This window comes from Cajanus cajan, chromosome 5 (assembly GCF_000230855.2).
Source record: "Cajanus cajan strain Asha chromosome 5, NIPB_CcT2T_4, whole genome shotgun sequence".
NCBI classification, from domain to species: domain Eukaryota; kingdom Viridiplantae; phylum Streptophyta; class Magnoliopsida; order Fabales; family Fabaceae; genus Cajanus; species Cajanus cajan.
This window is the reverse complement of record NC_138521.1, coordinates 7,838,412-7,910,500: the sequence shown is the minus strand read 5'-3', so window position 1 is coordinate 7,910,500 and position 72,089 is coordinate 7,838,412. Positions and strand designations below refer to the sequence as shown.

Below are 72,089 nucleotides of genomic sequence, written 5' to 3'. Positions count from 1 at the left end.
TGGTATAATGAACCTCTCGAATGAATCCGGCATCAAGCAATTTGGCAACCTCTGTTTCAACTGCCAGCTTTCTTTCGGTCCCCATTTTTCTCTTGCGCTGCGCGATTGGTTTTGCTTCGGCACAGACTGAAAGCTTATGACACATGACTTTTGGATCCACTCCTGGCATATCGGAGGGTGTCCATGCGAAGAGATCTCTGTTCTTCTTTATAACCTGACATAAGGCCGAGTGGTCATCTTCAGAGATTTTGGCACCGATGTACGTGACCTGCTCGGGACGTGAGCCTATCTGAAACGGCACTTTAGACTCAATTGGTTCCACCCTTTCTTCATTATTCATTCTTGGATCAAGATCCAACACAGCCTCCTCTACTAGTGCCGAAACGTTCACAGCATGAATTTTGTTGGATTTGGATTTTCTTTCCTCCCTCGGCTCAACACGCAAACTAGCGTAATAACATTCCCTAGCAGCCTTTTGATCGGCGTGAATTGTAATGATATTTCCTCTGTCTGACGGGAACTTCATTGCCAAATGTGGCGTTGAAACAATAGCTCCTAATGCATTTAGGGATGGTCTACCGAGTAGGATATTATACGAGGTATTAGCTTCAACGACAATGTACTTTACTTGGATCTCTCTGCTCTCCTTTTCGTCGAAACAAAACCTTGTAAAAAGTTTTATGTATCCCTTGGTGCTGACTCTCTCTCCTGCAAAGCCAACCAACGGATCGTCATAAGGAAGCAACTCTTTTTCCGAGATACCCAACTGTTGGAATGTGCTCCAATATAGTATGTCCGCCGAACTGCCCTGATCAATCAGTGTTTTCTTGACAATGCAGTTGTGAATCTCAACACTAATGACCATCGGATCGTCTTGTTCTGGGTCAATACCCTTGAAGTCTGCATCTGTGAAGGTTATCGTTGGTAATCGCCGAGACGACTGTCGGTGAACAGCGTTGACCGACCGGATAGCTCGGAGATGTCTCTTTTGGGCCGAAGAAGTTGTGCCCCCACCTGCAAAGCCACCAGCAATGGTATTGATAATCCTTCGATGCGTGGGTGCCGAATCATCTTTTCTTTCACGTGACCTGCTTCTCTCGCGCCGACCTCTATCAGAGGTTTTATCAGAACGGTCTTGCCTGTGCCGATCCTGATACCTGGGTTGGTATGAACGATTTTGAGACGAACCAGACCGGTCCACAAAATTGTGCAGTTTCCCTTGCTTAATCAGGTCTTCGATCTTGTCTTTGAGGGCCGCGCATTCATTAGTTGAATGTCCCCGATTCCTATGATACCGACAAGATTTGCTAGTATCTGCTCTTGGCGGAGTAGATGCTCTCTTCGGGATCGTTAACACTTCAGATGCCAAAGCCTGTTCGAGGACCGCCGCGCGATTGGCATTAAGGGGAGTATACTGAGTATACTTCGGTCCACGAATAGGCCTCTCCCGAAGGGATATTTCTTTGCCTCGCCCCCTGTATGATGGTTCAACTGGTTTCTCGGATTTAGTGGACTGCTCGGCTCGGGCCTGATTTCTAAATTCTGCCAACTCCTCCATCTGCATGTACTTATCTGCCCTCCTACGTAAGTCATTCATGTCCGAAGGAGGCTTTTTACAAATGCTGTTGACGAATGGGCCTGGTTTTAAAGCCGTTGTGAGATGATGCAGCGCCACGGCTGGGTTGAGATCTCTGATCTCCAAAGTAGCCTTGTTAAACCGATCCATAAACGCCCGAAGAGACTCTTTTTTATCCTGCCTAAGACTAACCAAAGATAAAGATGTTAGACTGTGAGGGCGACTTGTCGCAAATTGGATAGTGAACTGGGATGATAATGTATTAAAGGAATCGATTGAGTTAGGTGGGAGACGAGTGAACCAGCTGAGAGCTCTGCCTTTGAGGGACGTAGGAAAAATCCGACACAATGCAGCGTCATCGGTCGTACTCAGAGTTACCTGTGTCAGAAAAACATCTAAATGTTCATCAGGATCAGTGGTACCATCATACTTGTCAATAGGTAAAGCCTTCCAGTTGTCCATCAGGGGGAGTTGCATAATGGAGGGAGTAAACGGATGTCGGTGTGATCCGATAGTGGTTACATCTGCAGGACGAACTACAGTAGGTAAGGCCGAAGGGAATCTCTCAGGGGCTACTGCTGAAGCGTGGGGGACCGATGTATGGACCGCATGAGATTGGTATGACCCCTGAGTTTGTGTGTTGGTGGCATGGGTAGGCTTCCAAGAAGTATCCTGACTTCTCAGCGCTTCATTCTCAGCCCTCAAGGCTGAAAGCTCCCTTGCATCTTTTTCTCTTTGTTGTTTCATCAATTCCATTTCTTGCTTGAGTAGTCGTACTGTTTCGGTGAGATCTGTTTCATCCACCATCTCCACATGTTCTTCAGTAGGGCGGTCTTGCGTGTTCGTTCTCCTAGTTATCGGCATCGTTCTTCTTAGCAAACTTTCAACCACTTTCGTTCGGCCCCACGGTGGGCGCCAAATGTACCTGTCTGGAGGATACACCAAATCTTCTCGTACTCTGAAGGCCGAACGAGTGGTCCGATCCAATGCGAGTGAGGGGTTGGTACCTGCAAAAGGCACTCCAACGCTCAAGTCAGGACAAGCACCAATATCGAGGGTAATTAATGAACAGTGACGTTACCTTTTGACTTGAGCTATTTATACTGACATTTATGGGCTTTGGACCCCATGGGCCCTGCAACGTATTTACCGTATTAGGTAATACACCTTAATCAACTAATTAACTCCTAATCATGGATTAAGGGCCATGAGTGATGATGGGCCGATCCAGATGGCCGAACGCCACTCGGTCACCTGGTTTTGCCTTTTGGCAGCCGACCGGGTGGTGGCCGAACGCCCTTACCCGTACAATTATGTTTTTAAAGTTAATAGAAACTAGACGCATAATTTTTTCTTTTTAAAGTTTGCAATCTAATTTATCATTATAAAAAATACAAAAACCATGGTTACGATTGACTAAAATTATGATGACTAAAAATATATTTAATTTTATAAAATTATAAAAAGTCGTTAACATAAATGATGTAATTTAGTATTTATTTTTCTTAATTAAATATTTATGTTTAATTAATTCCAAATTTAGATATAAAGTTATATATTTTATTTCTAAAAAAATTGATTCGATAAATTAAAGAAATTTATATATATATATATATGCATTAAAAGTGATGGGTCCAGCCATAGAAAAATATTGTGGTAGGTGTGATAAGTGTGGTAGGTGAGGTAGGTGTGGTAGGTGTGGCTTAATAATGACCAAGTATCAAATCAATGGTTGTGGTGTTTTCTAGCCACATATATCCAATGGCCATGATGCATTCTTGAAGCCTATATATAGGAGGCTTGAGAGGAGGCTTGATCATCCAAGAGTGAAGCATTTCCACTCATAGAAGAAATAGAGAGAAAGCCTTAGAGAGAGTTTTTCTAAGAGAGAAAAATAGTGAGCCAATTTGTGAGTGTTATCCACAAATTGAGGATACAATATCATTGTATTTTGTATTCCCATTATTTTATAGTGGAAGATTAAGTGGCCTACTGGTCCCGTGGTTTTTCCTTGAGAAAGGTTTTCCACGCTAAAATTTCTGGTGTAATAATTTTACGTTTCCGCTCAGTGCCCATTTTGAGTTAACAGAGAAGGGAAATTATGATGCCATTTCCCAACAGTGGTATCAGAGCTCTCAGAGCTCTTGAAGACTAAGGTGTCGATCTCATAAGAAAATTCTTAGTATGCTCTGTGGTTGCAGTTTTATCTGATCTTCCACATCAGAAAAGATTATTCTTGTGGTTGGACACTATTCAGCCTGTATAATTCAAGATGGAGAGTACCACTACTCATGATGGAGATATGTTCAAGCTAACTGCTGACAATTTTTCATATTGGAAGCCGATGATGGAAGACCATTTATATTGCAAGGATTTGTATGAACCAATCACCCAGCAAAGTAAGCCAGAGGGGAAGACTGATAAAGACTGGGAGATCCTGAATCGGAAAGCTGTAGCTGTGATCAGAAAATATATTGATCGAAGTTTGTTCGAGCATGTATCAACTTATACCAATGCGTATGAGTTGTGGACAAAACTTGAATCTTTGATTCAAAAGAAGACACCTAGGAACAAAGCCCACCTTTACAGACGACTTGCAAAGTTGGAGTACATGGACGGTCAGAACATGATCGAACATCTGAATACCTTCAAAGGTCTTGTGAATCAACTGAAGAAAGCAGAAATAAACATAGATGATGAGGTGCAAACTCTTATGCTCTTCAGTTCTCTACCTGAAAGCTGGGACACTTTAATTATCACTCTCAGCAATTCTGCTCCAGAAGGAAAGCTCAGTCTAGATTCTGTAACAGACAGTTTGCTGAATGAAGAATCAAGACGAAGAGAAAGAGGCTTAAACAGTCAGTTTGAAACCAATGTCATTGACAATAGAGGGAGGAGCAAGAATCGTGAAAAAGGAGGACGTGGAAAATCACAAGGTAGATCCAAATCTCGTACAAGAATATGTTGCTATTATTGTGGGAAACCAGGCCATAGGAAGTCTGAGTGCAGATTCTTGAAGAGAGACCAACAGGCTGGAACAGTCCATCCTGACCAAATCGACCCAAGAAAGAAGAAGGAAGATGGAACTACTACTGCAGTAACCTCAGATGATGTATTTCTTGTCGGAGAAGAAAATTATCTGAATATTGCATTTGATGAATGCATTTGGATAATTGACTCAGGAGCATCTTTTCACGTCACACCTCATGAAGAATTCTTCTCATCATATCAAAAAGGAGATTTTGGTATGGTGAAGATGGGAAATCATGTCACAAGTAAAATTGTTGGCATTGGTGAAATAGCTCTAATGACTGAAAATGGAAACAAGCTTATGCTGAAGGAGGTAAGACATGTTCCAGACATGCGATTGAACCTTATCTCAGTAAGTAAGTTAGACGAAGCTGGGATGATAAATCAATTTAGTGCCGACAGATGGAAACTTAGTCGAGGAAGCATGATTGTTGCTCGTGGCAAGAAGGAAGGCTCCTTGTACACTATGCAGGGAAAGATATGTAAGGGAGATATGAATGTTGCTCAAGATGCATCCAAAGAATTATGGCACAGACGGTTAGGCCATATGAGTGAGAAGGGCTTGGAGATTCTCGCAAAAGATCATCTTCCAAATATTAAAGGGCAGCCACTTGAATCCTGTGAAGACTGCCTAGCAGGCAAACAACATAGAGTATCTTTTAGAAGACCAGATGATGCAAGAAGAAGAAAGCATATACTGGATCTTGTTCACTCAGATGTCTGCTCTACATCTGAAAGATCCATTGGCGGTGCTCAATATTTTGTTACCTTCATTGATGATCACTCCAGAAAAGTGTGGGTGTATCCATTAAAGACAAAAGATCAAGTTCTTCAAGCTTTCAAGGAGTTTCATGCTTTAGTTGAACGTGCAACTGGAAGAAAGTTGAAATGTATAAGAACAGATAATGGTGGAGAGTACTTAGGTCCATTCGAGTATTATTGTAAGACTCATGGGATCAGACATGAGAAAGTACCTCCCAAGACTCCTCAGATGAATGGAGTAGCTGAAAGGATGAACAGAACGATTGCAGAGAAAGTCAGAAGTATGCTTTCTCATGCTAAAATTCCCAAGTCATTCTGGGGAGAGGCAGTATTAACTGCAGCTGATTTGATTAATTTGTCACCTTCAAGACCGTTAAATGGAGAGATACCAGAAGAAGTATGGTCTGGAAAGAAAGCCTACTATGGTCACCTGAAAGTTTTTGGATGCAGGGCTTTTGTACATATTCCTAAGGATGAAAGAACAAAGTTAGATGCTAAAGTGAAGGAGTGTATATACCTTCGTTCACCAAAAGATGAACTTGGCTTTAGATTGTGGGATCCTGTAAACAAGAAGATTGTTCGAAGCAGAGATGTGATATTCTTTGAGGATCAAACGATCCAAGATATCAAGAAACCTGAGAAGCCAAAGCAAAAGGAGGTTCAAGATTCAAGCCCCATAGTGATAAACAATTCAGGGGGAGAGATTTCTCAAAGAATTGATGAACCTAATCAGACAGAACAGCCTGAGTCAGAACAAAGTCAAACAATGCAAGAAGAACAAATGGAGACTAATCAGGAAGAACAAGAACCTGAAGTTAGAAGATCAATGAGAGTCAGACAACCGTCAAAAAGGTATTTCTCAGATGATTATGTTAATCTTACTGATGAGGGAGAACCTCAAAGCTTTATAGAAGCCATTGAGATGAATGATAAAGAAAAATGGTTGCAAGCAATGGAAGAAGAATTGCAGTCCCTGAAGGAGAATGAAACTTATGAACTAGTGGAGTTGCCACAAGGAAGAAAAGCATTGAAAAACAAGTGGGTGTTCAAGCTCAAGACTGAAGAGAACAACACAAAACCCCGATACAAAGCAAGGATTGTTGTTAAGGGGTGCAACCAGAAAAAGGGAATAGATTTTGAAGAAATCTTCTCACCAGTAGTGAAGATGACATCCATCAGAGCAATTCTCGGCCTAGCTGCGAAGCTAGACTTGGAGATAGAACAACTCGATGTCAAAACTGCATTCTTACATGGAGACTTAGAGGAAGAAATCTATATGGAGCAACCTGAAGGCTTTGCAGAACCAGGCAAAGAACATCTTGTGTGTCGCCTGAAGAAGAGCCTCTATGGTCTGAAGCAAGCTCCAAGGCAATGGTACAAGAAGTTTGATCTTTTTATGGCCCAACATAATTTCAAAAAGACCTCCGCAGACCAGTGTGTGTTTGTGAAGAATTATGAGAATGGTGAGTCCATCATACTATTGTTGTATGTTGATGATATGCTAATTGTTGGAAAGGATAAAACAAAAATAGCTGCTCTCAAGAAGGCATTAAGCAAGTCCTTTGCCATGAAAGATCTGGGCTCAGTGAAGAAAATTCTTGGAATGAAGATAATTAGAGATCGTTCCAAAAGAATGTTGTGGATGTCACAAGAAGACTATATCAAGAAAGTTCTTGAAAGGTTTAATATGCATAACGCCAAATCTGTGCATGTTCCATTACCTAGTCATCTCAAATTGAGTAAGAAGCAATGCCCAGTGAATGAAGAAAAAGAAGAAATGAGCAAGGTTCCCTATTCCTCTGCAGTAGGTAGCCTTATGTATGCAATGGTCTGTACAAGACCAGATATTGCTTATGCTGTAGGAGTTGTGAGCAGATTTCTATCAAATCCAGGAAAGGAGCATTGGAATGCTGTGAAATGGATACTACGGTATCTGAAAGGAACTGCCAACAGTTGTTTGTGTTTTGGCAATGGAAATTTAATGCTCACTGGATATTCAGATGCAGATATGGCTGGAGATGTAGATTCAAGAAAGTCTACATCAGGATACTTGATTACTTTTGCAGGGGGAGCTATTTCTTGGCAATCACGACTACAAAAGTGCATTGCCTTAAGCACCACAGAAGCAGAGTTTATTGCAATCACTGAAGGTTGTAAGGAGATCCTGTGGATGAAGAAATTCCTACAAGAATTAGGACAAGATCAAGAAAGCTATGTTCTCTACTGCGACAGTCAGAGCGCCATACACCTCAGCAAAAACTCGACATTTCATTCAAGGTCGAAACACATCGACGTAAGGTATCACTGGATCCGTGATGTGTTAGAAAGTAAAATGCTCAAGATTGAGAAAATACACACCAAAGACAACGGGGCTGATATGATGACAAAATCTCTACCAAAAGAGAAGATAGAAGTCTGTAAAGAAGTTGCAGGCTTAGCATCAACCCTAAACTAATCCAAGGATAATCCCTTTTTATGACTGGAGGGGGAGAATTGATGGGTCCAGCCATAGAAAAATATTGTGGTAGGTGTGATAAGTGTGGTAGGTGAGGTAGGTGTGGTAGGTGTGGCTTAATAATGACCAAGTATCAAATCAATGGTTGTGGTGTTTTCTAGCCACATATATCCAATGGCCATGATGCATTCTTGAAGCCTATATATAGGAGGCTTGAGAGGAGGCTTGATCATCCAAGAGTGAAGCATTTCCACTCATAGAAGAAATAGAGAGAAAGCCTTAGAGAGAGTTTTTCTAAGAGAGAAAAATAGTGAGCCAATTTGTGAGTGTTATCCACAAATTGAGGATACAATATCATTGTATTTTGTATTCCCATTATTTTATAGTGGAAGATTAAGTGGCCTACTGGTCCCGTGGTTTTTCCTTGAGAAAGGTTTTCCACGCTAAAATTTCTGGTGTAATAATTTTACGTTTCCGCTCAGTGCCCATTTTGAGTTAACAGAGAAGGGAAATTATGATGCCATTTCCCAACAAAAAGAAGTATATTCATATATTATTGCCTTAATTAATGAAGTTAAGTTAATTAATTATTGATGTGACTGTTAAATTTTCGTGTCAGAATTTGTTACATGTCGTCATAAGTTGTTACATGTCATTTTCATTTCATTTTTCTTCATTCATAAATACAAAACCAAATGCTACACCCTAATGAAAGAAACACCTAATGCATCCACTATTTACGATGATCATACATTTTTAAATTATATCTACGTATAGGATCCTACTTAGCTAACTGGTCAATACATTAGTTCCCTTTCATATTTACAGGATAGAAAGAATGAGGCTAAGGCATGTCCATGAAGGATCAAATCAAATTAATAAAACTAACATAAAGATGCGAGGAAGAGTCGTGTTTAGTGATAAATACAAAACTGTTATACAATTTGATTCACAAATAACTTAATCATAATCAAAATTCCAAATCAACAACAGACACCAATATATGACAAATAATACCAAAAACACAGGCTTAGACAGAGATATCTTATGACACAAATTGTGCCTTAAGAACAATCTCAAACACCAACATTATCATAACTTTTGTTCATATTTATTTTTTATTTTAGTTTCTTTTCTTATTGTATTATTAATCTAATCTTTCATTTTCTCTGTTTTGTTCTACCTCTTTATTTAACGGGCATATACTCCAAAGGTGATGTCAAATAACGAGTTACCATCTCAGCTTAAGAGAGTTTTTCTCTTTATAACCTCTTGGTCCCATGCACCAGCCAAATCAACTCCTTTAATTAATTATGTATATATATTTATTTATTTTCTTTTTATTTTCCATAAATAATAAGTATAATTCTTAGAATTAAGTCCTACGTGAATAAAATGATAGTGATCCTTTCTAGAATAATTATTTAAAGCCTCAATGCAATTTTTTATTCCAGAAGTTGTTGGCTTCTCATTCTCTGGCTGCGCCATGAACCAAACTTAATAATTATCATAATTATATTTAACAATAGAAATATTAAATATTAGCAAACTTATTTGACCATATGAATTGGTTAACGTGATTTCCGTACGTCAAACCTTCATTTCATTATTTAAATAATTTATAAGTGGTCAGATGTTTTTTGTTGAGCAATTCGTGCAGTAATCTTGGATATTATTAGCTTTTGCCATTAACGATTCAAAATGAATTCTACGAAAATAATTATTATAATAAATTTGAGTGGGTACCTATTAGGGCTGAGCAGAAAATTTCGGTCCGACCGAATCCGAAGAGTCCGTAGGTCAGTTTTTTAATTCGGACGATTTTTCGCGGTTTTTTTCGATTTTTCGGGTTATTAAAGTCGGTTTATAATGGGTTTTATCGGTCGGGTTCGGATTAAAAAATTTGAACCCGTGGGTATCCATACCCGACCGACCCTTTTAAAGGTAGCACAGTGAGAGAAAACCTAAATACCCTAAGCGCAGCAGGCGAAACCCTCTCTTCATGTATACAAAGGTCCTGAAACTGCAATGGTTCCATTGTGCCTCGCCCTTCTCCACTTCCCTTGGTACCAGTTTGGCTCCGGAGGCATCTCCTTCACTTCTTGATGATCCTCCTTTGAAACCAGCTTGCTAAAGCACGTCCTCAGGCACTTCTTGATGACCCAGAAAGCTTGTTAGCGCTGGTTTTCGCTGCCAAGTCCTCCTTCTTCACCAGCTTGAGGATCTCTAGATTGTGCTTGGCGATGGAGATTTGTGGTTGAAGTAGGTCGCGTCCTCCAACTGAAGCTCATTACGAAGGCAAGGCTGTTTTTTTTTTTTTTTCAAATCCGACTAACCCGATCCAATTAACCCGAGACCCGAAAATCCGAACCCGACGAACCCGAAATACTGTTCACAGTCGAAAATGGATTTTTTTTTTTTTGATCGGTTTGGATTGTGTTTAATATTTTCAACCCGAATCCGTCCGAATCCGGCCCGTGCTCAGGCCTAGTACCTATGTACCAAAGAATAAAAGTTGGTACCGTCCCTTGTGATTTATGATGCCCGCCATTAGTGTACCTTTCAGCCTTTCTGTCACTGAAAGTGAAAACTCTCGTCCTTAGTCACAATCTTAAAGGCACGTGCCATGTTTATAATTACCAGCCTTCATTTTTTAATTAAGAATTTCAAACACCTTATCTCTTTTTACTTTTTCTTTTAATTGTATTTTTAATCTTTCAAACTTCAAATTAATCTTTATAACTCTTGTAATTTTAAAATCTTTTATTTTAGTCTTTAAATTCAATTTTTGTTGAATAATCTATTATTAATGACTTGAATTTGAGATAAGAATAAATTTATTTCCAAATAAATCTTAATTTATCACTTTTAAAATATGTTATTAGTGATTTAAAGAATTAAAATAAAATTTTAATGAATTATAAGACTAAAAATATATAATAATTTTAAATGTGAGATAAAAATAAATTTATTTTAAATTTGAGAATTAAAAATATATTTAAGATTTTTTTTTCAAACGAATTATTCTTCTTTCGATCAAACAGCTGAAAATGTCAAACATTCGAGTTCAACTTGTCGGTATAATATCTTTGAATATCCAACCTTTTTCTTCACCCATCGATGAAGATATGAAATGCTAGTTGAATACAAATATGAATCAACATATATCATAATTTCACATTAACAGTGAATTATAAATACCATGTTCCCCCCATTCATGAATCAAATACTATTTGTTCTCGAAGGTTTTAAAAGCTTTCAAAATTTTATGCAAATATTACTTCTCTTAAACAATACCGATTTGGGAGTAAAATTATTAGAAAATATTGTTACAAAAAGAATGAAAAAGAGTATTGTATTATGACACTAGTATTGTCCAATAAGCAAATTTTGAGAAATCTTTGGTATAATCTTAAATTTGGTTTACTTCTCTAGATTTACACAATATCAAATCTAAACTTATGCACTCCAAATTAAAACACATTACATACAATACATAGAAGAACACAAAGTAAAAAATAAAGATGTGTAACACAGATCCCCTCTCTCACTCGTTATGTGGAGACATGTTGCCAAATATTTAAAAAAAAAAAAACTTTTAATGCTAATGATAATAAAGAAATTAATGACAACCATAAAAAAAAAAACTTATATGTCATCATTTATAGAAACATCGCATCTTGATTTATCTCCGTGTCATTCTTATACATCATTCATTATGTTAGACTAAAAGTATATGCAAATATTCTCAAACTAAAGCTCACTGCATGAGTTGTTGTGTTTGTAAGTATACTTTTAAATTTTGGTAAAATTTATAAATATAAATTCATTCTTATTCGATGAATAAGATATTTTTCAATAATTCTTTTTTTGTTTATAAGTTATTAACTTTGCTAATTAGATAGAATCATGTTTAATTTTTTATACAGATTATTACTTAAATTTAAATATTTTAACATGCATATCAAATAGATAAATAAATGATATGTGTTTTGATTTATTTATCAATGATGAAAAATTGAGGCAAGGGAAGTTTATCGTGCGAACCATTTAGTCTCATGAAAAGTATATGAATATATGATACGTTTTAAAACTCTATTAAAGGCAAATATATCTTATTGAGGTAATAATAAAAATAGAGTTCAAATATCGTAATTAAAAGACTGATTGTGATGTTTTTCTTTAAAAAAATATCGTACGTAGTCTAGGTAAACTAATTAAGTGATTTGTTGCATGAATTATTTTTTTTATAATAAAAATATGGTTTAAAATGATTTAAAAAAATTAAGAGTCAAGGTTTACCTATGTCTTTGATCCATATACCCCTGGTTCAATTGAATATCCTATAATTAAGTATTAATTACCAATCTTTTCTGCACTTAATTTGATCCCCAGTCTCAATGTTCCAAAAGGGAAGGGAAGGAAGGGGCTTGGCCCTGGATCATATTATAACAGAGAGATAGAGAGAGAATTGATGGGCTTAGTTAAGCCCAAGATAACAAAAGGCACAAATAAAAATCCATTAGTGAGACTGAGGACCGATGACACCGAACTGTTTGTGGACTAAGCCCACTTAGGGCTTAGCAAGGTTCAGGGGCTTGGCCCCATTTAGATTCAACACCAATAATGACAGCCCAATAAGGGGGGAATTCTCTTTGGTTCTTTTAATGTTTGTCATTTTCCCTTTTTTCTTCTGTTTTTTTTTTTTTTGTAAGTTCAGAATTGCTAATTTGTGCGTGCCGATATATAGTGCAATGTTGTAATGCTCTTGTTATTATGATTGTGTAAGTGTCATGCAGGCATGGCAACGAGGCAAGGCAGGGCCGGTTTTTATGTTTCTCGTTCCTGTCCTCGATTTTATCAATTAGAAAAAATTCAAATCTAAATTCGAACCTAAACTCGATAAACACGAGTTATTTCAGTCCAAATCGGGAAGGGTTCGGACGGGTACCCACAAGAGCGGGTTAAATTATCATGCCTAGTGTCATGGGACATTCACAATAATGATTTATAGAGAAAAAAAATATAATTCTATATCAAAGAATACATTTTTAACATTTGACATTTTTATGGTACTTAATCACACTAATTATGTAGTCTTTTTTATGTAAATTTGGAGAATTTAAATATATCAAAACAGAAAATTTCTTAAAAAATGACATTGTGTGTGTATGTGTGTTTAGGGTTTAGGGTTTAAACTACTCATTGTGCAAATATATAAAAACTATAGGAGAGTAAAGTTAAAGTTTTCAAAATTTGAATATCTCGTTGTACAGATATACATTGTGGTGTTTCGAGAGTTCAATTGAAACTCTTAAGTAAGTAAGTTGGCTTTTGAATGAGTAAATTGTTTTCAGTTGTCTCTTCTAGGTTTTATATGGTATTCGTATCTGGATAAGGTTGAGACATACATGTATAAAGTGACCAATTGAATAAAGTACTGTGTTGGAGACTTGGTCTCTAACTTAGTATTAGAGGGACGTAGTACTTAGATGGTAGTTGGTGAGCTAATCTCATGGGTGACTTGACTTAGTGATGTAGACTAATATTGTGGTAGACTTATACCTAAATTATTCTACTTTGACAATAGAATTATACTTCCTAGTTTAATTGACAAAACTTGGGAAATCAATCAAGCTTGTACTACGTTATTTTTGGCCTCAATGTTAGTCGTTGTTTCTAGTTTATACCAATCATTGTGGTTCAATAGAGTTTAGTCTCTTAAACTACTCATCTTAGTTGTAGGAGGTCTTCATACATTGATATGTGTAACGATGCATTAAGGGTATATTTATGTATATGTTGTTATGTTGAATATGCTAAAGTTGGGAACGTTGTATAAGTTGTTTAAAGTTGTTTATGGTGATATTGTTGTTGTGTTGTAAGATATTGAGATGTGGTTGAAGGATGTTGTCTTTAAGTTAAAAGTTGACATGTTGAGTTGTAAGTTGCTATATGTTGAAAGTTGTATGATGAAATGTTGTTAAGTTGAGTAATTGATGATGATGTTGTATTTATATGTTGATTTCTTGTCACAAGCACACCTTTTGTTTTCTTGATGGTTGAGACCATGATGACTATGATTCTTCATAGGAGCAAGACATGATTAGCAACACAACTTGTGTAGCTGGTGGTGAGTTACATTTGTGGTAACTCTTTTTGGTGGTTGCTCTAATGTAGTGATTGTGTATATGTGTTTGATTGACGATGTAGGGTCTATTTTATATACAATTATGTATTGATATAATTGTATACATGTTTGTACAGTATATATATATATATATATATATAGCCAGTGAGAGTTTTTATTTTCAATAGTTTATCCTTCTACCCTATACATATATAGTTTACAAGATTGTTTATATAATTATTGCATGATAATCCTAGTAATGTTGTAAGTTGTCTATTTTTTGTTGCGTAGTAGCTAAACCATGATAAGTGTAGGGTGTATTGGGTTGTTACAGGAAATGTTAATTTTTTGTGTTTTGTTTGTTATTTAAAAATAATATTCCTAAGAAACATTATTTCCCAATAATGGTTTTTCATAAATTTTTCATAGAAATATTTTCATCAAGGAGGTGAAACTAACTTTTTCAAGGTAAAAAAAAGTCATAATATAATAAAAACATCATGTTACCTTTATTTGTTTATTTAATGCAATTTATTTATTTATTTAACGCAATAAAAAATTTTTATTATTGGATAACATTTATAAACATTTCAAAAAAATATTTATTATCAACCAAACTATGATTCTTAAATATGATGATTTCCAGGATTTTTTTTGCATGTATTAAATGTCCTCTTAATATGTTTATCATTTTTTTTATTAAAGTGACAAGTTGTCCTATATTACATGAATCAATATATTTATAAATAAAACAAGTCATGAAAAATATACTTTTTAAATGGATATTGTAACGACCCATCATAGTCGTCACACTATGGAACAACACAACTAAACAACTAGAAATGTATATTAAATAATATAACATGAATATATATATATATATATATATATATATATATATATATATATATATATATATATATATACACACACACGCACACCAGTGTGCACCAAAGGTGGCCTAACATGTCACAATATATTTAACGGTCTACAAAATAAACTCTACCACTGGGGTAGTTAACAAAATATAACTCTCCAGCTCCTGTCACCAAGTGACCTCCATCAACTAACAACAGTCTATCCTTGCCCTGCTCTCATACATCGTAAGATCATCGCAGTCCAAACCACATGAAAACATGCAAGAGTAAGCTAGTGAAAATAAACAACACATATATAGGAAAACAACTTACAACACTAGCAACTTAACATCACTATCATCATCAACTAGTTCATCATATAACACACAACACGTAAACAACACACATCTCAACAACACATACAACTCATATTATCACAATATCAATTCATCAACACATATGCGTCATCACACATTTTAACTCGGAGATCTCCTACAACACAGAGTGAGCAGTTTAAGTGGTTAGGTCCTACCAAATCGACAACACAAAATATTTTTAGGCTTGCTAGGTAAACGACAAATTTGGATAAAAATCCACAACATGATAACAATTTCTCAGACTTTACCACTTAAACAAGAAAGTATAGTACTATGTCAAGATAGGACAGTTGGGTTTAAGCCTACCACGACAATAGCTAGCTCAACTAAGCTACCTATGGGATTAACCTACTAACTATTCTCCAAATACTACAACCCTCCGATACTCAGTTAGGAACTAAGTTCCCAACTTCATACTTTACTTGAATTGGCCGCTTATAATCGGTATGGCTCGACCTAACTCTTATACCATGGTCGCTTTATATAAGTGTGCCTCGACCTTTTTCACACATGAGACCAACTAAGTCCTAAAAGAGAACAACACATCATCTACTCCAAGGGACAACTTCCTGAGGAAGGTTTTTCAACAAATTGGACTATTAGAGCACCACAACTATCTCTATCCGCATAATGGGATAAGTAACTTCGAAAACATCTCCCTTAGTCCTAGCGATCAACAACTCATCATCACAACACAACAACATAATTATCATCTCATTCAACTCACAACTCAAACATCATAGTTGTAGACACCCAATTTCGTCCGGGGGGCACACAAACAAAGAAATGGACCTCCATTACGAAGGGTAGGGGCTTCCGAAGTAGGCAAACAACAAGACAAGACATTAGAAGGCCTAAAGGCCAAATAAGGTGGTTTCAGTAGCCCGGAACGGGCCGTTCTGAATCCCGGAACGGGCCGTTCCAACGTAACTGAAATCAACTAAATATTTTGGGTGGAACGGGCCGTTCCAATAACAGAACGGGCCGTTCCAAACAAGGCAAATCTGGAACGAGCCGTTCTGGAAAAGGAAAATTTGTGTTACTTTCTACTCTGGAACGGGCCGTTCCGTTTTCAGAACGGGCCGTTCCAGGGTACGAAATTTACACATAATAATTGGGCCAGAACGGGCCGTTCCGAAACTGGAACAGGCCGTTCTGGCCCACTGCTGATCCCTATAAATTGAAGTCTTGGGCACCGTTCTTCGGGCGGCCAGAGAAATTTCGAATAAGACTCCTTTGAGCACGAAAATTCTCTATCTCTCTCCCTTCTATTATATTTTTTGAGATTTGTGTCGCATCTCTATATTCTCTTTCCCTCCTATTGTATTTCTTGAGATTTGTGAGGCATACTGTAGTGTGAAAGGTCGCCACAAAGCACCTTTTCCATATTTGAAGATTCAATAAAGCTTGTTCAAGAGGTATTTCAGCTAATCTTATTCTCTTCCTTTTATTTCTTATCTTTATCTCTTTTTTTGTTATAATAAACGTCATAATGTAGATATTTTAGGGTTAATCGCTTAATTTATATTTTAAGCATGATTTATATTTTAAGCATATAAATAAATATTAATAAAGGGGATTCAATATTTAATTTATTAATTCTTATAATGTTAACTTCATCATAGGGTACCAATTGAGGGCGTTGTAGGGGTGCTTAATACCTTCCCTACACGTAACCGACCCCCGAACCCAATTCTAGTTATCAAGGCCATAGTTGGATTTTCAAAAAACCTTTTCTTTTTTCCAATGTTTTGAGTAAAATATTGGTGGCGACTCCATGAACCTATTTTCAAAAACCATTAATTAAGGATTAGTCTGGTGTCCGGGCATTCCTTAATTAATGAGACTTTTAAAAGGATGTCTAAACCATACGTCGCAAGATCGGAAATTTTTGGGTTGCGACAGATGGCGACTCCACTGGGGAAGTTTAAAGAGGGTCAGGCCCATTTAATTGATGAAGTTAATAAAATAAAAATAATAATTTAAATATTTTTCCCCTTTACTTTATTTGTTTTATTTGTTTGGCTTCAATATCTGTTTGTTTGCTTATTTAAATTGCACACTTGTTTGAAATAAAATTGTACACAAACCTTTGCACACAACAGTTCCCCTACACCCGGGGGCATGAGGGTATTAAACATAGGGAGTGGTTGACGTACGACCGGCCCAAGTTTGGCCTTGGAGCCTGCGAGCCTTGTCGGAAATCACACTCAAGGTGATAACCGGTTACTCTAGCCCGAAATACTGTGACAGACCTTAGAGTTTGCCAGGTGACGGCGACAGAGATACTGGGTCCCTATAATGGGGGCACCTTGGGAGCCTTAAAGACTAGTGAGATTAGAACCGTCCAATACAACACACTTTTCTTGACAGGGACCACAAACCAAGGATTTGATCATGATCATTCGTGGGTGTACGTTGATTGAGCATATGTGTGTGCATTTGTTTGTATTATTTTATTCTAATAAGATGGATTGAAATTTTATAATAAGCAAACAATAAAGATGATAAAAAAAAAATAATAAAATTTTATACCCCTTTGTACATTCTTAGGTCAGCATTCCATTAACATCATATAGATAGTTTCCTTTTTGTAAAAAAATCAATAAAAATCAATATAGGTAGTCTCATCTTTACCATGCATCATTCTCTTTTAGATAATAGAAACATGATAAAGATTAGGCAAAAAAAAAAGAATGACATGCATTCTGTATTAGCTCATTAATTTCATTCATTTTATTTTATTAGCTAAGGAGGATTAGGTTGTCGTATGTATAGAAAGTTAAGGAAAGTGAATGCTCTAATATACGATAGTATCTGCGCCATAAAGAAAAGTCCAAAGCAATTAAAAAAAAATATACTTTGGTTGGGCCCTTGCTTTGATATGTTTGTTGAAGTAAGTCTTTTTAGAATCTAATATAGATTCTCACTTAATACTGTCGAAATCTATTTGAGCACTCACAAATAAACAAATCAATGAGACTGACACTTATTATTCTTAACTTTCTCTACATTCTGCATTGCATTCATTTAGAACATATTCCTCCTTGTAAAAGAATAAATAAGAATAAAAAGGGAAATTAACCTATGTGCGTTAATCGGAAGTAATGGAAGCAAGCCATGCATAAAGAGTTGAGGGTAAAGAACTCCACAATCTTTAAGACGTCAATTCTTGCCCTAAGAGGATAAAGTCGTGTCGTGCAACCGCGAAATCCAAGTGGAATGGGAAAATGACTAGGAATGGATGGATCCACACTCCTAACGAGTTGCAAGTTAATAAAGAGAACCCGAGGAGAGCGAATCCCTCAAACACCAAGGCAAAGTGAATAGAGCTTTCTTGAAAGATGATTTCAATAAGAGAGAAGCATTGCTTATTAAGAAGCTGCTAGAATGAAAACCCGCAAAGGGCATTCTAGTAAAAAAAAAAAAAAAGTGTAATGTTTGTTCAAGCTGAAAATCGAGAGACAGCTTGGATGTTCCTCTTGAAAAGCAAGACTCCATAGAAAGCTCTATCATCGCTTCTACATATTCCTACTTCTTAGGAAAGGCTCAGGATATGGGTTGACAACACTTTCATGAGAGAATAAGCCAAAGAGCCTCCTTCTACACGAGAACTTCTGAATTGCCACATCCAAGTAAGTGTAGGACTAGCCTTACAGTCAGATAACCTAGGCCTCTCTAAGGGGCAACCTCCCTCTACTTCTTTGTGTATGAATCACGAACTCGGGGCATGCCCGGACCCTCGAGCTACATTAAATGGGCACGTGTAAATTGAAAATTCTATTTTTAATGCCATACACTTTTCTATTTCATTTCTCTTCTCCCTTTTATCTACTCTAAGCCTCATCAACAAACCTTAAATGAGCAAGCACATTTGAAATAGGGATGTCATTAAAAACAATGGGTTAATACCCGATAAGCAACACATAAAGATCAATCAAACTTGGCATGACTTGTGGATAAAAGTCCAAACGAGATCAGTGCAAGGGGCATCGCCCTTTAATGAAGGAATGAAAGATGATCACAAATGCTGCAAAGACAAAAGCCTGGCAGGAAACCCACTAAGGGGGTTGCGCAAAAATTAGGGCAAGGTCCGCTAGGAGACCCACAAACAAAAAGGGTAGCCTAGGCAAAAGTAAGGATTAAAAGAAAATGTCCGCTAGGGAACGCATCTCAAGTAACCTAGGCAAAAGTTAGGACAAAGCAGCATCCCGAGCTGAAAACCGAAAGGCGGCTCGATAAGATCATTTAATTAATATGCAATCCCAAGTCATCGCTTAACTTTGAAGGAAATAATAAGCTAACGCGGAAAATGATTTCCTCACTTTGAATGTGCTTGTTCATCAGCCTAAACCACTAGCCTACCTCGGCTAGCCATTCTTCTATAAACCATTTTTGAAAAAAATCCTTTCTACCAAAACTTTTACAAAATATATATATATATATATCCTCTTCCTCTCTTTCCTCTTGACCTATATGGCATTAAGATAAATTTGAGAGATACACGGAGTATGCACAGTGAACACTCACAAGGAGAAGATGGAGGTGTCCTAGAACAGAGTCTAGGTACACCTAATCTAAGGGCTAATATATCATATCAGGTACGAGCGAGAGGGCTGAACTACACAAATCTCAGGTTCAAAAAAGCAACACTAAATTCGACACGGCTAAAAGGCTAACAATCCATGTCATTGATCAATGCGCATAGATTAATTTCTCGAAAGAAAAATCAATCTGCATTTAAGCATTAGCATAGAGGCATCATTGCATAGTGTGCATAGGGCACAAGTGTGCACAAAAGGGTATAACTTCACTTTACAAAAAAATAAAAATAAAATAATATAATAAAAAATCCAATCCATTCCTGTCTTGCATTTTCATGTGCATCCATGCATCCATACTCACCATGGGGCATCCGTCAACAATCAAACAATCAATCATCAATAAATCAAAAGGACTCTGCAACAAGCGCCTGGAGAGGCATCACAATACTTACACGGGACAGCACCAGAACTCCCGTCACCCATCCACTTTGCCCACCAACACAGGGGCACATCAAACATCTCCTGTCCATCCACCTAGGGGCAGTCTTTCATCCCACGACACCAACAAGAAAAGCCAAAAAAAAGAAACACGAATTCCAATTGACAACATTTGAACAAAACACAAAAGTAGCCCAACTCAGAGGCATCACGACACACCTCCTGCCCAACATCCTTGGGGCAATATCTACCACAATTCAAGCAAACCAATGAGGGCACCGACAGTTTCCTCAAAATACAACAAAGGTCTGGAGAGACTGTACTCGCACCCCAATCCGGTATACGACAAAGCCGTGAGGGAAAGGTCTGGAGAGACTGTAGTCGCATCCCAATCTGGTATACGACAAAGCCGTGAGGGAAAGGTCTGGAGAGACTGTACTCGCTTCTCAATCCGGTATACGACAAAGCCGTGAGGGAAAGGTCTGGAGAGACTGTACTCGCATCCTAATCCGGTATACGACAAAGCCGTGAGGGAAAGGTCTGGAGAGACTGTACTCGCACCCCAATCCGGTATACGACAAAGCCGTGAGGGAAAGGTCTGGAGAGACTGTAGTCGCATCCCAATCCGGTATACGACAAAGCCGTGAGGGAAAGGTCTGGAGAGACTGTACTCGCTTCCCAATCCGGTATACGACAAAGCCGTGAGGGAAAGGTCTGGAGAGACTGTACTCGCATCCCAATCCGGTATACGACAAAGCCGTGAGGGAAAGGTCTGGAGAGACTGTACTCGCTTCCCAATCCGGTATACGACAAAGCCGTGAGGGAAAGGTCTGGAGAGACTGTACTCGCATCCCAATCCGGTATACGACAAAGCCGTGAGGGAAAGGTCTGGAGAGACTGTACTCGCATCCCAATCCGGTATACGACAAAGCCGTGAGGGAAAGGTCTGGAGAGACTGTACTCGCATCCCAATCCGGTATACGACAAAGCCGTGAGGGAAAGGTCTGGAGAGACTATACTCGCATCCCAATCCGGTATACGACAAAGCCGTGAGGGAAAGGTCTGGAGAGACTGTACTCGCATCCCAATCCGGTATACGACAAAGTCGTGAGGGAAAGGTCTGGAGAGACTGTACTCGCATCCCAATCCGGTATACAACAAAGCCGTGAGGGAAAGGTCTGGAGAGACTGTACTCGCATCCCAATCCGGTATACGACAAAGCCGTGAGGGAAAGGTCTGGAGAGACTGTAGTCATCTCCCAATCCGGTATACGACAAAGCCGTGAGGGAAGCTGAGCTACGAAAATACTCCCTTTTCAACAAGCTACAAATAAAAGAACGCACTATCACAAGAGACACAATGGAGCATCTACTTGAAGATCGAAGATCAGGTGTACAGTTTGTTAGCCTTGTTACCCAATAAAGTATGCAACCAACACTCAACTACTCTAAAGGGCGAGGACACGAGCAAATACACCTATCCAAGAGAAGGAACGTAGAAGCGCCAACACCAAAGAGACGAGGAGGAGACCCGGACGAAATGTCTACGTCTTTACTTGCCTTTGGAAAAGCAACACATAGCTATTCCAAAGGACAAGTAAAGAGGGGCAGCTGTAGACACCCAATTTCGTCCGGGGGGCACACAAACAAAGAAATGGACCTCCATTACGAAGGGTAGGGGCTTCCGAAGTAGGCAAACAACAAGACAAGACATTAGAAGGCCTAAATGCCAAATAAGGTGGTTTCAGTAGCCCGGAACGGGCCGTTCTGAATCCCGGAACGGGCCGTTCCAACGTAACTGAAATCAACTAAATATTTTGGGTGGAACGGGCCGTTCCAATAACAGAACGGGCCGTTCCAAACAAGGCAAATCTGGAACGGGCCGTTCTGGAAAAGAAAAATTTGTGTTACTTTCTACTCTAGAACGGGCCGTTCCAAACAAGGCAAATCTGGAACGGGCCGTTATGGAAAAGGAAAATTTGTGTTACAGAAGTGAGATGAGGTTAAGAATATTAAATTAGTTAAAAGACAGTTATGAATATCATAAAATAATTAAACAAAATAAATTAAGAACACTTCATTGGCTATTTAGAGTTAAAAGTATCATAAATCAAATAATATAATGAAGTTATGAACATCTCACCAAATAATTATAGATAAATATAACATAAAATAGATAAATATAATAATAAAATTTAAAAGAGATAAAAGTGTATAAACTTTAAAAAACCAAATAAACTCTCTAGATTTGTATTCCCCTTCTCTCAAACCTCTCACCTTCAAATAAGGCCTATTCTTCAAATTCCTTCTTCAAATGCAATTTGTTTTAAGATAGAATATGGCAGGACTCAAGCATATGACCTGAGACCAAAATAATGGTTATGAATACATTTTAATATATAAATTATAATATATCTATTCTATTTTATGTAATTAAAAAAGCAAAAAAAAAAGAAAAAATGTATATGTATTCTAATATTATTTTATTAGAAATTTACCATTTTTTTCATCATATTAAAATATAATACTGAAAATTTTTAAACATTAAAATTTAAAAATTTGTACTAAAAATTTTAAACATTACAATTAGAAATTTAATATTATTTTAACAATTAGATATTATGTAGATTCATTTTATTTACTAAAATATTAAAAATAAATTAAGAACAATTATAATAATATAATTAAGTATTGTCTAAAAAAATTGCAATTTTACAATGACTAAAATTTCATATTTTTAAAATTAAAAGTGACTAAATATCTTTATTTTAAAATAAAAATACTAAATTTACATATTAATGAAAATAAAAGGAGAAGAAGATACAGTTTTTTAAGTTTTAACTTTTAACACATCCAAATCACATTCTTCATGGATACTAGTCTGAGAGCATCACGGTATTTTATTTTATTTGTTGATAGATAGAGTACCTCGTTATTCACATGAATAATATGTTTTTTTTATTATCAACAAATATTAGTATTTAATGAGTCATATTAACTAGTAGATTTAAATTCACCCGTTCTTTAATTATAAGGATTTTTTTTTTCTAAAATCAATCCATATATTGAATATAAATATTATTTTATTCAAAAAAAATTTTTAAAATTTTTTTGGCAAAGAAATTTATAATTTTTTATCTAATTTAATTCTTATTTATGAATTAATTTTTTTTAATATTTTAAAATAAATTTAATTATTTTTATAAATAATATTAAAATTTAATAATTTTTATAAATATAAAATTAAAATTTGAGATTTTAAAAATTAAATATAATATTATTTAATGTAACAAATATTTATAATTTGTAAATATTTTTATTAAATAAAATATAAAAACATAAAATATGTCAATCTTATTAATATATAATAAAGACTTAACCTGTGTAATGCACAAATAAAAATACTAGTTAATATATAACCACAATAAATATATTTGTTTAATATTTATTTAAGTTATTTTCCAAAAATAAAATACGGAATGGTATAAGGATATATAATTAGCTGATAAGAATCTGTCAAAAACAAAAAAAGATTAACTCGTGAGAAAACTTTGAGATAATGGACGTGAAAACAAAAGCACTGCAAAAACTGTACAGGCACGCACTTGATCACAGTATCTCAAATTCTCGCTCACTAAAAATGTGCACGTGTCCACCCCACGCAGAAATGGAACTTCAACCAATAAAGCCTCAAGCGAAACGCCACGTGCCGGTAACCTGGAAGCGAGTGGCCACACTGGCCGAATATCCCACCACTAGCTCCAAGTGGCCCACGCGTTGCACAACCGGGCAACCGGGTGCAACGGTGGCCTCGCCTCATCATCAGCGGACCCCACCGTCACAAGCTGGCAACGCTTTTACGGACCTGAAACCTCAGCCATGAAGTTTGTGGATGAGATTCGAGAGAGGGAAAAGATTAAAAGCCCCAACCCAGAAAAATATATAAAAAAAGAAATAGAAAAATAATTAGGAAAAGTGCAAAGGTAAGCATCAAAACCACGAGCCAGTAACTCTGCGCCACTTGTCGCCATCCCATAAGCTGGGGCTTCTCCGTCTCAAAAAATATATAACGAGTTGTTAATTTTTTAGAGAAAAAAAATAAACCCACACGAAATTATAGTGGCTGAGATTGCTCCTCGCGCTTAAACACTTTGGGTGAGTGTGTGTGTTGCAATTTCTGCTTCTGTTTTTGGTTTCGTTTCAGCGAGACCTCTCTTCTCACCTCTGATTCCACTTCGCAACCTTTGAATTTTTGTTTTTTGTTTTGTTTTTCGGTTTCCGATCTAAACTCGATTCGATTCGCCATTGCCGGAAATGAGTCCTCCGGCGAGTGTCCGGTGATGATCGCTCTCCCGAGAGGTTCTACTTCTTCTTCCACGTCATGGTTTTGTTTCGAGGTATTCGTTTTCCTTTTTTATTTTATTTTTGTTCATTTATTTGTTGTTTGGTTTCCGAGAAAATTGAACCGCCATAAATGAAACTGCGAACGGATTTACCTCATCTGGATTTGGATGTAACAGGTTCTGTCAGAACTCACAGCGCGACGCTGTTGAGTTGAATTTCGCTGGTTTTGAGTTGCTTTGTGATTATTTTTTCTCGGCAACCAAACAGGAGGATTCAAAATTTGCAGTGATTAGTAAAGTATTTGTGAAAAGTGAAGATAGAAATGGTTGTTATTGTTGATGTTGTGATGTGATTTTTTGTCTCTGTACTAATTGTAGTTTCCCTCTCTTTTGCGCGTTTGAAAGGTATTGCCGCTGTCGAGTTCATTTTGGTGAGGATTCTGATTAAGGAAATTTTCTTTTATTCATTCGGAGGAGAAGCGTCTCTCTCTCCCCCTCTATCTGTTGCGGTTGATTCTTGAAATTTGTTGAACTTTATTTCTTCTTTCTTCTTCGTCTTTTGTGTAATATTTTTCGTGTGACATGTGAATTGGAATGCTTATTCCAGCTTATACAAAACAGAAACGGATCTCTTCCTATTGTTCTCGCTTTGTTTCTTTTGCAGTAGCATCATCACAATACCTTGTTCAGATTCTGCTCACTTTCACCACGACGGCTTTACTATTTACTGTGTTACGTGTCACCAAAAATGAAAGGAGGTATTCCCTGTATCCACTACTTGTCAGGGAAGATCTGAAGCAGCGCTAGCTGCTCACGTCCTGTAATGGACGCATACTCCTCTGGCGAAGAAGTGGTTGTTAAGGTTAGAGTTATTGTGATATGTGGGAAGCTTCTCGTGAAAGGGAGTTAATGAAGTTTTTGTATTGTTGTCTGAGTAGTTAACTGGGTTTTGCAGACGAGAAAGCCATATACAATCACAAAGCAAAGAGAACGATGGACAGAGGAGGAGCATAATAGGTTTCTAGAAGCTTTGAAACTGTACGGACGAGCATGGCAGCGCATAGAAGGTGATAGTATGTTTATCATGTCTACTTGAAGATCTTCTCTTGTTCTTCCTTTTTAAAGATTATTGGTGTAACATCTATTAGAAAATGGCTTAACTGATTTCCATATTTGATTTATTCTTAACTAGAACTGTCTTTTTCTTTCTTCCATGGGCTGGCCCCCTTCTTGGTGTTTTAATTTTGCTGTACAGAGCATATAGGAACAAAGACTGCCGTTCAAATCAGGAGCCATGCACAGAAGTTCTTCACAAAGGTCAATGGTTACCTTCTCACCTTGGTTTATATGTTTAAAATTTTGTTCCTTTTGTTTTATCTTATGCTATATTTTGACTTGCTGTTGATTTATGTTATCAATTTCGTATCTTGTTTGATTTACTTTGGTGAATACAAATTCCCTTCTAACTGCACAAAATATTTCTGTATCTGAACTGGTTGATTTCAAATTAAAAACATAAAAAAATCCTAACTAAATCAACAACTTCCCTGTTGATATTCAAATGTCATGGGAAGTATAGCGCTTCTTCAGTATTAGAACCCAAAATAATTTTGTTGAGAAAATTATGAACACGAGTCAATGGACTTGTGAGGTTGATTTTAAATGATGATACTTTATATTAGGGATTGCAAAAATTGAATTAATTATTAGCCACATCTCTTGCTCTCAAATTGAATAGAATCCCAAATTGAACAAATTCATAAGTAAATTAACACTTGAACTTGAACACCTCTAGAGTTTGGACTGATTTGAACAAAGAAATCCACAATAGTCATGATCAAACTGCTTGGCTTGATCTTGCAATCCCAACTAGACCACAAGCAGATGCGTACTCTAACTTGCATCAACAAAGTAATATTCTACAACACTAGCTTCATACCATCAACAAATGGTTAGTATCAGTGAAAAGTTGTAGCACTTTGGCAAGGCGATCATTTTCTCCCTTTGTTGATTTGTCATAATGATCTAGTATGGGTGTTCTATATATGTTAGGTAGTGCCTTGGGTTTGGCTTTTTTGGTTGAGCTAACTTGGAATTGGAAGGAAAGTGTTAGTATGGGCATGTTATGTATTTGACATCTTTGGGAGGAAAGGATTTTAAAATTTGCCTCTTCCTTGCCTAATAAGGTGTAACACCTAACGTGGGACTTTAAAAGACATGGGATTTAATGTTTGAACAATGCTTTATGTGAGGAAAAATTGAAACTCACCATTTATGGTGTTTTGTGAGGTTGGGAAAAATTCAGTGTTGTTTTTTCTATGAAAAGTTTTGCTTTCTAAGATTATGTGTGTTATAGATGTAATATAAAACCATTAATGTGTCTACATTAACATTTAAGTTTTTGAGATAGTTGGTTCATGACATAGTATCAAAGCTTCTATGACCTTGTGATTTTGATTATGGTTCTTGTTGGTCCTCATTCTTCTAAATAAAAGTTAAATTTATACACATGGTAGGGTGGGCCTTTGTATGGTTTGTTGGAGATCTCACATTGACTAGTGATATCACCAATATAGTGTATATAAGTGAGGAGCAAATCTTCACCTTACAATTTGTAAGGTTGATTTTGACTCTAATTCACTTTCTTAAGATGGTATCAGAACTTATCCTAGCAAGTGTTGTTGAGCTTAATTAGGCCACCCGCTAGCAAGTCACTCATAGATGTCCAATTCTACAAATTTCATGCTCAAGATGTCCTGTCTTTGACATAAGGGTGTGTTGGAGATCCCATGTTGACTACAGATATGACCATACTAGTTTATATAAGTGGGGATTAATTCTCACCTTACAAGTCGGTTTTGTGAGTTGAGTTAGGCTCTCCACCCACTTTCTTAAGATGGTCCACACTTCAAGCTTAAAGGGTTTTTTCACAAGATGTGTTACATATAAATTATAGGGTTAAATTTATCTTTAATTTATGTAAAATGAGTGAATTTTAGTTTTAGTTCCTAAACCTTTTTCTTTAGTTTTTATCCCTTTAAAATTTGAAATAATTGTTTTTGGTTATTGTAAAATGAGTGAATTTTGATTTTCATCATTCCAGAATTTGAAATTGTTCTTAGTTCCGAACATTCATTTAGGATAGACAAACATTTATTTTAGGGCTCAAATTGTTTTGACACGTGAAATATTGGGGTTGATGCAATAGCAAGATTGCATTATTACCACAAATTACGGTCATTTGTGAGATATCTCCAAATAACTCCAAACCTTAATTCTTTTAATAAAAAAATAAGCTAAATAAATTCATAAATGGCTGAGGCCATAGCTCTTTACTTTGCTTTTGCATGTGATCTTACCACAACAGTCTAGTTTTTCTCTTCCATGAGATCAAGTTATCACGTATAAAAAAAAATACTCAAAAGTAATCTCTTGCCAGCAATTGAGCTCGCTTAATCTCTTTCCTGAAATTGAGCTCGCTTAATTTGCACCAAAATATCCCACAAGTTTAATGTTACCTTTGCCTTCATACAAGAGACCTTTTCTTGGACCATCCCTTGATATATTTCAAAATATGAATAACTGCATCTCAATGACTTTCACATTAATGCTTTGTTTGGATTTGAGGATCGAAAAGAGGGAGTGGAAAAGGAAGGATTTGAAGGGAAAGTGAGTGGAAAGTGAGGTTGTTTGGATTAAGGAAAAGTGAGTGGAAAGTGTAGAGAAAGTTTGTGAAAGTTTGTGATTGAATTGATTGATGTGATAGATAAAAATAAATTTTTTAATTGATAATTGTGTAAGATTACTATTTTGCTCTTAGGTTAATTTTTTTTAATAATTATTATAATTAAAAGATAAATATATAAATTTTAATTAAAAAAATTATAAAATATTAATTTAAAAATAATTTAATTTAAATATTTACTTTAAATTTAATGATAGATAAAAATTAAAAATTTAATAGATGAATATATAATTTACACTTTTACCCTTGGATTAAAAATGAGTATAATATTATTTATTGTAAATAATAATAATTACAATAAAATTATATTAATAGGTATAATTTATTAAAAAATAATAAATAATGATAAGAATAATAATAAATATTAGAAAAATAATAAGAATCATAATAAATAATAATGATACTAATTATAATAAATAATATTAATATTAATAAAAATGAAAATAATAATATTTATAATAATAAATAATAATAACAAAATATATTATGATAATTATATTTTGTAACATTATTTTATTAATGTTTATGAAAGTGTTATTATTTTAATTTTATAAACATGTATTACTTTATTTTTTTTATATTTCCACTTTTTGATGTTAATATTTAAATAATAAAATTTTCTTAATATAAAAAAAAGTACAATAAACCCTAAAAATAGATAACCGAACTTTAATATATATAAAAGTGAGAAGATAGAAATATTAATATTTAATTTTCATATTTAATTTATATATAAATTAAATAAATATTTAATTTATATATATATATATAAATTAAATATTAAATATTAAATATATATACATATATATATTAAATATTAAATATTTAATATATATATATATATATAAATTAAATATAATTATTTAGGGTTTAGGGTTTAGGGTTTATATATTAAATATTAATATTATATATATGAAAAAGAGTATTAAATAATCATTATTTATTAAGTAATTAATGTGGCCAGAGTAGCCCGTTTCGAATCCGGAACGGCCGTTCTGGACTCATTTCCCATCCCAAAATTTGCTACCCAGAACAGTCCGTTCCAAAATTGGAACGGCCCGTTCCCAAAGTGGAACGGCCCGTTCTGGGTTCGCATATTGCTCATAAAATTCATTTTTGGAACGGGCCGTTCTGGGTTCCACTGCAAGCAAAAATACCCCAGCATAATCGATTATGTTTGGCCACGTAATTGATTATGGCCTTGCATAATCGATTATGTCCCAGCATAATCAATTATGCTAGGCCATAATCGATTATGTGGCTAACCATAATCGATTATGTTTCCTCTGCTGCATGGCACAGGGGCATTTTCGGGTAAGCGAAAATCCTACGTGGCTTTCTTCTCTTTTCTTCGCTTTTGTGCGAGGACGGCCACGACGCCTCTCCTCCCTTTTCTTCGCCTTTCTGTCGTTGCAAATCACTGGAAACGAACACCTCTTTTCTTCGCCTTTCCTTCGTTGTGAATAGTAAATCCGTGGAAGCAAACAGGGGCTAAGAGTTAAAATATTGACTTACGAGTTACCATACTAATTGCAAGGAAATTTCTAGACGAATTACAATAAGATAATTCAATTTACCAACTAGTTTTTTGCATCTCTAAAAGTGGCTCCCTTTGGTAGAAGTTTGGTATTAGGATCCATAGGTGTGTCTACGAGCTTTGCACTCATCTATCTCATTTCTTCTAAGATTTCCATTGCATACTTTTTCTCAAAGATAATCATATTGTCCTCGAATTGTGTCACCTTTATACCCAAAAAGTAACAGAGTTGGTGAAGATATTTTGTTTGAAAGTGTTGTCAAAAATGTTTCTTTACTTGAGTGGTTCCAAGTAAACTGATAGTGTGTGGACCCTTGTTAGGCAAGTCTACAGGAGGAGGAAGATGTAAAGGAATTAGTTGATCATTATCTTTTTAGTTATTTTGGCAATCGTTATCATTATCTTTCTATTATTAGGATATTACTATCTTTATCTTTTGTTATAAGGAGGTTTTCTTTTTATCTTTTAGGAGATTTATCTTTTTCTTTTTAGGATTTAATTAGGATTAGAGAAGGGAGGCAAAAACTATATAGGAGAAAATAATTAGAGAGGAGGGCATGAAAAATATTGAGTATTGTTTAGGAGGTTCCTAATTCCTTGAACTATGAGGACAACATTGTTCTCTCTGTTTTTATCCATAATCAATAAATAAATACTGTTCTTCCTCCTTTTTTTTTTTCTTGGTATGAGTTCTATCAAATTGGCATTATAGCTCCCATTTAAGGCATTGTGGGTGCTATAACACAATTTATGGTGAACACGAGAATGGAAGCAAGGCTGGAATCATTGGAGCACATAGTTGCGAGTTGGACCTAGCAAAAAGAAGGGGAAACACGGTATACCCAACAGGAACCACACCTCATTAAGCTGGAGAAATTAGTGGAGAGTTTAACGAAGGCCATGGAAGATAATGGGTTGAGAAAAAAAAAAAGGCAATGCTTCGAATATTAAACTTGATAGAGTTTGAATGGGAGGTGGACTTGGAAATAAAAAATGGGAACAAGTGGTGGAAGTTATAAATTCTTGTTTTTGAAGGGAATGATGCATTTAGATGGGTGTCCAAATTGGAGAGGCATTTTAGGATACAGGGGGTGATAAATGAGGAGAAGATGGAAGTTGTTATGGTGACCCTTGACGAGGACGCTTTGGGGTTGTTCCAAAGGTGGGAGACTTGCAACCTCGATCCAATGTGGGAAGGATTTAAAGAGGCCCTCACATAGAGGCTCCAGTCAACATTCATGGAAAACTCTTTTGAATCCTTGTTAGCACTAAAACAAGATCAAGTTGTCACAAATTTGTGATGTAGTTTGAGAAATATGTAGGAATTATGAATGGGTTAGACAAACAATATTTGATGGGAATCTTCATTAATGGGCTAAAAGGAGAGATTGTTGCTGAATTAAGGTTATATGAACTCAAGACCTTGTTAGAAACAATGAATAAGGTAAGGAGAATTGGAAAAAAGAACATGACAATAACTAAAGGTGTTGGAGTTCAAGGGGGAAGGATGAATAATTTTAGTCACACATACATCAAGATGAGGACCACACGAGAATGACAACCAACAATGATGAAATCTACAGAGGGAGTCAATTCTGTTTCCCGAGCCTCCATTAATAATGGGAGCAACAATACTACAAAAGGGAGAAGTACCTTCCAACAAATGATGCAAGCAGAGTTGCATGAAAAGTTGAGAAAAGGGGAGTGTTTTTGTTGTGCTAAGAAATTTGGGCTTAACCATATATGCAAAATCAAATAGCTTAATGTGATGATCCTTGAAGATATAGAAGAAGATGAAGATAAAGCTAGAAACTTAAATCTTCATAAGGAGGGGGTTGGAGAGCTGCAACTTTCCTTGCATAACATTGAAGGGCTTACCACAAAGAAATCTCTCAAGTTATGGGGTTTGCTAAAGGGTTGTTGAGTGGTAGTTTTGATTGATTGTGATGCCACACACAATTTTATATCAACAGAGATGGTGGACAAACGACAATTACCAATCACTAAAACATCTCTGTATCTTGTAGAAGTGGGGGATGGACATAAGATCAGCTGCAAGGGTAAATGTAATTCGACGCACTTACAAATTCAGGAGTTTTGTGTTCAACATGATTTAAACCTATTTGAATTGGGGGGAGTAGATGTGTTGTTGGTGTTAGAGTGGTTGGCATCGTTAGGCGAAATTAAGGCCAATTTTGGTGATCTAAACATGAAGGTGAAAGTGCAAGGGGAGACCAAAGTGTTAAAGACCAATCTAGAAGTAATCAAGGCATTGGGTGCTCTTAAGCTCATCCAAGGGGCTGAGTTTTGGTTCAACACAAACTAAAATACTTTTACTAAGATGTCACCCTTTCGTGCCTTGTATGGCCAAGATCCCCTTTTGCTATTGAAGGGGACAACTATTCCTTCTAAAGTAGACATGATATAAGTTCCATATATCACAGTAAACCAAAACAACAACTAGCTCAATGAATTGCACAATTAGGAAAATCACAAGACAAGGTTGATTACTTGGAAAGGCTCACCATCGTTTGTTTCAACTTGCAAGACTAGGATGACCCAACTAAGCATGGATGATAATGAGAGAGTATGTAGCCGAACTAGCATGCACGTTAATGTTGCCATAATATGGTTTTGAAATATGCACACTTCTACCAATAGTTTGTTGCCTTCTTGGATGGGAAAGAATTTTACTTATAATCTTTAGGAATAGACATAGAGGAGCTAAAGAACTTGGTTCAACTTGAGGAGCTAAAGTTTACAAACAATTGTAAATGTCAAACAAACATTGGGCCTACCAAAGTGGGTGACAACTTTGGCAATGGAGAAAGCTTACCAGAGACTAAATTTGTGGAAATATGTTATATTTTTCTCTCATTTGGAAAAGATACAAAGGTACAAATAGAATACAACAGAATTGTTGAGAGTAATGGTGAATGGAGAGAACATATTCCTTGTGTATTGCAAAGCAAAAGATAGGTTTATATACAAAGTAGTGGGCCTAGGCCCATAAGATAAAATTATATCTAACACTCCCCCTCAAGCTGGTGTATATAGATCATATGCACCAAGCTTGTTACAAATATAATCAATCCTAGAACCCCGTAATGATTTGGTGAAGACATCTGCCAACTGATCAGTAGAGTTAACAAACTGAGTAGTAATGTCCTCAGATAAAATCTTCTCACGAATGAAGTGAAAATCTATTTCAATGTGTTTGGTCCTCTCGTGAAATACTGGATTTGAGGCAATATGAAGGGCAGCTTGGTTATCACATATGAGAGTCATCTGTGTAACTTCGCCAAATCTCAGTTCTTTAAGTAACTGTTTGAGCCAAATAAGCTCACACGTAGCAGAGGCCATAGCACGATATTCTGCTTCTGCATTAGATCTTGCCACTACATTCTACTTCTTACTTTTCCAGGAAATCAAGTTATCACCGATAAAGACACAATAACCTGAGGTGGATCTCCTGTTTGAGGGAGAGCCTGCCCAATCTGCATCTGAGTATCCCACAACTTGGGTATGATTGTTGTAGCCATATAATAAACCTTTTCCTGGAGCACCTTTGATATACTTTAGAATGCGGATGACTGCATTCCAATGTCCTGCACATGGAGAATTGAGAAATTGACTCACCACACTAACCGCAAAAGAGATGTCAGGACGAGTTACCGTGAGATAATTCAATTTCCCAACCAATCTTCTGTACCTCTCAGGATCTGAGAAAGGCTCCCCCTGACTTGGTAGAAGTTTAGCATTAGGATCCATAGGTGTATCAACGGGCTTGGAATTCATTAGCCCAGTTTTCTCTAAAATATCCAATGCATACTTTCTTTGAGATATTACAATTCCATTTGTAGATTGCGCTACCTCAATCCCCAAGAAATATCTAAGTTTACCAAGGTCTTTTGTCTGAAAGTGATGGCAAAGATGTTGTTTTATCTGAGAAATGCCATGATGATCACTACTGGTAAGAACAATATCATCAACATACACTATCAAGTAGATGCACCCAGCAGTGGAATGTCGATAAAAGACCGAATGATCAGCTTCGCTTCGAGTCATACCAAACTGTTGTACTATAGTACTGAATCTACCAAACCATGCCCTTGGAGACTGCTTAAGACCATAAAGTGATTTGCGGAGACGACATACCAAACCGGAAGACTCCCCCTGAGCAACAAACCCAGGAGGTTGCTCCATATAAATTTCCTCAAGCAAATTCTCATGAAGAAAGGCATTTTTAACATCCAGTTAATAGAGAGGCCAACGGTGAAGAGCAGCCATGGCTAAGAATAATCTGACAGAGGTCATCTTAGCAACGGGGGAGAAAGTGTCACCATAGTCTAATCCAAAAATTTGAGTATAACCTTTGGCGACCAAACGAGCTTTGAGTCGATCAATGGTGCCATCAGGACCAACCTTGACTGTAAAGATCCATCGACATCCAACCACAGACTTCCCAGGAGGCAAAGAAACAAGATCCCAAGTACCATTGTTCTGAAGAGCACACAGTTCATCAAGCATGGCTTGTCTCCAACCAGGGTGGGCCAAGGCATCACCTACATTTTTAGGAATAGACACAGAGGAAAGAGAAGAGAGACAAGTATATAGGGAGGGGGATAACCGGTGATAACTCAGAGTAATATAATGAGAAGAAGGATTACGAGTAGAACGATTACCTTTCCGGAGGGCAATAGGGAGGTCAGACTCAAGTGGTGGGACCGGAGGAGACGGAGGTTGTGGCACCGAAGTAGAGTCGGGTGGGGGTCCAATGGGAAGGCTGGAGCGTTGCCGACGATGATAAACTTGAAGTGGAGGCGGAGGTGGTGGGTCGGGTGACATAGTAGACACGAGGAGTATCAAAGACAAGAGGAAAGGGTGAAGGAGCAAGAACAGGTGTAGGAGAAGAGGAAGTAGATGAAAAGTAGAGAGAAGACTCAAGAAAGGTGACATCAGCTGAAATCAAGTAGCGACGAAGGGAGGGTGAGAAACATTTATACCCCTTTTGAGACCTAGTATACCCTAAAAAGACACATTTGTGAGATTGAGCGGAGAGTTTGTCAAGACCAGGACTGTGATTATGGACAAAACATGTAGATCCAAAGATGCGAGGGGGTAGGGGGTGGAGAGGTTGAGTGGGAAATAAAATAGAGTGAGGTATTTGATTGTTGAAGACAGAAGATGGCATTCGATTGATGAGATAGCATGCAGTGAGAACAACATCACCCCAAAAAGGTTGAGGAACGTGACCATGAAGTAAGAGGGTGCGAGTGGTCTCAATTAGGTGTCTATTTTTGCACTCAGCCACCCCATTTTGTTGAGGGGTATATACACAAGAAGTCTGATGAAGAATGCCATGGGAAGCCATGAAGGCTTTAAAGGAGTGAGAGAGGTATTCACGAGCATTATCACCATGAAAAGTATGAATAGAAACACCAAATTGAGTCTGAATTTCATTATAAAAAAATTGAAATATGAAAAATAATTCAGAACGAGATTTCATTAAAAATAGCCAAGTACACCGAGAGTAATCATCAATAAAAGTTACAAAATACTGAAATCCTAAAGTGGACGTGACCCGACTCGGCCCCCAAATATCCGAGTGAACTAAAGCAAAAGGAGACAACGCTCGGTTGGGGACACTTGGAGAAAATGAACTACGACTATGTTTGCCTAACTGACACGACTCACGACAAATGAGACAACTTAGACAAACGTGGTACAAGGTGTTGAAGCTTGGCAAGGCTAGGATGACCTAATTGAGCATGGATGAGGGAAGGGGAATCTGCCACCAAACCAACAGGAGCAGAGGTGCGTAGGTGATAAAGGCCATGAGACTTACATCCGGTGCCAATCATCCGTCCCGAACGCCGGTCCTGTAAGAAAACAGAATCTTTAGTAAAAGAGATAAGACAATCAAGAGAGCGAGTAAGCGACTAAGGGATAATAAATTAAAGGGAGACTCTGGGACATAAAGAACATTGTCAATGGAGAGAGAAGGAGAAAGATGGACAGTACCAACACCATGAGATGTGGCGCGAGAACCATTAGCCATAGTGATAGGGGGTAAATAAGCAGAGGTAGAAAGAGAGGAAAAAAGAGACCGATTACCAGAAATATGATCGGTAGCACCAGAATCTAGGACCCAAGGGCCAAGAGAGGTGGAGTGAGTGAGACCAGCAAATGAAGGGCCTGTGTGCGCAACAGAAGCAGTGGAATTGGAAGCTTGACGTTCCTCATACCATTTAAGGAAGTCATTGAAGAGAGCTGGAGGCCCAGAGGCAGAACTATCAGAGGGGGTAGCACCAAATGCAGTAGAGACAGGAGAGGCAGTGTGGGCAACAGCAGCAGCAGGGCGAGGGGAACGACCATGTAAGACGTAGCAACGGTCAATTGTGTGGCCCAGTTTATGACAGTGATCACACTTGGGACGACCTTTGCCCAGTTTGCGAGAGCGCTGACGATCATCACGTTGAGAAACCAAAGCAGAGGAGTCTCCAGTGGGAGCTGAAGAAGGTATGTCAGGGGAAAACTTGCAAGGCACACGCAACAGAGTGGACCAAGCCGAGTTCAAGGTAGGCACGGTCGGAAATCCCAAAATCTGATCACGAATGGAAGAGTACTCATCAGGAAGCCCATACAATGCCATCAACATAAAGAAAGTTTGGCGTTGCTCTAGTTCCTTGGTAGGAGTGGCAGCAGGAGGCAAAAGTTCATTGAAGTCATGTAGGAGGCCATGAACTTTGCCCAAATACTCAGCCATGGAGCCCTCAAGGCGTCGTGGGAAAATGATATTCTGGAGATTTTGACACACCATAGAGACGTTGAGTATCATTGGTGTATAACACTCGGGCTTGTTCCCATACATCAACACATGTCTCATGGGCACGGAAAATTTGCTTTAGGGAGGGATGAATGGTCGACTTAAGGACACTACAAATTTGAGCGTCAATTTTCAACCAACGAGGACGATCCTTCTCATCAACGGAAGCAGCTGTCTGGGTAAGGTGAGCAACATAATCCTGTCCCTTAAGCCAAAACTTGATATCCAAAGCCCAAGTATCATAATTGGTTCCATCTAACTTATCAATGGAAAGAGGAACATTGGCATAATTAGTGAAAATAGAGGATTCAGGCCGATCAGCGGAAGAGGAAGCCATAGGTGCTGTAACAGGAGAGAGAAACAACAATAGGAGAGAGAAAAACGGCCCGAGAAGGAAGAGATCCGTGCCAAACGAGGTCCGATCACAAAACAAATAGTAGATCGGGGTAGAAGATGTCGGGGCGAGTCCGGCACCGGTGATCGCTGCCGGACGCGCCGCCACGCGCGGTGGCCGACGGAGAGGAGAGAGAAACTGCGCCCAGCACGAAATTGGTGCGTGGGGGCGCGTGCCACCTCCGTTTGGCGCGCGACCGGTGGCGTTGGGTTCGCCGGAGGGAGGCGAACTGGGTGGGGGGGTCGCCGGCCGGAAAGCTGGCAGCGGACGACGGCGACAGCGAAGAAAAACCCTAAAAAGGAGGAAAAAAAATTGCCGGAAAGAGACACGACAAGGTGGGTAGCCGAAAAACGGAATGAGACACGTTTTCCGGGCACCGATGAACAGTGGGTCCACCGGAAAGTCAAGGATAGGCTCTAGATACCATGTTGAGAGTAATGGTGAATGGAGAGAACATATTCCTTGTGTATTGCAAAGCAAAAGATAGGTTTATATACAAAGTAATGGGCCTAGGCCCATAAGATAAAACTATATCTAACAGGAATAAAATCTGAGCTAATCTAATCTTGAAAATTAGAAAAATTATTCTCCTTATAAATGAAGAATTTAAATAAGGGGAAAATAGGAAATAAAACTGATAATCAAATGAAAATCAAATGAAAATCAAATATTTTAATTGATATGTGCTGATAATTAAATATTTTGATTGATATGAGTTTATCTCCAACACTCCCCTTCAATTTGGGTGATAGATGTCAATGATACCTAGATTCGATATGATGTTTTTGTATGTGTTTCTTGGAAGAACCTTTGTTAGGATGTCTGCTATTTGTCAACATGATGGAACATGACCAACACTTATAATATCATGGTCTATTTTCTCTTTAATGAAGTTTTGATCAATCTCCACATGCTTTGTCCTATCATTGTGGAGTGGGTTCTTTGTTATGCTTACAACAAGTTTGTTGTCACATAATATCCTCATGTTGTAATTGATAGGAAGTTTGATTTCATCTAGCATCTACTTATGCCAAATTCCTTCATAACTACCTTAAGCCATAACTTTAAATTTAGCTTTTGCACTATTCCATGCCATCATGTTTTCCCACACAATGGAGAAGTAGCCTGTAGTTATTTTTTGTTAGAAGAACATCCTTCCTAATCTGAGTCTATATAAACTTTAATGCCTTTGTTGAAGTTCTTGGAATAGAGCCCTCAATCTAGTGTACCTTTGAGGTATTGGAGGATTTTGTTCATAGTTTTCATGTGAGCCTCAATTGGATTAGACATATAGTGACTAGCTAAGCTCACAACAAACCCAATGTTGGGCCTAGTGAGTCACGTAGATTAACATCATCTTAACTAGGCTTTGATACCTATCTTTATAAATTGGTAGACTTTCCTCTTTTCTTTTTTCTAGTTCTATGGGAGTATTGGTTGCCTTGCATCCAAACATGTTGGTTTCTTGAAGCAAATTCAATGTATATTTCCTTTGTGACATATAAATACCATTCTTTGTTTGAGCAACTTCCATCCCTAGAAAATATTTGAGTTGACCCAAGTCCTTGACTTCAAATTCCTTAGCCAAGAGTCCCTTCATGTGCTTGATTTGATCATAAATGTTTCCTGTGATAACAATATCATCAACATAAATAATGAACAAGGCTATATTCCCTTCCACAGAGTGTTTGACAAACAATGTGATCTGTTTGGCATTGGTTGAACTCGTTTTTCTTGACAACTTGAGTCAAGCTATCAAACCATGCTTAGATATTGCTTGAGGCCATATAGAGATTTTTGGAGCCTGCACACAATGCTTAAGGTGCTGGATGATTCAAGTCTTGGGGGTGTTTGCACATAGACCGCCTATTCTAGCTCTTCATTTATGAAGGCATTCTTGATGTCTAATTGATAGAGTGACCAATCTAAATTTGCAGCTAAGGAGAGTATGACTTGAATTGAATTAAGTTTGGTCACCAACGCAAAAGTCTCTTTGTAAGCCACTCCATATGTTTGGGTAAACCCCTTCACCACTACCTGAATTTGTACTAGTTTATACTACCATTAACATTGCATTTGATGGAGAATATCCATTTGCATCCAACCAGTTTCTTCCCTTTTGGTAGGGTTGTGATTTCTCATGTATCATTTTTAACCAAGGCCTAAACTTCTTTTGTTATTACCCATTTAGGTTGTTGTAGTGTCTCTTAAACATTCTTCGGGATATGTGCACTATCAAGAGCTACCACAAAAGTCTTATACCCCTATGACAATTTTTCATAGGACACATACTTCTCAATGGAGTGTTGAGTACAAGATCTCACCCTTTTTCTTAAGGCAATAGGAATGTCAATGTCATCAATAGGTTCATGGATAGGAACAATATTACATGGGAAAGCCTCATTTTCCAGAGCCTAGTTGAATTCATGGCTTTGCCTTGGAGCTATGCTTGACTCTACTCTCTTCCTTCTCTTTCTTAGGTATGTTGTCTCGTTGTCTCCTTGGATAGTAGGGCCTTGATTTTACTAAGATGAAATCCTCTTTCTTGCTTTAGTTGGTGCAATTTCAGTAATTTTCAATGCAGTTTGTATAGCATTTTCCTTGTTCAATTTTTGTTGCATTTTTTGTTGTTTCCTCTGGTTTAGGTGTAGTCTTACTTAGTTGGATCTATATTTGGGATAGATTCAATTAGGTTAAAATCCAGCAATTGAGATTCTACCACTTTAATTGGATAAGTTTGCTCCCCCTAAATGCCAACTTTGGGTAATAAGGCTGATTCTAAAAAAAGGTGACATCCTTGGTATGGTAAAACCTTTTGGTTTGCGGTGAATAGTATTTGTATCCCTTTTGGTGAGGAGAGTAATCGAGAAAGATACATTTGATAAATTTCGGGTCAAGTTTGTTGCGGTAAGGGTTTAGGTTGTGGACCAAGACTAAACATCTAAATATTTTCAAAGGAATGGATGTAAGGATACGATTAATGGGTTATAAGGTTTGGAGAGTGGAGAGACGGGTGTTAGAGTAGAGGACTTGGGGAGACATTTTGTTTTATGAGATAAGTTGTGGAGAGGACAACTTCTCCCCAAAATTGGTTTGGTACATTTGATGCTAGCATGAGAGATCTGTTCACTTCTAGGAGATGTCAATTTTTTCTCTCAGCAACCCCGTTTTGTTGAGAAGTATCTACAGATGAACAGTGGTGTATGATTCCATGTTTCTGAAGGTAGGAATTTAGTGTAGAGTGATAATACTCTTTTCCATTGTCACTCCTAAGAACCTTAATCCTGCTTCGAAATTGCGTTTCCACTCGTATGAAACACTTCAAATATTCTTCCAACTTTTGATTTATCCTTCATTAGGAAAACCCAGGTGACTCGTGTGTGATCATCAATGATATTGGCAAACCATCTTGATCCAATGACATTACTGATCCGTAATGGTTCCCATACATCACTATGAATTAGGGAGAAAGGCTGAGAGGGTTTATAGGGTTGAGGGATAAGAGTTGGGGGTATGTTTGAACAATCAACAAATTTCACATTGAAACAGCTTTTGATTTTTGTTGAATAACTTCAAGTACAAAAAATTTGGATGGCCAAGTCGATAATGTCACAACATTACGGGGTTTTTACTAGTTGGAGGCATTGTTGCACAAGAGTTGGTCATAGGTTTTATTTGTGACTCTTCAACTTGGAGGAGGTAAAGTCCAACACACTCTTTAGCATTGCCAACCCCGACTCCAAAATCTGAAATTCAAATAGGTTAGGAAAAAATTTAGAAACACTCTTCAAAACTCTTATTAGTTTGCTAATGGACAACAAATTACAATCAAGTTTAGGCACATAAAGGACTGAATTTAGAATAATGTTTTGTGAGATAATAATTGAACTTTTACTCGTGACCTTAGATAGAGTGCCATCAGTTGTCCAAATTTTGTTATTATTTAGGCATGTAAAATAGCTTTTAAACACAGTCATGTCTCCAATCATGTGATACGAGGCTCCTAAGTCAATGATCCATAACTTTGGTTTTCTCTTGCTAGTATTTAATGCATGCAAGAAATTACCTTTTTGTCCCACTATAGTTGTGTTACCTCTGTTGTCCTAGTTTTTGGCTTGTTACACCTCTGAAAGTCTATCATGATGATTCTGCAAGTGTCCTTGGTGTGATTGCATTGGGACCCATTTTTCTTTTGAAATGGACTAGGCTGGTTCCCCCTTGCTGCAATTGCTAGGTTGATATTTTGTTTAACATGCCACACCCATTGAGTGTAGTTATGACCATTCAATTTTTGGCTAGAGATAGGGGGAGGAGTCTCTTAGACCAAACTGGTGGTCAAAACTTCTGGTTTTTTCTCTCCCATGGTTGGTGGCTCCAGGTTAGGGATGGTTTAGATTGTGCTTTGATACCATGTGGAAATTTGTTGTATATTTCTCTCATTTGGGAAAAGATACAAAAAAGGTATAAATAGAATACAATGGAATAAAATCTGTGAGCTAATCTAGGCCTAAAAATCAGGGAAATTATTCTCCCTATAAATGTTGTACCTAAACAAGCGAAAAATAGGAAGTAAACTGATAATCAAATCAAAATCAAATATTCTAATTGATATGTGCTGATAATCAGATCAGAATCAAATATTCTGATTGATATGTGCTTATCTTCAACAAAATGATCTTGTAAAGAAAGCAATATAGACCGAAAGAAAGTAAAGTCAATAGAAAAGAAATGGTGTATAGTAAGGGAATACCATTAATAACCCTTTTGTGCTTGTGTATAATCAAGGAGACAGACCAGTAAAATTTAGCAAATAGTGTATTGAGACCTAGACTAAGTTAATATTATGAACAAAATAGGTAGACTTAAAGAAATGAGGTGGTATAGAATGTAGAGACTCATAAGGGAACAATATCGAGTGAGACCAGGTTGTCAAACGCAAAAGAAAAAGTTTGCATTGGCAAGAAGTGAGAGAGTCCAAGTTTTTTCAATAAGGTGTTTATTATTGTGTTCAGATAATTGTTTAAGCTTTTGCGATAGTTGATTCTTAACATGGTCTTAGAGGTTCTATGACCTTGTGGTTAGGAGTTTGATCCTTGACAGCTCCATTCTACTTAAGAAAAAGTTAAATTTTAACACAAGGTAGATGGACTTGTGCATTATCATGCTTCAAGCCTAAAAGGATCTTACGTGAGGAGCTTGTTAGTGACGTAATATAAAATGCCATTCATGTGCCTTCACCTAATGATAAAGTTTTTGGGATAATTTAGTTCTTAAAAATGACAAAAAAAAAGTGACTTTTGTATGTGTTGTGGTGAAGAAGCATCGTAGCCTCCTAGCACTTGCACACTAATACTTGCAGTTTGATCCAATCAGAAGACTAGGCAAAGATATGTTTGATATTGTGTTGGATTAGTCTTTTAGGGTTCGTGTTTCCTGTTTAGTGTTTATTTCTATGGATAGGTTTGTTTTATCCAACATTAAGAAGGTAAACTCTTGATTCACGCTTGGCATCTTTACTGCTCCTGAAACTGTGGCAACTTTCAATACCATCAATTAGAGGTTGAATAGAGATTGTCATCTGTGGAATTGAAGCTTAACTGAAGTAAGGTTATCTTGACAGTGATCAAAATATTCTGGTTGCTTTGTCTATTAATTGAATTGTATATTACCTGTAATCAAATTCAATTCTAAAACATTTGAGAATAATTCATCAAGTTGTTTGCAATGTTAGGCCCTTTGTTTTTATTGAAAAAAATCCCATTTAATAAAATATTACGAGATTTGCTTACAATATTCATAATGTAGATTGTGAATTTCAGTGTTAAAAGCTACAGAGCACTTTTAGACGAGTCATTTTTAGGAAATGGCTTAGTGGTATGGACTGTAAAGGGACACGGTTAGTGAGTTAAAAATTTCTTTTTTTTTTCTTTTTTTCTGGGGGGGGGTGGGGGTGGGTGGGGTGGTTCTTCATGGTTTGTCAAATACATTAGTGTTGCTGTTTACAAAGTAGCGTGTGACAGATAAATGCGGATAGTGTGTGGTGGTATTTTCTTGATGAAGTACGTCATTCAAGTGTAAAGATATGAGGTTCATATCTTCTCTTTCTATAAATGCAGATAGTGGTGTGTGATTTTTCTTTTTGTGGAGCCAATTGTATAATGCCTTTCATAGGGAGAAAATTGATGGATCAGCCACAGGGCAATATTAGGCTTCATGAGAAGCATGAGACTTTTGAAGGTACCTGCTTCTTGGTGAGAGAATTATTAATTTCTATATGAGGATTTGAAGACACAGAATGTATGGAGGAGCATTGAAATTTATTGAATTTATTCATCCTGATATTTTAAGTGGTGGAACAACCATATTCAATATTGTGATGGAGTATATCTGGCAGAGCTTAGAAGGACTATCTAGCATTGTTTTCCTTTGCTTCATCATATACCTAAAAACTACTGTTTCAGTTTTTCAATGTCCTTGATAATTCAGTACATGTTTTCTTTAAGTGAATTTGTTTTTACCTTGGCACGAGTAAATATTTATGAAGATAAATTTTTCATTTTTCAGGAAGTTTTTTTTTCTTTCTTTTTTTGTTTCTAATTTCATTTCATTTGTTTCTGAAACAATTTCCAATATGTTTCTTTCCTAAGAATTAGTGCGATATTTCCTTCTAATTACTTAATCGAACTGTTCCCAACTTTGAGTCTTTTTGTTCTAGGAATGCTTAGGTGTCATCAAAAATGGCTATTTTACATGTTCCCTTTAAATAATGCTATGTATTTATTACGGGAAAATAATATGAAACTTTTATCACAATAGTAGATTACTTCAACAACAGCAATACTGTTTTTTATTTATATCCCTTCCAGGTTGCCTAACTGTGAATAAGAAAATAACGAAGGGTGAATGTATTATGTTTGTTAAATTAGCTAGGGAAAGTTACACAAATTGTTTGATTGACTATAGCAAGAGTACAGTACCCATTTGGGAACTTAGAAGTTTCAAGACACAATCAAATGTTTGTACTGGAAGTCTGGAACATAACTATATAATATGTTGATGGTTGAGTATAATTTTAATGATCGATAATGGGAGTACATAATGATTTTGAGGACTTTAGGGTTGTTACTTGTTAGGCTATATGTTATGATTATTGATCTATATATTTAGGAGTTTTGATCCTTCAAACTCAAAAGGGTGGCTGGAATTCTAACACTAGGATGCTGGCATGGTTTGCCACACAGAAAGACCAAACTACCTTTATATTAATGGCCTCAGTCTTAGTGTTAAGTGAACCGGTTTATTAACATATTAACATTGCTCATGCTAATTTGTAGAAGAGCTTAATTTCTATATATTTTGAGTACTGAAAGTTAAATAGAGGTGCTTATTATCAGTTTAAATACGGGCAATGAATGTGTAAATGCTCTATCTTTCTCCCTCTCTCCCTCGGAAAAGAATTTGCACATTTCAATGATGGGGGGCTGGTTTGGCCAGGTAATCAATTTGATTATCTTGGTCAAATCAGCCCCCTTTTTTTTTTTTATTTTTTTTATTTAACTGTGCTAGTATCCATTTATCACACGTAGAATAAAACTTCTTGTCAAAGCTATAACTACTAGGGGCAAAAATGTTCACCCATCCAACACAAAATGAGTGCTAGAGTGTAGTGGCCTGTGTAAACAGTTAAAAAGTACCGCTATAGTCATAATCATAAATGCAACTATTCACAGCTGATCTTACAGGGAATTCAAACAGAGCCTAGTTGAAATTTTAGCAGATGAGCTCAATCCGAGAAATAAAACCAGAAACATAATTTAAATAGGCTTACTTGTGGGGTCCAAGAATTTAACAAAACATCATGTTTAACGACCATTATTGTCTTATGGGTGACGATATCTGACTAATATGGATTTTTCCTGAATAAAACATGTTTTTATACAAAAGTGAGAAATTGAAAAGAGGATTTTATCTCCTGAAAAAAAAATGCGAAAAAAAAAAATTAATCTATTTTTTATTATTTACTATTACTTAAGTAAGGGAAGTGCAAATTGAAGCCAAAGAACATTTCCCGAGCCGTACATGAACTACTTCCATCTAGCCAATCTCTATTTGGGGTTTTAGCAGTTGCTCTTCTTTCTATTGGGTATAAACTCAAAGAATCTCCTGCTTCTGTCTCTTTCCCTTATTGCTGAGAGGCTTTCTCTTGGCAACCTTTACCATAAGCGTGTATTTGAATGGCCTGATAGTAGGTCTTGTTGTTACTAATGCTACACTCTACTGGGCTCGATCAAAGTTTTTAATTTTTAGAATTAGAAATAAATAAATGATTATTATCCCTACTCTGGGATCTATAAATTACTTCCAAACTGAGAAACTTCTTGAAATGACTTTTGGAATATTTCTGTGAACAAGAATGACCGAAAGAACCAATCCAAGGCTTGAACATTGCTTTCACATATAACGTTGCTAACCTCTGGAGAGATATTGGATTACCACAGAAACAAGAGTGATCTGTTTAAGTGTTATAGGCAAAGGCTACTAATCTGTATAATTTTCTTGTTATATGTTATGTGAAAAACAACCAGCCTTTTGGTTGGCCAAGTCAAAACTTATCTTTATACTTTATAATAAAATAAATAAGTAAAGAGCATTTGATAGTCACGTTAGAATAGAACCTGATAGAAGATTTTATTCAATGTATTAGAATTAATGAATTCGGTAACTCAACCCCAAAAGTTAACACCGGAAGTGAGGATTACTTGAGGCATTTATGAAGAGTACTTTGATCATACCCTTAACTGACGTGGATCATAGTCTAATTTGGTTTTCTAGTTTACGTACTTCTGTGCATGTTACACGGGGGATGCGTACCATTTCTTGACATAATAACTTCGTTTATTTGCAAGGCTCTTAGGGTTCAAAGGCAGCTGTATTGTGTATCTTCCCCCAGATCTGATGTGTAGAGTTTTATGTTTGTCCTTTTTGAGCATAGAACATATCTCCTGAAGATATTTTAGTCATTGATAATATAGAAGAGAATGTTGCTTGGGTTATTCTTTTCTTTTTTCTTTTGATCTTTGACAGAATCAATAAACCTTTTCCTTTTTTCTGTACAATTTGATGATTTGCCATTTAGGTTGCTCCGATAAATAGGTATTTATTTATCTTTATCTGCTATTCAACTTTCGTACAACGTTAGGAGGATTTGAACAAGTCAATGTCACTAGTTTATAGGGAGAAAATGGAAGGGAAAACAATAAATTTTCATGTATTGATCTAGGATATGCAATCAAGTTTAGGAAAGAACTGTATCAATTCAAGCTAAGATTTTGATATATTCAATTCTAGGAGATACTTGCTGCTGTTTCAATCTTTCGATGGAAAAGAATCTAACCGTCACTTAGAGGAAGTAATATGCTTTTTTGCGTTACATGAGAGAAGTGACTGAATGAAAGAAGACACAATTTTAAAGGAGAGAAATGTAGTGATGAGATGCTGTTGGGGTTGGTCGAAGTTGGAACTATTTTATGGTTACCCGCTTTATCGATCTAGCACTTGGCATATGAGTGAAGCATGACATAGATTTATATGCAATAAGAACGACTGGATGGGATAAAAGAAATGTAATAGGTCTTAAAACGTGTGCTGGTAAATGTTTTTATAAAATATAACGACATTTTAGTTTTTAGAAATGACATAATGCAAAATAGCATCTACATAGGACGACTCTAGTTACCTAGGAAGCTCCAAAGATACCATGACGAAAAGAACCAGCTTGTTCAGAACCCTTGATTGCTTTTCTACTGATTAGAAAAAATAATTTTGATTTTCTGAAGCTCTAACCGCCATCATAATAAAAAAATAACTTTTTATTTAAACATTTGGGATTAATTTCCTTGAAAGTGAAAGATTTAGTACATCTTTTGTGCATGCTCTCTAAGATCATAAACTAGTCTTTAAGCTGAACTTGTCAAAATCCCTTGGCAGTGTTTGTGCCCAACAATCAGTTTCCAGTCCAGTATATGCATATGCAACTTGATTACATCCACGGTTGATTTTTCCCCCAACTTGATTGAAGAATATTTCTGGATGCTTTCTTTTTTATGCTTCCATGCTTGAATATACTGCAATGTCTGGGTTACAGCTATTTCTGTTTTCCAAAATGTATTTTGGAAATTCTGCATTAGAACAAATGCACTGCTGCTACAGTAAGTGCTTTTACTGGATTTTCTGAAACTTCACTTGCTGAAAATACTATTTGGACTTTTACTTCCAGTTGGAGAAAGAGGCCCTTGTAAAGGGTGTTCCAATTGGACAAGCTCTTGATATACACATTCCCCCTCCACGGCCCAAAAGAAAACCAAGCAATCCTTATCCTCGGAAGACCAAGATTGGTACCGCAACATTACATAGTGGAGCAAAGGATGGAAAACTCAATTTAGTTGAATCTTCACATGTCAACCAAGAACTGGACTTGGAAAAAGAACCATTTCCGGAGGTTAATAATTTATTGATTTACTTTTATATATATATATATATATATATTCCAATTTCACATTTTTTTTAGTTTCCTCTATCGGTGAAATAATTCGGCACATTCCTTATTTTATTAGAAACATGATTCAGACGAAGGGCCAACAACTGTAAAAGAAAATAAGGATGAAAACCGCTCAAATGCATTTACTCTTCTCCAGGAGGTACCCTGTTCCTCTGTATCTTCAGCAAACAAGAGTTCAATAACAATGTCAATGCCACTGGGAAATTCATGCGCCTTAAAGGAGATTACACCTTCAGTTACAGAGGTAATAGCACGAGATGGAAAAACTGAATCTTTTGTCACTATTGAACTTGAAAATGGGAAGTTGGAGATCAATGATGGAAAACAAACTAATGTCACTAGTAAAGGCCCCACGTTAGAGAATTCTGATGCTGTACGAATGAAATTGATTCAAAGTGAGAAAACAGATGGTCTTGATTGTGCATTAACGATAGAGGGAATGCAAGGCAATCAGAATTACCCTAGACATGTTACTGTGCACGTTGTTGACGGGAACCTTGGAACAAGTGCTCAAAGTCAAAATCCATCAAAAGATATGTTGTTTCGAGACTCCATGTTTCAGCCAATAGGAGGGGTTAATGGCCAACCGAATCTTTTCACCAATTCAGGTGCATCGAACACAAGTGAAAGTCAAAATAACACAGCACGATCTTCTGTTCATCAATCATTTCTTCCTTGTGCTCCCTTCACACAACACAGCCAAGACGATTACCAATCATTTCTTCACATGTCTTCCACATTTTCAAATCTTATTGTCTCTACTCTGATGCAAAACCCAGCAGCTCATGCTGCAGCAAGTTTAGCCGCTACATTTTGGCCCTATGCAAATCCAGAAACTCCAGCAGATTCTCCTAGCTGCTCCCAAGGAGGTTTTACTTCTAGACAAATTGGCTCTCCTCCAAGCGTAGCAGCTATTGCAGCTGCTACTGTAGCTGCTGCAACTGCCTGGTGGGCAGCTCATGGATTGCTTCCCTTGTGCACTCCTCTTCATACTGCTTTTGCCTGTCCTCCTGCATCAGTGACTGCAGCTCCATCAATGAATAACGGTGAAGCACCGTCCCTGAATACAAAACAAGAAAAGGCTACTCTACAAAATCATCCTCTGCAAGATCAGATGCTGGATCCAGAATGCTCAGAAGCTCAACATTCACCTTCAAAGTCACCAGCTGTCATTTCATCAGATTCTGAGAGTGCAGATGCCAAGTTAAATACTTCACCAAAGGCTACTGATCATGAGACGAACAAAACAGTTTCCGAGCACCTTGATTCAAGCAAAACGAAGGGCAAAAAACAGGTTGACCGTTCCTCATGTGGTTCCAACACAGCCTCTAGCAGCGATGTGGAAACTGATGCACTAGAAAAGGATGAGAAAGGGAAGGAAGAGCCCGAAGCAAATGATGCTAACCATTTAGCTATTGATTCTTGTAATCGTCGTAGAAGCATTAGCAACCTTACTGATTCTTGGAAAGAGGTCTCTGAAGAGGTATCCCAGTTACTTGTAATGAAATTTTAATACAATGCTTGCATGTGTTCTTCTCTTCTCATGACACTTGTTTTCAGGGGAGATTGGCCTTTCAGGCTCTATTCTCCAGAGAGGTGTTGCCTCAAAGCTTTTCACCTCCTCATGCTTTGAAGAATAAGGATCATCAAATGGACATCAAGGATAACCAGCAAAACATAGATGAAAAGGCTGAAGACCTTGACAGCAAAAAATGCAGTTATAATTACGAAGAAATGCAGAAAGATTCGCCATTTATAGAAAATAACGAGGGACTGCTGCTGACCATAGGGCTTGGACAAGGAAAGCTTAAGACTCGTCGAACAGGCTTTAAACCCTACAAAAGATGTTCTATGGAGGCCAAGGAAAATAGGGTTGGAGCGGCCAGCAATCAAGGTGAAGAGAAAGGTTGTAAGAGAATACGTTTGGAAGGGGGGGAGACTTCGACTTGAGGTTTGATATATGCATGCAATAACATAAAGGCAACTTTTGGTTTTTGCATATCATTTCTTAATCCCCCTCAACGGTGTACCTATATTGTTTATTTCTAATTCTGCAGCTCACGAAACTTGTCGTGTAGATGTGTGTACCATATTAAATTACTGTGTACGCTGTTTTACTATCTTGGACTGATAATGCTGTTAAGAACTCCGCTAAATAGACATAGATAAGAAACATTAAGTATTGTTTGAACCCTGAACATTAAGTAATTTATGATCCATTATTCAGCCTCTTTCCACGTTTTACTTGTAATTGTTTTACATCAATCTATGAACTATTTTTTCTTTTACCAACTCTGCCCAGGCTGAACCGAATTTTCTCGTACTACCTCCTGTTTGTTTTTTGATGTAATGGATGCATTACATTGAATGTACAGAAAGTGATTTATTTTCCTTTGGAAAATGATACTTGTACAACAAATTTGTATAACATTTTTTGTCTATCTCTCCATTGTATCATGTATTACATAGATTATTGATGGAAAGCATAAGCATAAAGAATGATGTTACTCAAATTATTGTACGTGTATCATAACTTTTTTTCTTTTTTTAAACTTTGAAGTTTGTCTGCATCTTTGATGGAGTTATGGACTTGTGTTATCATGATTCTCGATGCTAAATTTCTTTTTTATGATTTATTATTTATCAGTACAGTTCGCAATAGTTATTTTTCATCAAATTCTTACTTGAAACGAAAATCAGTCATAAATATTGAAATATCAACGCATTTAAATTGCTATTGGTAATTGAGCCAGTTTGTATTTCCACTACCACAGTCGTTTTGCCAAGGGAAAAATTTCTTCCTTTTACTTGGTGTACATTTAAGAAACCAGATTAGAACGGCTGTGATGGGAAATAAAGACAAACAAATAGGTTCCAACTATGCTTTTGGAACATACAGTACTGAAATTATGACAATTTTCATTCAAAAAACAAAACACCAGTCATCCAAAATTTGAAAGTAACTAGCTAGATATGATTTATATTGATTTATTACAGTAATGAAATTAAGACAATTTTCATTGAAAGAACCCAGCAGTCATCCTGTTTTTGAAATCCTTTCCACAATTGTTTCAAAGCCTTACACTGCAACCCCTAGGCAATTGAATATTCCCGCTGTACATCTGAATCAGATTTGCTGAAAAATCGAGAAATATTTTGCAGGAAGTAAAATTCAAATAAAACTTCCACCGAGGAATTTCAATTCATTGATCATATAGTGGTTTCAAAATTGTACAGTACTATGAGCTGTACACTATTTACAAATTTCATATCAAAGAATTAAAAATATATACATAAAATCATGCAGTAAAGGCAAAGTCCCCTTTACAAGGCCGTGATAGGTTATATATGTCTATATACAAATCTGTCAAAGGTTGCCTCTCGTCCAGACTCATAGGAAGTCAACATTCATGTCAGCAACAAATTGCTTCACCGATTCCAAAAGTGGTGATGCAAAGACAAACTATAAAAACCGGTTATTTACTTTGATAAAAGTGTATGTGCTTTCTTTGAAGAGGACTCTAATGAAGATTTTTTCCGAGACTGCAATCTGTGAATATATTGTAAGATTCGCTCCTTATTAGTGTCAATAAGTGAAAATGGCGGGTTCAGCGGAAGGTTCTCTGCTTCTCCCACAATAAATGAAAGTAGAAGCATCGCTTTTGAGTAAGATGCAGCAGCCCTATCTCTGTTCTCCATATATTCATCTACCTAGAAAAATGGCAAAACAAAAAAGTAAAAAAACTATTCAGGCAATTACTGATTAATTTGTAATAATGACCTCTTTATGTCTATGCCCCTGAGGAGGACTAGAATATTGGGAAAATAAATTTAAAATGAACAATATTGGACTACTTACACAACCACTTGTCCCGATTAGGAGAGCCTTTTGGAATATAATTTCCATTGCATCTGGCATCTCAGATGCCCCTGCAATATATATTTGGAGTACATAATTAAGATAAATTCTTTAGATGATATGAAAAGATTAAGCTCAGAAACAAAGAAGTCTTACCATCCATATTTTGAATATGACATGATAGTTTCTCAGCACGATCAACCGCAACAATAAACTCATGTTTGGCCCACAGGGAGATAGATGCAGGATCACTGAAATTTATTTTCTGTTCTGTAGTCTGTGGTAAGTCCACTTCACTGGCAGATATGGACTCATTAGCTGAACTGCTTCCAGGAAACTCACTCTTAGCAATGGAGGCCAGCCAAGAACTACAAATTTCTAGAGCCTTCTTCCATATAGCCAAAACCACCAACTCAACTGCAAGCGACTCTAGAAACAGTCCTTTATTATACTGCACCAAATAACCGTTAAAATTAGCTGACAAAATGAGATGGGGAAATGCAGTGACAGAAAGATATATTGGGAATAAGCGAGTATGCCACATTTTTTTTCATTGAAATGGTTTGACACAACCCCCAGAATTTAACATCTGATAATAGAAAAAATATAGACAGATTAAGCATCCAGCCAATAGTATTAGTATACTACCAAGTAGTATACACCCACCATACTTTAGCAAGCCACAGAAAACAAAAGAATCCAGTTGGAAATTACAAATTAATTAGGTAAAAGAATTCTTTCAACACAGCTGGTTTATCAACGTGCAATGCAACATGGAATATAACACCCTATGACACAGAAAAGAACAGAAGAAAAAAAAATGCAAAGGAACAAAAAACTCTAGTTAGATGGGATGTTGGGAACAAAGTCAACGATGATAATTTACGCATTCATTTAAAATTTTAAAACTAATCAATAAAATATTAACACAATGACCTTTGGTTTACCAGACACAAACTTACCTTTTCTTGTGAAAGTTCAGCAAGGATATACACATACTGATGCAAAAACTCTAATCTGTTTGAAGGGTGTAATGAGGAAATTCCCTGCTCTTCCCTTGAGGCAGCAAATTCACAGGATGCCACACATGCCTCAAGTTTCCTACTATTTAAATTTTCTAATCCTTCAGTGGAGGAAGAGGACAGACCCTTTGTTTGATTTGCAACTCCAATCACCAGGTTAGACCTCTTTGACGGAAACATGGAGATCCTGCGTGAATTATCTTGCACAGATGCCTCATAGTAGTCAGAGAATGCCTCCAATGAAGCAAAATGGGAATTGACAAGGACATAATCTTTCTCAATGGACTCCATTAAACGGGAAACTGAGTAGAAAAGCAAGGATTAGAAATTGAAAAGAAAATAACAGGTGAGAAACAATGCAAAAATTACTACACAGTAATCACTAATCAGAGACTAAACCTCGAGGTTGGTTTGGCAAATGAGCACCAGCATCAACAGTCTTCCCCAGATTATCACTTGCAATAGTTGGAGTTGACACTTTAACACTCTCAGTGCCAGCAGTAATCTTGCCATCTTTTCTTTGCAATGGCATTGTTTCATTGACAGCTGAACTGACTACAGCTGGATCATCTATAGATGACTCAACATGATACTTAGAATGTGATTGAGACATCTTCTTGGAGGCAGAGCCACCTAATTGATGAACTGTCACTCTTTCTGATAGATGAAATTGAAGCTGCTCAACATTCATGGTGGGCCTATATATTATGAATTACAAGATATAACTCAAATAGCTACGACATGGAAAGAAAATGCCACAGGGATACATGATCTTAAGAAAAAAAGAAATTAAAAAAGATTATGACCTGGGTTCCTGTAGGAAACTGTGATTGAAGAATGCCTTGAATGTTAATCTCTCATCTGCATATTACAAGTCTAACTTTACAGAAGCTCTCTAAATAAGTTCTAACTGTTATAAAAAATTATATGTACGATAATTTCAACCTCAGACTCATCCCCCCTTTACACATTCACAAAGCAGTACAGCAGAATAAACATACTCAAATGTCCATGACATATAGTTGCAATAAATACCTGGATTTCGACGTAAAAGATTTCTGCAAAGATCCAAGCAATCAGAATGTAGCTCATTTAATGCCTCTGATGGAAAGTGCAGTTCAGTAGATGCCAAAATATTTTGAAAAAGCTGCAACCAAAAATGATGTTTTAGGGAAAAGAAAGATACATAACTTATTTACCAAAAAGAGAGAGAACCAAAGATACATAATTATCATCTACCCTATTTAAAAAGGATAAAAAAAAAAAATATTATTGTTTAGCCTCTTCAAAACCTGCAATTGACTATTTCCATCAAATGGTGGCCTCCCAATAACTAGTTGATACAATATTGCCCCAACACTCCATAAATCAGCCTGCATCCATAATAATATGGCTTTATAGTTTTACAATGAAAACGGGAACAGATATGAGTAATTACAATTTGATCTAAGTTCTCTTTTATCACCTTGGCATCATACTTTTGATTTTCAATTATCTCTGGAGCCATGTAATAGGGTGAACCACATAGTGTATCAGCCAATCCCTGGGGTGTTAGAGACCTAATACAACAATACATCAGGAAACTACCAAATGCAAGAAATACAAAACTTTTTTCTATTATCTTATTGTTCAACCAGATTGAAGATAAAAATTACCAAACATGACAGGCCATTTGAATATTTTTCATATAAAACTAAAAGAGATATTACATACTACATAGAGCTGATATCAAGTAAGCATCTACAAGCAATGACATTGCTTATAAGGTGGCCTAGTGTCAAGTAAATCAGTTTATTAACTACTAATGCTATGAACTATACTACCCAATGAGCAAGAAATAACATGTTCACCGAAAAAGGAAAAAAAAAAGCAAGTAAAAAGTCAATCCAGCTTATACAGCAATAAAGGGGAAAAAATTGTTTGCGTTATTGAATGTCCCGAGATGTCATCCTACCTTGCAAAACCAAAATCCCCTATTTTCATAACCGGTGTAGCTGCAGTCGTTGCCAATAGTAAATTCTGCATGTTTAGGGGGAAATAATCAAAGACATAATGAATGAATTACTATGGATGCAATAATAACTAAAAGAATTAATGGGTTCAAAAGGAGTTAATTATACCAATTTATAATTTAAAACAAAGTGATATCATCATTTCTAAAAAGAGTGGTTCCAAAAGTTGAGGGTCATCCAAACTTTATAAAATGGAAATCTTGTAACTAATTTATTCTTCCAGTACTCCAGTAACTTAGCAATTTACCAGCAAACATCCCCCCTCTCCAGATGGAAAAAAAATAGCGTGAAAGGTTATTACTAAGAAGTCCTTCTACTTGCATGCACTTTTATACACTATCTGGGTAAAGAAGAAACAGAATTTCCCAACAAGATGCAATCATTGACAGTGACAATTAATTAAAACTACCAATTCAAACAAATAAGTGCCATGAAAAGTTTATAACCTCACAAAATACACTCAGATACCTGTGGTTTTAAGTCTCTATGAATGAGGTTCTTTTCTTGAAGTACCTGCAACCCAGCAGCTACAAGAACAGCCACATTAAAAACAATCGAAATTTACATATCACAAACCAATTCGCATAAGAAATTCAGCACATAGAATAGCAAGGCACAGGATGAAAGAGAGTAGCCAAGTTTGAAAGAGCAAAACTACCTAACTAACCATTCACTAAACACAAAAGAATTGGAAAAACCTAATTTAATCAGTAAACATTAAAATAATTGGTAACAACATACCTACAAAATAATTAGTAAACAACCAAAAATTACCAAATTAATCCACACCAAAAGATGGAAACTAGCACATAGGTTTCAGAAATATAAAATTCACTCCACTCCATAGAAAACAACAAGCGATTGAAGTGAAGTGCACTCACTGACCCAATTGCCTCATGAAATGGCGTGCAACGGGCTCAGAAACTCTGCCATAGCGATGAATGTAAGCAGCGAGGTCCCCACCAGCACAATACTCCAAAACAAGGTAAATCCTGTCATTGGTCTTAAACCACAACAACAACAAAAAGTAAAAACCATTACTTTATTTTTAATTCTCCACAAATATCCTCCTTTATAAATAATAAAACTCCAAACATTATGAACACCTTTTCTAATACAAATTTGAACCTCCATTGATACAAAATCATGACCTATCTATGTAAGCAACTAACTAAGAAACGTTACCTGAATTGTCTCGAAGAGTCGAATGATGTTGGGGTGATTGATGGTGCTGAGGATAGAAATCTCTTTGAGAAGATTTTCTCTGACTTTGGGACTGAGTTGTCTCTTATCAATCTCCTTAACCGCAACCTCCAAACCCGAAATTCGATGCCTTGAACGCCACACCACCGCGAACGAACCCGACCCGATTCGAGGACCCACTATGTAATCCCCGATCACCATCGAACCCCCCAACTCCATCATCACCCAAAACTATTTACTCAAAGAGAACACCTATGAACTCATACCCACCACGGAATCGCTCCAAAAATTCCAACTTTGAACAGAAGGGTGTGGGGAAACGACGCTGCGAAGTGGAGTGAGTGAGAGTGGAAGAAGGAACATCCACTTTGCTATTTATCTCTCTCTCTCTCTTTGTTTCACCAACAAATGTTGCTTTATTTCTTTCTTTCAGATATTTATTTATTTGTTTCTGTTAAGAGTTAAGAATTTATTTGATTGGATTTGATTTGATTTGATTTCAGGTTGGAAATTGCTTTGCTTGCTACCTTCTAGTTCTAGAAGTGTTAGGCTAACGGCAAAAGACTTGATAGGTTTTGTTATTATTTGGTCATTTCCAAGAATATTGAAAATATGCCATAATTTTCTCTTTTGAACGGTTGAATTAAGTGGCAAGATAATGTTATCGATTGCCTTTTATGATCTTAGTCTTAGATCCGTTTTCATTTTTCACTACTATTCCCTAAGATATCCCTCCAATTATTAAACAAAAATATTTTTAAACAAAAGAATAATAATTTATTTATCTTCTCTATATATAAATTAAAAATATTATGAATATGAGCATTTTTAGAAATTATTATTTAACTTATCAAGTGTTTTTTCTTAGCTTCTATCAACGAAGATACTTTTAGAGACTTTTTAATTTTAATATTTTTTAATCAATTAATTTTTTATTTTTAAATTAAATTCAATATCTCAAAAGAAATTATCAATATTTAAAAATAAATTTATATTATGATATAAATTATTTATTATAAATTTAAAATATAATTTATATGATAAATATTTATTTATTATAAATTTTAGTTATATTAGTGAAAAAAAAGATATTTCATGACTGTGTATTTTGTTTTAAAAATGATAAAAATAAATAAAATTAAATAGGCTTAAATATGTTTTTAGTCCCTCAAATTTAAGAAAAATTTATTTTTGGTCCCTCAAATTTAAAACTGTTGTTTTTAGTCCCTGTAATTTTTAAAAATCTTGTTTTACTCCCTTAAATCACCAATAACATATTTGAAAATGACTAATTAAGACAGTTATGCAATATTAACCGGATTTAATGTGATATTTTCACTAATAGGGACATGAATAGGTAGATTTTATGCAATAATGTTTGATAAATTTTTTAACAAAATTTGAATATAAGGACTAAAATAAGATTTTTTGAAATTACAAGGACTAAAAACAACGATTTTAAATTTAAGGGACCAAAAATATATTTACCCTAAATTTGAGGGACTAAAAACATATTTAAGCCAATTAAATATATCTAAGTGTAAAAATTAGAGAGTTTGAACAATCTTGAATAGATATTTTGCAAGTAGGAAAAGTTTTTAAAAATAAATTTTTGGATAATTAGAAGAAGAAAAAAATAAAATATATGAAAAATCGTATCACTTATAAATAAAATAAAATTTGTCATATTTTATAAGAAAAATGTTAAAATACTTTTTTAGGTCTCTACAATTTTACGTATTTTATCTTTTAATTCGCATACTTATTTTTTTAATCCTTTTTAGTCACTATAATTTAAGATAGATCTTTTTAGTTCTTATATTTGTAATTTTTTAATCCTTTTTATCTCTATTTTTGTTTTTTTTTTATAATGTTATCTCTTTTGTGTTCACGTGGTAAAGATTTTTAATTTTGTGAGAATAAAAAAAGGATGTCTCAATAATGGACATCACAAGTAACAGTATAAAAGAGGCACAAAGTTTCAAGATACCTAATTTAAAGTAATTATAGCAAAATAAATTTGACATCAAGTATACAAAAGTTAAATTGATACATCTATCATATTAATACAAAAGAGACAATATTACAAAAAAAAAATAACAACAACGGCTAAAAAGATTAAAAATTACAAGTATAAGGATTAAAAAAATCTATCTTAAACTATAGAGACTACAAAGGATTGAAAAGGATAAGTATAGAGACTAAAAATGTCTATTTTAAACTATAAGAACTAAAAAGTAAAGTGAAATTACAATGACTAAAAATGTATTTTAACTATAACATTATATGTTTTATTTAATGATTGTTGGATTATTGATTTAATTGGTTGTTGTAACTAGTTGCATAGTGTGTGAGACTCTAAGGATTTAGAAATTCTAATAAGTTTAATCGTTTAGGAGTTTGTCTAAGTAGAGGTTATGTTTGGCCTGTTAGAAGAAGATGTATAAGATTTTCTTTAAAACTTGAGCTTCATAAGTTTATTTCTTAAAAAACTTAGAAAAAGAGTCTAAAGAGAGGAACTTTGAACCATAACTGACCTTACTTCCTTTTGATTCCATAATTGACCTCTGGTCCCTTCCCAAGGATGAGTGGAGTTGTAAAGCTTAGATTCAAGTTTGGAGAGTTTCGAATCAAAATTCCTACGTGTTGTGCGAAGCTTCTTGGAAGAGCTTATTTTCTTCTTCCTCCTTCCCTTTTTCTCTCGGATTTAGAGGTAAGGGAAGCTACAACTTGAATTTTTTTGGATTGTCTAAGTAGTATGTTGTTTGATTCCATGAAATTGTGGTTGCGTGGATGATTTGAATTTTTATTCTTGTGTTGTGGGGTTTTAAGGTTCTTAAGCATGTTGGGAAGATTTTGGTGAGTTGTGATCATTTCTTGGTTGCATGTTGTTATAGTGGTTGGAATTGAGTTGCTTTGTTTTATGCAGGTATGTTTACTACCATTGCATGCTTATATTTTATAATTTTTGGATGAAGAAGGCCGAATTCGTGATTTTTCCAAGTGTATAAATCACCATCGCATTATGCACAACTTCAAGGCATTGGGTGTAATGCAAGTCAAAGGTTCTCTACTTCATTGACACTAGATGCAGGATTGGTAGCCTTGGGCGTGAGTTAGAGAAGAGCTCTCTGACTTGGTCATGTCGGACATGAGTTGAATGACATCGAGTTTGGATGCCTTTGGAGCTCTTTAACTTGGTGACTTTGGGCCCCAAGTTGAGTGGCGCCAGACATGATCAAGACAGAGGTTTTATGCCTAGATGACACCTGGTGCTAGTGTAATGACATCAATCATGAGTTAAGTAGAGACTTTTTGCCTAAATGAGGTCGAGAATGGATTTGGCCACACCAAGCATGATTTCCATAAAGACTCTCTACCTCATTCATGCTAGGCGTGGCCAAACTAGAGACTCTACCTCAATGACGTTAGGCATGAGGAGAATAGCACCAGGTGTAGGTTGCCTAATGAAAATGTGTTGAATTATTGACCAAGTGTTGAACATTTATGTGATAGTTGAATCCCTCACATGTTATATGTTGATATATGATGATAATTTTTTATAATTGATCTAGGATAAAGTATATTGATGATTGAACTATTGAGAGTTGTAAATTGAGTTGTATGTTGAAATGCTAAGGTGGTTGTGTTAAGAATACTTAAGGCATTATGTTGAGTTATGTTGATTAACTTAAGACTAGAGGAAAGATTGTTTTAAAAGTTGAATATCTCAGTGTGAGGATATTTTGTTATGGTTCTCTACAAGTAAAGTTGTTGAAAATCCTTCTTAGGAAATTGACTCTTAAAGCAAACTATTGAGTCTTTTATAGAATCTTAGTTGATGGGTATGGGGGCAAGGTTGAGTCATACTATCTATAAGTGACCATAATATAAGGATTAGGTCGAATTATATTGATTATAAAGCAACAAAAAAATGTTGATTCGTATGGGGGCCAGGTTGAATCATATGTGTATAAAGCGACCAAACTAAGCAAGGTACAAGGTTAAGAGCTATAGTCCCTAACTAAGTACTGAAAGGGGTGTAGTATTTGGAGGGTAGTAAATGAACTAATCTCATAGAAGGTTTAGTTATGCATGTTAAGGTCGTGGTAGGCTCACACCTAAAATATTTCACCCTAATAGGAATATTAGATTTTCCTAATTTAAGTGACAAATATGAGAAACTATGTTGTGTTGTGGATTTTATCCAAATTAGCTATTGATTTAGCTAGTCTAAAAAAATCGTGTTATTATCTAGTTCAATAGGGTCAAGCTACTTAGACTACTTACTTGTATTGTAAGAGATCTCTTAATTGAATGCATAACGACACATGTAGTTGTTATGTTGAGTATATATGGTTGAACTGTTGAGTTGTGTTGTGTATATGCTCTATTGTTATGTGGATAAGTTGAAATGTTGTGTTGTTCAAGTTGAAAAATGTTGTTGTGTTGTGTAGTTGGATTGCAAGTGAATAATGGTTGGTGTATGCTAAGTTGTTTAAGTCACGTTGTTGTATTGTTAGTCAATTCTTCTACACTTTTGATTATTCTTTAATACTAATTTATCTTTGCATGTTTTCTTGTGGATTAGATTGTGATGATTATATTTATATGAGAGAAGGATAGGGATAAGCTGGAGGAAGAGTATTTTGAGGCCATGTTGGATGATAGTGGTGTTGATCTTTTGGACTACTTTGATGTAGTTGTTACTTGATCGACAATCTATGATTCTACATTTAATATTGAATTAATATACATATGTATACTTGAATATAACTATATTATTTTAGGTGTTGATGAAATTTTTACATGTATATATTATTACATGTATATCTAAATATTGCTTGCATGTTAATTATAAGTAGTTAGATGTATATTCTCATTGCTAGTTATTGAATTACAAATGTAGAAACCTGTCGGGTCATTACATTAACTTATAAATTTTTTTTATTAATTTTGTTATATGTGAAAATTACAATACTAGTTTTATATTATAAATGAGTTTTTATTATTTAATGAAAATTGATAGAAAAGATTTTATATGAAGAATCATATACGATTTTTAAAGGATCTTCTTATATATATAATTTATTTTTTATATAAGCTATAATAATTATATTAAATGAGAATATTTAAAGTTGATCTCTAAATGCAAATTTTACTCCACCTTCTCTTTTGTTTACAAAAGCTTTTTTAAAAAAAAAATATCAATTTCTTGAAGCCGTCAACGAGTCATTAAAAATTAGTTTCTCAACGTTCATCTTTATTGTTTTTTAATTTTTCGTTATATTTTTGCGCTCTATAAATATAAAATAATACACCATCAAAACTTATATCATTAACAAATTTATTTTTCTCATTAATAATTTAAAATACTTTTTTCCAAACAAATTTTATAATCACATTTTATTTTAAAATATGATATTAATATTTACTTTTATCCTTATGTTGAACAACCACGTTAATTACACTTACCATCACCGCATCTACAATTTTAAACAATCTTTATTTCCTAAATTGTTATAAATATATCTTTTTTATGTAAAATTTTCAAATATTTTAATTTTAATTTTTTTTAAAAATACCAATTTACAACTAATTTGTGTAATATAATCTTGATAAATATATGTTTTTGTATAAATTCAAAAAACATTTTACAATTTTTTATTTTTATAATTTGATTAATATTTCCTTTGTGAAATATTCTAATATATTCTCATTATAATATATATATATATATATATATATATATATATATATGTTAATTTAGAAATAATTTGTATAATTAATATGATTTTGAAAAATATGTTTTTCATACAAATGCTACAAATATTTACAATTATTTATTTTTATATTTTGATGTAATATATTTTTTTTCTTCAAATATTTTAATATCTCTCGAATATATCATATACAAATATTAATTTAAAATAATTTATATAATTTTGATAAATGTATATTTTCTTGTATATTCAAAATTATTTTAGAATTATTTAGCTTTAATATTTAATGCAACATTTTAAAAATATTTTTAATGTGTTGAAATTAATCATAAAAAAATATATTATTTATAAATTCGCACCGCGTGGAGTTAATGTCTAGTTTAAACGTAATTGAACGGAAGGGTAAGTCATAGGGATAATTATGAGAAAGTGATTTAGGAATTGCATATGGATGTTGCCTTTTGCTGATAGTCAAACCAAAGAAGAGTCATCCAGTCAACCTTACGAAATTCCCACAACATTTTCTGGTGATTCGTTAGACACCGCAGTCAATGCATGTCTTTATTACTAAGTCAATGCAAATATGTGTTTTTTTTAATCACATTAAAAAAATTAGAGTTAATCATCTATACACTGTTAGTATAAAATTTTTTATACTGATAACTAATTATATATTTTAAATTATTTTATTTTATTTTTATTTAATTAAATAAGCAAATGACCTGACACTATTAAAAGATATAATTGATTGTCAGTGTTAAAAAACTTTATACTGACAGTGTATAGATGATTAACTCAAAAAAATATTACTAAAATATAAGTAAATATTATTAATATATTTTTGTAACATTTTATCAAATGTAAGATAAAATTTATGTCGTTAAAGACTTTTAACATCATTTTATATAAATGATAATATTTTTTAAAATATTATAAAATTTATATTTTGTAACATTTTATTAATATTGTTAAGTTTTTGTTAGTTTTATAAAATGATAATTAGATTATATCACTAGTTATACTTTATGACTCTTGTCTACATGTCCCTTAAGATTTAAGATATCCTAAGTATTTTTTTTAGCAAGAAAAAATATTCTAAGTTAGTCACTATCAAATTTATATCATATATCAAAGTTCATTTATATTAAGTTTCACTATGTAGTTATATATATGCTCTATGTTTGATTATATTATTCAATGTGAAACTTCAATTTTGAGAAACAATTAGAGATATGAGAAATATATTTCTTATATATCATTTTCTTATTTGATGTAAGACTTAATTTTGAAAGACAATTATAAAGAACAATATTAAGATATAAAAATATTATTTTATCTATAGTAATATTTTTTTTTTTAAAAATGTTAAATGTAATAATGTTTATATTTGAATATTGTGTATAAAAAATAAATATAGTTAAAAGAAGAGTTTGAGTTTTTGTATAAAAAAAAATAATAATTAAAAAAAGAAGATCTCAATAAACTTAGTTATACAAATTTTTTAATGGAAATTAGTTATTAACAAAATTGATTACTAAAGAAACAAATTTGGCATTTTTATATTTTCTCATCTAAAGCCTTTACTACATTGGATTATTAATTAAATTAGTGTCAAATTATAAATAAAATATTAAAATGTATTTAATTTAACTTTTTTATTATTATTAAAATAGATTGTTTTCCTTGTCTAGAGGCATTCAACATGGACAGTTATTAATATTTTTATCAACAAATACCTTTTATATATTTCACCTATAATTATTATTTTTTCAATTATTCATGCTAAAATTCCAGTCTCTCTTAGAGTTCAAGTAATTTCACTCATTAGTTGGGCTCTACCTCCTACTGCCTGTTATAAATTAATCTGTGATGGTGCTCTAAGTAATGGGGTAGTTTTATCTAGTGGTACAATACATAATACTGTCGAGTCTTTTGTGTTTGCATATTGTGTTAAATTGGGATATTATTTAGTAGATCAACCAGAACTGTGAGCAATTTTTCATCGTTTAAAATTAATTCAAGAATTGCTATTTTTTGGAAGATGTTTAATTGAAAGTGATTCTGCTTTAGCAAAGACATATCTCATTGATGGATGTTATAGACCCACTCTTGTTATTTTCTAGTGAATAAGGTAATCAACATGGTTGGAGATGAGCAAGAGGTGTTATGATGTCATATTTATAGAGAAGCAAACTAAGTTGTTGATATGGTAGAAGGTGTGCATGTATTTAGGAATCCTTCTTTATGGATTCAAATTCCTATGCTTTTTGATGTTTCATTTGTTTTTGAGGACATCATGCCTAGGGGAAAAAATTCAAAAGGAACCAAAGGAGTGAGCTAGACTTGAAGGAAGAAGGCCTAAACTCTTATTGAGCTTTGGATAATTTTAGTAGCTTACTTCCTTTCCTTTGTGTCTATTTTTCCTTGTAAATATTTCATTTATTTTGACCTTATATTTTGGTCAAGTAGTATAGAAAATTTTGTCTTTGTATTGTTTTTCTTTCAGGGTGTAATTAGTAGTTTAGGAGAGATGTAACTAGCTAAAGTCATGATAGACTTATTGGATTTAGATGACCCAAACTTTTTTCTTGACCCATTAGATTGGACATCCACTTGCAAATGTAAATGGTTTGGACCTCCAAACCAAGCTTACTTAACCATGCATCCAAGTTTCAAATTAAGTCCCATGACTTTTGATAGTGACATCTCAACAACTTGTTTAAATAATCATTATTTTGATAGTTGTAATGATTAGATTAATTAGTTGGAGTTAACTTAATATAACGTAGGTTATTCTTAAACTAGGATTAACTTAGCTTGCACTATAAACTTCTAGAAATTTAACTAGAGTTGGTTAGCTTAAGTGTAAGATAACTAACCTTGGTTACATTTAACCATGGTTAGTCTAACGTGCACCATAAGCCAACTAAGCTCTATATATAACTTTCTTTGTACATGGTTGATCATTTTTTATGAATATATGAGATAGAACTTTGAGTTTCTCTCCTTCAAAAGTGTTAGTTCTTTTCCTTGGAGAAATCTCTCCTTAAGATCTTTTATCAAAGAATTCTTCTTTGTAGCAAGACCATCATTCTAGCATATCTTTCTCTAAAGAAAGTGGTGCTTCATTCTCTCATCTCCCTCGCCATTTTTTTGTTTCTAAAGTTTGTTACATCCATGGAAGAAGATTGAGCACAACAAGAAGACTAGTAGAAAGAATCATCAATCATCTCTCCAGTGATTTTTCATTAGTTTCAATTTTTAGAGACTTTTAGTTTGGATGTTTAGCTCTCCAATGTACCTAAAAGAAATAGTAATTTTTAATATCACGTGACCTTTTATATGAAAAATAATATGGTCTTTTTAGTCATATCAAACAAGTTTTAAAATTATCAAATAAGTCTTTAAATTTAACTAATTATTGTTATTTTGATATCTATATATCAATATTATTAATTTAATTACACATTTTGTTTTAAGTTTTAAATTAATGTGATTGTCAATTTATATTTTTTAAGAATTAATTTGACAAGTTTTTATGAATTTAATAGTTATGGATTGTTTGTGTAAAAAAGTTTTATATGGTCCACCAATTAGAAATTATAATTTGTGTTACTTTTAATGTAACTATTGTAAAAATATAAACTTATCATCTGCATATTTGATAATTGATTGAAAATGTAAAATTATTTTACATTTTGAGTGTGTCACTATTAAATTTTTATGTTATTTTAATTCATAAACTAATTAATAATGTTTTCAAATTTAAGAAGATAACGATTTATTGTACATATGACATGACATGTGAATATGATATATAATTTATTTTTCTTAAAATATATAAAATGTATGCTATATAGATTTCATTAGTAAAATAAATAAATTTTTGAAAATTCAAATAAATAAATAAAATATAAATATAAATAAATAAATAAATAAACATAAATAAAATATTGCTTACATAATATATAAGTGTAAAATAAATTAAATTAGATAAAAAAAATTATTGAAATATTAACTATAGAAAGTATTAGTTATATAATAAATAAAGTTAACCTTCAAAAAGCACACATCATCCATGATTAGGGATGACAAAAATATCCGCACCCGCGGGTATCTGTGAGTAAAATTCGCTACGGGTAATAAATGGGTAGACTAATTACGTACCCACGGATAATGAGGATGGATAAATTTTTACCCGTTTATAAATGGGGTGAGGGCGGGTATGATGATATCTATACCTGCGGGTACCTGTTTAATAATATTTCTTAAATATCCTAATTATTCTTGTACCAAAAAGATGGATAATTTGATTAATTTTCTAGCTTTGATTGGACCAATAAGATTTATGTATTTTAAGTTGTTTACTTTCGTTTGAAATTATGAGTAGAATTATTGTAGTTTTGTGATATGAAACTTTCACTTACTTGTGAGATTGATGTATTTTAAGTTATTGATTATCTTGCTTTTTTATTATTATTTCAACAAAATTAACGTTAATTAAAAGTTCAAAATTAACATTAAATTTTTATTTTTAATATTTTAATGACATTAAATATAAACTTAAAATTATTTATAATATAATTTTTTTAATTTCTTAAAAAATTTATAAATATCCATGGATATCCATGGATACCCACAAGTATTTAAGAAATTCATAGATACCCGCTTAACAGATACCCGCGCAGATATGAGGCGAATATAGGATCAATTTTCATCCAGCGAGGCGGGGACGAGTTTACTATTACCCGCCCCCACGGGACTCCATTGCCATCCTTATCCATGATGAGTACTTACACAATAAAGTCTGATTTCAAAAAGGTAAACATAACATTCGAGAAATTATATAACATCTTCAACATCTCTTTGCCATCAGACATTCATAAATTCTCATAAATTGTAGTAAATTATTCACCTTAGAAGGTATAAGTGAAGGTGATATATGTTTTTTAATAAGTTATTTAGGTTATGAATTTTAATTTTGGATATAAAATGAGTTATATTGGGAGAGAAATATTTATTTTATGAATTTATTGTGAGACTCTTCATCTTGCATGCCATAACATATGAATAATATAAAATTAAATAATTTTAATATAATAAATGAACTCAAAATTTATATAGGTAGAAAACGTCACATTATTAATGCAAATTAATCAAAATTCACATTTAATATAAAGTTATTGAGCGGTGCAACACTTAGTAAAAATTACACTGGTGGCGTTTGAATCCATATATATATATATATATATATATATTATATACTTATGCCATTTTCTCATACAACTATTAATCAATTCCCTTAAGGTTTCTCACAGGAGCCCATAAGAGCATTAAAACAAACAATTACAAGCCAAACTCGAAAATTACCAACACCTTCATACTAATTACATCAATCAGAACATATAAGAAGAAATAGAGAAGATAAAGATACATTTGAAGAAAATCCTCTCATACATAAACATACAAGACAAGATTGAGGGTCAATCTTATTACCGAACATACATTCTCACACCCAAAGTGAGTTTTCTCAGCCTCCTCATTACCTAGATAAGCTATAGATGATAGGTGCACGACCCGAGTATTTCCTTCTTATTTGTGCTCTCCGAACTCTGAAACATGTATATGAAAATAAAGGTGTAAAAATGATTTGATTAAAATACTCCTCTTTTAAAAATCATAACCTCCTTTTAACCCTCTAGTCAAACATATTAACCACGGTTATCCTAAAAATTCATTCCCTATCCTTTTAACAAAATATCATATATTATACTCTAAAATATATTAAATAATTAAATATACATTTAACAACTCCTATTAAAAAATAAAATTATCAAAATTATTAATAAAATATTTATTTTATATTTATGAAAAATGTGATGTTACACTTTGATAAAAATTAATTATTATTTCTAACGAGATACTTCGTATGAAGATTGGGAATACTAAAAAAATAAAAATAAAAATCAACCGTAATAAATTATAAAAATAATGTTTCTTTGATTTTTTTATTACTGGTGACCAATTTTAATACAAGGTTGACCAGCTACCAGAACATATATTATTAATTGAAGGTGGGGAATAGTGACCAATATTAATACAGGTTGTGCTCTATGGCCCACCTTTGAGATATCATGAAGAGTGGACAACATATGAATATTAAAAAATTCGGACGACGTAGGTTTCAAAACTCTGACAAACGATGGTTTTCACATCATAAAATATATAAACATTGATATCTTTGTAAATATGAATTCCACTCAAGCCTTATCCTTATATCTTAGAATTATACTGAAACTTCCAAAGTTTTATGAAATTGCATGTGAATTTTTTTTAACATTTGTATCGATCTCTCTTATTAATGAGCCTTATATAATATTTTTAAATAATTAAAGAGATTATTGTTGTACCTGTCTAAGGACACACTCGTAGTCTTTTAGTAACTGGAGGGCCGAACGAGAGTTTCGGGTTGATGCCTCGGGGGGGGGAGGTACTTGCAAAAGGCACTCCGACGCTCAGGACAATCATAATTCTCGAGAGTAATAAATAAACGGTGACATACCTCGTTTCGTGTGACTTATTTATACTACCTGTCATGGGCCTGAGCGGGGTGGGCCTTCTCTGACATTTACCAAATTAGGTAATACGATGCTAATCGGCTGGTTACGCCTTAATTGCGTGTTGTCTTTCGTTAACCATGATTATCATCCTAACTATTCTCTATTGGTCCTTGGCCGAGCCGATAGGGCACGACCGAGACAACCTCTTTGGCCGAGCCGATAGGGAACGGCCGAGACAACCTCTGGCCGAGCCGACAGGGCACGACCGAGACAAACTCTCTGGTCGAACCGATAGGAAGAGGGTTGAATTCTCCATGGTTCTCGGCCCCTTACTGAGCCGAAGTAGTGTCCAAACTACGTCAATATTTGATAGGACATGACGTGTCGGTCCACGTGGCCTTAATCGCGTGCTTCCCCTTGTTAATCATGATCATCGTCCTAACTACTGTCTGGCTCTGTCGGCCTTAGCCGAACCGATAGGAAAAGGTCGGGACAACCTCTTCGTTCTCGGCCTTTGGCCGAGCCAATAGAAAAAGGGTTGGATTGTCCCTAGTTTTCGGCCCTCTGCCGAGCCGAGGTCGTGCCAAGAATTGTGTCGAAGTCCGATAGGACATTACATGTCGGTCCTCGTGGCCGATAGGACCCTTCCGGTACAATTGTAATGTTTAAAGAAAATTAGTATAATATTTTTTAAAACAGTGAAGAGATTATTATAGAAATAAAAAAAGCATAAAAATTGTGTACAATCTCATAAAATTTGAGGAATGTAATATCCTCTATTTTATGTTTATAAATTACCTTATCACTATGGTAGAAATTTTATTGAAAATATTTCCTTAAAATGTCATACTTTCTTCAAAAACTTTTCTTTTCTATCTATTTAAACATATCGATTACCTTATATCATTATATTTTTTTTATAATAACTTTAAATTACTCGGTATAATTAATAATCATAATTAACTCGAGTCTTCATTGTTAACTTGTATTTATTTTAAGAATTTTTCTTTTTTAAAGTGAACACCAAAAACGTATACTCTAGAGAATTAATTACATTTACAATTCTTGATTACAAAGTCTAATTATTGACGATGGTGATAAAATCAAATTTTTTCATAACAAAATTTATATTTAATTATAACATCAAATATTTTTTTAATTGTTATTATTGCACTTTATTCTTCAAAGTACAGTTTCTTAATTTTAGAGGAACTAACTCTAATTCAAAGGAAGCTTAATATAATTAGAAATTTAAGTATTTGTGAAATTTTTTAAAATAGTAGAATTTTAAATTCTCCAAAAAAGTAAGAATTTGAAATTCCTCATATTTTTTTTTCTTATTTCACTTATATATTTTATTTTATCCATTATCTCTCCATGTTTTTAATTATTGAATATTCAAAAATATTTTTAAAATTATTAAATATTATCTAATGTTAATTTTTAAAATTATTAAATATTTAAAAATTAGCTAATATTTATTTTATAAAAATTCATTTAAAAATATCAATATATAAATATATTTTTGAAATCAATTTTACCATGATAGAATCAAATTATCATATCCAACATATTACACATACATTATGAAGAATGAGAGAATCAAAGCTTGTAGGAGAACACGTTGGAGATTCACCTCCTTCATCAAGTGTTCATCATTGAGGTAAGAAGGGAATGAATAATCTCGCTCTAAGGTGTGGGTTAATTATTGAGTAGTGAGGCTGACCCTCAACCTATATATGATGTATGCATTGTATGAAAGGGGTAATCCTATTGTTTTTTATTGGTGATTTGTTGTTTGACTCTTCAACTCCCTTATTGATGTTAATTGTAATTTTTGATAGTTAATTTGATGTGATGAGCCTCTTGATATGATTTGAGTTGCCTGTAGGTTCTCATGGGAACCCTAAGGGAATGCATTTGAGAAATTGTATGAGAAAATGTTATATGTATACAGTTATGTGAAATTGAGATTGAATTTGAGTAACTGATCGTATAATTGAGTAATATTAAACTTTAATCTATGTTTTTATCAATTGGATTGGGAGAAAAGAGTTTGGATGTGAGTTGTGCCAAGTTCTAAAAATTATAGTAAGAACATATCTTGACATTTATGTGATTTTTCTATGTGTGATTAATGAAATTGAGTTTTGATTGTTGGGTTAGAAATTACACATTTGGAACTAAAGTTTAGACTCAAGAATCACATAAATATTTTAAGGAATGACCGAGTTATGTGAGTTGAAAGATGAACCTCATATTTTGTGTCTGAAATGTAACATGTGTATGTTGTAAGCCTTTTGAGTAGACCTAAATGGCAGAATTAGGTTTTGTAATCTTCATGAAAATTGTAGCCTTGGATGCTATATTTCAATTTTCGTTGCAATCACCTAAAAAAGAGTTCTAAAACATAAATTATGACCAAATTAGTGAGAAAAGGTCAAGTTGTCAGATTTAGGTTGAAATGTTGCGGTTTTGTATTTTTTAAAATAGTAGATGACATAATTAGCTGTTGAGATCAACATAGAAATTGAATATAATTGTCTTAACTTTCTCATAGAATTAAGATCAACTTGATATCATTTATATAGCTCTAGATAGAACATTTGAATCACACGATATCTTAGAAGGTTAAGTTGTAAAAATGTAGATGTGAATAAGGATGATGAATAGTTTTACCATTTAAGTGTTTGATCTTATAAGTGGTTTACGGTACTTATATCAATGTTTATGAAGGATGAATTATGGTAGAAAATAATTTTTAATAATTTATGATGTAAGTTGATTGTTAATGGCTTGATGTGTTTTAATGATAACAATGTCTAAGGACTCGATGTGTGATAGTGATAAAGTTACCAGACTAGCTAGTTAAGCTATTGATTTAAATTCTTAATGACATAGATGTCAATGACTATGGTTGAGGTGCTAACATATGATTAAATAATCTCATAATGATTCTTACTTGAGGTGTATCAGATAATGTCGTGTAATCATTGTACTACTTAATAACTAGATATAGTGTGTGAGTATGCCATTGATATGATATATTGTGAGCTACGTATGAATTGATTGATGTGTTTTGACATTGATACAGTTGATGTGTATGGATCATGTGAGAGTCGTATGATGAGAAGTCTATGTGAGGCTTAGCCATGATATGATATGATAAGATGTGTGATGTATTATGGTATGAGATCATGTGAAATGTTATACATAGAGTCTGTTTGACATGCATCATGAGCATAAAAGTGTTTTTATGGGTACGATATGATATATACCACTAGGCATGACAATCTAACCCGCCCCCGTGGGTACCCGCCGGAACCCGCCCCGATTTGAATGGGGAAAATCCGTGTTTATCGGGTTCGGGTTTTCCCCGATTGATAAAATCGGGGGCGGGGGCGGGGGCGGGGATGTTAATACTCACCCCGCCCCCGCCCCCATACCCGCCCCCATACCCGCCCCCGCCCCGCTTAATAATATAATTAAAAAATTATTTTTATATATATATAAACCAAAATTAGAAATATTTATATGTAAAAATTTATATTATTTTACTTTTTTTTTTATTTTTTTTTAAAATTTTTCATATTTATTTTAAAGAAAAAAAGAAGAAAAAAAAATAGGGACGGGGGCGGGGGTGGGGCGGGGAAACCCGAACCCCGCCGGGGGCGGGGATGGGGACCCAGATTTTATCCCCGGCGGGTATCGGGGGCGGGGGCGGGGGCAGTTTAAATTTGCGGGGGTGGGGGCGGGGAACGTAAAACCCACCCCCGCCCCGCCCCGTTGTCATGCCTATATACCACTAGGGAATACCCCTTCGTGTAAAAACTTAGGATCAATTTTTGGGGAAAACTTAGTTTGGAAGTCTCAATCTCGCCCTTTGTATGCATGAGATGTATCTTGCGTGACTCAGCTATCTTGACCAAATCCTGATATAGTATATCCTTAGTGATAGTCCGTTGAGGGTGTGACCAAACATGTATTCCTAGGCTACTCTATGAGTATTGTTAGTGACAATGTACAAGTGTGATACGTGATGATTTTAGTGGCGTCACATGCATGATAACATGTAGTTCGTGTCCATTGCATAATGCATCTTAATGTTATGTGGTATTTAGTTGTTGCATTATGAA

At 34.8% G+C, this 72,089-nt stretch overlaps 3 protein-coding genes across 12 annotated transcripts in view; 1 reads left to right on the top strand and 2 right to left on the bottom strand.

Moving 5' to 3' along the window:
- Nucleotides 1–2,440, bottom strand: part of LOC145957812 (uncharacterized) — a 5,325-nt gene extending 2,885 nt beyond the window's left edge. The window contains exon 1 of the mRNA XM_083074218.1: nt 1–2,440. This exon is cut by the window's left edge and continues 2,885 nt beyond it. Coding sequence (XP_082930344.1) covers nt 1–2,440 — 2,440 coding nt within the window.
- A 21,848-nt stretch (nt 2,441–24,288) lies between these two features.
- LOC109800275 (protein LATE ELONGATED HYPOCOTYL) lies at nt 24,289–49,800 on the top strand. 10 transcript variants are annotated; one of them, XM_020361097.3, is made up of 9 exons: nt 24,289–24,565; nt 24,689–24,804; nt 24,917–24,942; nt 25,176–25,373; nt 25,467–25,578; nt 25,767–25,828; nt 47,293–47,514; nt 47,630–49,057; nt 49,135–49,800. In XM_020361097.3, the coding sequence occupies exons 4-9, from the start codon at nt 25,335–25,337 to the stop codon at nt 49,522–49,524; spliced, it is 2,253 nt and encodes a 750-aa protein (XP_020216686.1). In that variant the 5' UTR covers nt 24,289–24,565; nt 24,689–24,804; nt 24,917–24,942; nt 25,176–25,334; the 3' UTR covers nt 49,525–49,800. The 10 variants fall into 10 exon arrangements, with proteins under 10 accessions (XP_020216686.1, XP_082930991.1, XP_020216681.1 ...); XM_083074865.1 differs by having other exon boundaries at nt 24,890–24,942; XM_020361092.3 differs by having other exon boundaries at nt 24,689–24,809.
- A 945-nt stretch (nt 49,801–50,745) lies between these two features.
- LOC109800242 (Protein kinase superfamily protein) lies at nt 50,746–56,065 on the bottom strand. Its single transcript, XM_020361010.3, has 13 exons — nt 55,653–56,065; nt 55,353–55,470; nt 54,936–54,994; nt 54,410–54,474; nt 53,921–54,014; nt 53,748–53,828; nt 53,491–53,602; nt 53,262–53,316; nt 52,855–53,153; nt 52,396–52,757; nt 51,590–51,884; nt 51,434–51,504; nt 50,746–51,285 (listed from the first exon to the last, which is right to left on the bottom strand). Exons 1-13 carry the CDS (start codon nt 55,890–55,892, stop codon nt 51,055–51,057), a joined length of 2,082 nt encoding a protein of 693 aa, XP_020216599.1. The 5' UTR covers nt 55,893–56,065; the 3' UTR covers nt 50,746–51,054.
- Between the last annotated feature and the right edge of the window lie 16,024 nt (nt 56,066–72,089).

Bases quoted from the DNA above. Each gene is read 5' to 3' on its own strand.
- LOC109800275 (XM_020361065.3), top strand. From the start codon at position 25,335: ATGGACGCATACTCCTCTGGCGAAGAAGTGGTTGTTAAG. The intron at 25,374-25,466 runs GTTAGAGTTATT...TGGGTTTTGCAG, and splicing joins GCGAAGAAGTGGTTGTTAAG to ACGAGAAAGCCATATACAAT. The intron at 47,515-47,629 runs GTTAATAATTTA...TTATTTTATTAG, and splicing joins AAAAAGAACCATTTCCGGAG to AAACATGATTCAGACGAAGG.
- LOC109800242 (XM_020361010.3), bottom strand. From the start codon at position 55,892: ATGATGGAGTTGGGGGGTTCGATGGTGATCGGGGATTACATAGTGGGT. The intron at 51,885-52,395 runs GTAAGTTTGTGT...TATTTGGTGCAG, and splicing joins CTGAACTTTCACAAGAAAAG to TATAATAAAGGACTGTTTCT. The intron at 51,505-51,589 runs GTAAGACTTCTT...TATATATTGCAG, and splicing joins TCATATTCAAAATATGGATG to GGGCATCTGAGATGCCAGAT.